Source organism: Passer domesticus, chromosome Z, assembly GCF_036417665.1.
Source record: "Passer domesticus isolate bPasDom1 chromosome Z, bPasDom1.hap1, whole genome shotgun sequence".
NCBI lineage: Eukaryota > Metazoa > Chordata > Aves > Passeriformes > Passeridae > Passer > Passer domesticus.
In genome coordinates this window covers 16873944-16946032 of record NC_087512.1, presented here as the reverse complement: position 1 = coordinate 16946032, position 72089 = coordinate 16873944, and the positions used below count along the sequence as shown (strand labels likewise).

The window sequence follows — 72089 nt, the reverse complement described above, 5'->3', positions numbered from 1 at the left end:
ACAAGACCATATCTATAAATTAAGATGTTTGTTTGAGACACTTGATTAGGAGCCTTAATTTCTTTATAGTCAGAGTATATAAAACTGCAATTCCAAAGGTCTTCTCATCACACTATAGGAGTCTAGAATTAGATGGGTCTAATATCAAGGGCTTCAGTTATGAGCCTAAAATTCAGTTAAATTATTTGGAATTTTATTGAAGAAAGAGAATAAAGAAACATGAAGCTATAAGAAGAAATGTTCAGAGATTACAGCTGTTGAATGAGAAGACGAAGTAGATAATTTGTGCATGACAACACAGACAATATTATAGGAAAGAAAGACAATGTGTTTTTTCTCACAAATACTTCAATAGTATTTGAATGATGTAGATAATGATCAATAGATGTATAAAATTGTGTGGGCTTGTTAAGTAAATAAGAACGATTTTGAAGGAGCAATTTTTATAAGACATTGCCAAAACAAATGTCAAATTAAAAGCCATACAGGATTAGACATTTAAGTGAATTATGAGAATTTCTGTAGCTATATCAGATAAGAAAAAGAAGATGGTAATACATATAAATACTTTGATTTCATGGTATAAGCCAACCCAAAAATGGGTTAATAGAGTCTACATCCAGCTGTTCAGGGAAATGGTTTTTGCATGTTACCATAAAATAGATAATATTTACCATAAATAGTTAATATTTTGTGAAGTATTTACAACACTATGTTTGAAATGTTACCACAAGTTACTTCACCTGACTCGCACTATAGCTGATTCTAATTATAATAAAAGAATTGTGAGTTTACTCTGTTAACTGTACTGCTCTGCTAAGATCTGACAGGTACAAAGGTACTCAGATATAAAACAGTGACAGATTTGTTTCTGTTACTTCTGGCCCATAATTTTTTCCAATAAAGACAGAGAGCCTGTGTTACTTGCACCTAATCTGATACCCAAGGTATCTTCAGATCAAAGATGGCTAGGTTATCCTGTTTAATTTGCCTGCACAAAACCATAAAAGCACTAATTTTTACACAACTTGGTAATTTTTCATGTTGTTTATTCAATCTTGGTGCTAAGAGTGACTTTTAAGTAATTTCAGATCTCAGATTACACAACTTAATATCTGACTCTGCAACACTATTTAGGACAGAAGTTAGAACCTCAGTACACTGTGTATAAAATATACACAGTTCAGGTAACTGTGAACTCAAAACTGTTTATGATTTATACAGGTGCTGAGCAGGCATGTCCAGAAATCCAATTTGTGACCCCCTGCTCTGCTTATTTATTGCACACTCTTCCTAACAAACCTATACAAGGACTCACTGCCAACTGCCAGTTTGTAATTTATATCCCCTCATTTAAAAGGTACCCAAAGCTGTGGCCCACTGGGCCTAGAAAAATGCAGGAGAGTCTGTGTAACCTCAAGGGAACTTAACTTACACAGACTTACACATCACCTGAATGTTTGGCAGTGTCTCCTAGCATGATGTCAGAAAATGATCCACAAAGAATTCATGCCACTGTTTTGATATCACAGGGCATTTACCAGGTGTTATTTTTAATAATGTGTCCAAAACAACCAAAGGGCATGAAGAATCCAGGATATTCTCCTACCAACAGGTCTTTAAACATTCTTAAAGTACTGCTCATTTCTGAAAAGGCGTGATATAAAAATGACACCTGCTTATTCTGCACATCTGTTCCGTATTTATAATGAGTTGGCATCATATCTACTGCCTGCAGAAACAAAATTTAAGCTTTAGAGTGTTTTCTTTCCATTGGTCTTCCAGAGCATGCATTGTAGAGAAGAAGCTGCATCACCCTTCCCTCCCACTTTTCTAACTATATGCAGGTTTATCTGCTTCCATATGTCACAAAACACACAATCCAGGAATAAGGTAAAGCACTAATGTGATTGAGGTCCTAATTTTACAATCTTTCCCAAAACTGGAAGACTATTTCTGATGAAGTGTGAGGCAAAAACTATAACCTAGCTTGAGAACTACACATATTGTTCTGCGTAACAGTGGAAAACACCATACACTAAATACAGTTTTGGGGGGATAATTCATAATCACACGTTCAAAAATTACTTCTTCTTAAACTTGATTGATGAGCGACAGGAACAATCTTATATTTTAGAAGAGCTGCATGTATCCGAAGGTGTTCTGCCTATAGAATAAATCAATGCTAGGTAATTGGTCTTATCCACCTTCTGCTTTTTTCTTTCTTTTTATATAACATCAAGGAGTTTATTAACAGAAACAACCAGTTTTTTTCATGCCAGGCAAGTCCCTGGAATGTGTTTTCATCAATTACACAAACACAGATACAAAATTTGCAGTTTAGTCTAATTAGTTCATGTTCTGTTACAGGCCTAGTAATTAGTAGCTACTTTTCTGATTGATATTTTCAAGATCATTTTAATAATCATTATACAGAGCATTTAAGGTAGTGTTTAATAACACAAATCTATCATAGACAATGTATTCCCACTGGTATTTAGGCTTGTTGCCAACTTACATCCCCTCTACAGTGCTGGCTTTGCACCAACAGAAAAGAATAAAAAAAGAAGCTGATGTTTCAAAACCAGAATTGTATGCAACCCAACATTATATGCAAAAGAAATTGAAATAAAATTTGTAGAGACTTGTGAGTTTTGAAATCTAAGGATTTCAAGTACCTGCAGATGATTTTTGACATTCTCTTTATTTCATTTTTTCAATAATACATTTTCAATATTCAGTGGACAGTCAGATAAAAATCCTCTTAGCATAATATTTGTACTTTAGACTGTGACAGGTTCATGAAAAATCCTGAACATAGACTTACAAGGAAAAAAACAGTGTAGTTTTAACAACGACAACACTCTTCGGGCATTGGAGAATCTTCTGGACCACTGTTCTTCCTTCCTAAACTTTAACCCATCTGTGTTCACACAGAGATTGGTAAAATGGAAGATATTACTGACGAGCAAGAGTTGTAAATGAAATTAAATCAACTTGGACTAACACCTGGGGGCACAGATGGGTGCTCCAGCTTGTTGTCCTTTGTTGGCCAGAGGCATCGCCCGACGCCAGGCAGGGACATCTGGTGGCAGAGGGACACGCTGCAAAGGGCCCCGGACAGCCACCTTCCACAGTGCCCCACAGCCTCACCTGCCTTCACCTGCCCGCTTTTGGAGCCCACCGGCTCTGTGCTGCTCTCCAGGAGTCACTGTCTTCCCTGGGTCCCCATCCGTACAGCTGGCTGGGGCAGCCCTCTGTTTCCTGCAGAGGATCTTGTCTAGAAAAGGAGTGAAACCTCTCTCCAGACTGGCACGCAGGAGGATCAGTTTGAAGGAAATTCAATTTACTCCACATTTACAGGTCTTCAGCTAGCAGCAGTTCTTCTCTTAAAACTTGTTGGGATATCGGGCTGTTCATGACCAATCTCCACGGACAACTCCAACTTTGAAGTGGGCGGCTACAAATTAAGCCAAAGGCATCAAGCAAATAATGTTCCCAGCAGAAGAAACAAAGAACTCAGATTTAGAGCAAGATTATGTCCTCTCTCTCTCTCTGTCTCTCCCTCTCTCTGAGTAGACCGCTGCACCAACTCTGGTCCATCATACTGTAATGCCTTTGTTCACACAATAAAATTATACTTGCCAGAAACATAAACAACAAAATATATGGGGAGGCAAAATGATACATTTTCATTTAGAGAATAGTAATTTTATTTTGTTTTAAACTAAAATAACTTAAAATATGTTTAAAATACAAATATTTACTTTTAACTGTATATGCAAGGTAGAGGATTGTAATGCAATTCCATATTCTACTGGACACAAAATTTACAGGGGTATGTTTGATTGCACACAGATCTATTCATTGGAAAAATCCATCCAAATGGATGATCAGTCAGAGTAGTGCAGGATGACCAGCTACCACAAACCCAATAGCATCAAAAATTTGAGGGCTCTGCCTACGTTATAACATGTCTTTAGTAAAGTAAAGGGCCATCCTTGTTTGAAGCTTAACAAGACAAGAAAAAATACAAATGATCCAGTTTCCTCCATCAAACTAATTTTTTCATCTTGGACATTCTGAAACTTTTTGGGTTTTCTTAGTTCTCTGCTTAAATTTAACTGGTTGTAAAAAAAAACTTCTGTGAGACTATATATATGAGACCTTGACTCTGAAGGATTGCATATCAGAATATTAATGGTTCCTCTTTTTCCAAATCCAGGCTAGTAATAACTGTGCTTTAGATAATATCAAGTTGAGGATGGCAAAGCTGAGATCTACTTTGGGAAGGAGCAATAAAGCATAACTGACCCACCCTTCCCAAAATCACCATGGGAATGAAAGCAATGGCTTTCTCACCATCTTCCCTCAGGTCCTGGGCTGACTTGACCCAGAACTGTGGGAAATGTATTTTACAGTATTGTCCTGCAGCAAAGCATGGAACTGTAGTGCTTTTAAAAAGTAGAGGCTGGATCTCAGGCAATGCCTGGGAAAGGACTTGATGAAACAAGGTTTCCTCTGGTGGTACTTACCAATTTGATGAGTGCTGAACATGGAATTCTCCAAGGCCCCAGGCAGAATCATGCCTGATGGAACTAGTGGGCCCAGTATGCCCACAGCCTTTCCCAGCAGCCTGTCAGCTGCAAATACCAACTGTGTAAACATAAAAGTCTGCAAATACAGACATTCCAAAATGTACAGCTAGGACATTTTAGAATATTTAAACTCAGAACATGTTTGAAAAATATACATTCATATTTTACAATTACTTCTTGCTGCTTCTGGGGTGTTTCTAAATTTATCAGCGAATGATTGCCAATGATTCCCTCGTGCTGAGTACTGTAAAAGCCATACAAGCCTCTTCATTTCTGTTGAGCTCAAGCTTACGTGTCTTTCTAGTAGAAATCTTAACAAACTAAAGAGAATTAGGGTCTGGAAATCTGCTTTCACTGTCCATCTGGGAGTTAGCTTGTGCTCACATATATAGTGTTATGGCATTGCAGGACTAGAATTTTGACTCTCCAAAATTTTACATATCAGCCCCTTTTCAATGTCTGAATTTGTCATATTTTAGAGGATTGAATAATTGGAAAATCAGCTAGTGTTTGGGGCAACAAGATAGTTTGGTTCTTTCTGTATGAACATCTCTAGTAGAATAAAGGAGAATGTAAGTTCTATGCCACTGCAGGTCCTTCTTATTCAGGCAAGTCCTAGGGAAGTGGGTCAGATATATTTTTTTCTTTACTTTGTTTATGTAATCAATAGATCTGTTCTCTGTCTCTTCCAGTCTTTCTTTTACATGTTCCTTCCTCTGATTACAGGTATCTTTTTTAGGGAGTGGTCCTGAATTTTTCAGTATCAATGGCTTTGTATTGTTTTCTTTTTATTTTCTGTTGAAACAGTAGTACAGACCAGTTCACTGAGAATGAGTTTAAATGTTATAACTTAGTATATGTCTATTATATGAAAGCAAGGCATAATGTCTAATAAAACATGAACAAAGTTGTCTCCATCCTGCTACAAATCTGATGGATATGGGGATTTTACTCCTGAGTGTCTATACCTACAGCTATCTCCTAAAGAGACAACAGATCAACCTCTTCTAATAACTTTGAATCATTATTATAAACCAGCACTTGTTACACATTTTCATTTTCCCTCAATCTTCTAGTTTGGTTCTTAAACTATGACCATATCCAGCTGTGAACCTTGTTTGGAGGATTACTTAATTTAGTTTGAATGAGATCAGCTTAATGAAAATTGCTTCAGGCTTAGAAACATTTTTGTTAATCACAGAAGTTGTAAGTTCCCATCATAGCTATATGCACATCATTAATTGTGGGTTTGCATTCTTTTAAAGTCGACCTAATTGCTTCCTACCTCTACTGCAAATCGGTTAAGTGTCATAACAATAAGAAAAATGTTAGTCTGGGCTCCAGAGAGTTCAGTATGAATGAAAAACTCAGTCAGCTGAATTCAGTATCTTCTATATAAGTATTGATACCCTGGAGTACTACAATTTATGCCTATGCTGCAGCTAACTTACATCATGTATTTCAGTGGCTTTTCCAGCTTTCCCACTCACTAAAATCTAACAGCCTCCAGCCCTTTTGACTGCAGAGGCAATTCCTTCTGTGTTAGAAGTGATCCCCTCTTGAGTCTGAAGATAGCCTGAAACAGTGACTCAGAGACGTGACTTTTCCTAGCCTTGAGTATGCTTGTACTGTGCTTGAGGCACAATCACAATGCTTTAATGTTGCCCTAATTGTTGAATGACTGTGCACTACTTCTTTTGTGCCTAGAGTGACCTGGGATTAAATTCTGAGTTGAAAAATAATATTATTTTTTACACTGAGGTATCCAAAAAAAAAAAATAAAACTCCCAAAATCATGGAATTAAAGTGGAAGAGGATAAGAACTAAAAAGATGAAAATGCCCCAAAATTTTTCCCACTCTTTTTATTTTTAATATAAGAGAAAGATAAGTTTATCTAAATTTAGGGGGGAAAAAAGATAGATAAATTGCACTTGGATTTACTGACTTCAAAAAGGAAACTGCATTGCAAAAAACAGTAGCAGAGCAGTGAACTTCTGCACCGAATCCAGGCAGTTTATCCAGACTGTGGTTCTCCCCTTAATGCCTTCTTTCACAGCATGTCCTGCATGTTCACCCTCTGTTGGTTTTGCTCCCAATGATTTACATATCCTTCCTTTGTCAAATGACTAGAGTTACATCCATCATGTAACCAAATACAGGTAACCCTCACTATTATCACAGAAAAGATATGCTTCTAGTCACAGGCTAGGGGCAATGCAGCAATGAAAAAGAGTAAAGCCCAATCAGATAATTGCCCCTGTTTTATAAAAAGTAGCTAGTTATTTCCCCATGTGGGTATTGACTTAAGAACAGCATCTATAAAATCTTGGATTTCTGCCATAATCAATGAATAACCATTTAATGTAAAATCTCACAGTTTCCTCTAAATTAGACTAAATTTCCATTGTTTTAAAATTCAGACATCATGAGACAGTAATAGCCAGTTAATTTCACTTGCTGGGTTGATAATTCATACATAATATAGCTGCTAATTTGGCAAGCAAAAGCATCAGGCATGCTGATATTATGCACACATCTCTTTACCTCCTTTGAATCCTTTGTGTTTCATCATCACTGAACATTTTTTTTTCCAACTCCATGTTTCATAACAGGAAGGAAGTGAGCTGAAGAGCTATAATGATTTCCATCTAAACTACTCTCTTTTTGTCTGCACTACAAAAACTAACATCCCTTTGCCAACATTTGCTTAGGTATTTTTCAAATGAAAGGAAATTATGGGAGTGAGAATACAAAAAAGAAGCAAAATCTTCTTTTTACCATAAAGTGTGCATTGGAAATGAGTGAGTTTCCTACTGTTCAGAACATATATTTGAACAGTAGGAGACAATGAATGCCCTAAGGATTGTCTCCTGCCTGGTGATACAGTAGAGCAATCAGAAGACAGAAGGCTGTTTGCCTTTTGGAAGGAAAAAAATCAGCCCTTCTTGAGAGCCAGTGGCAAAATTCTTTATTTTCATCTCTCCTGTGATATTTTCTGACCTCATTCGACTTTTAAAGTTACATGCAGCTATCTTTTCCTCTGTGCTTTTTGGTCCTGTGGTTTTCCTTGGAACGTGTAGGATTCCCAAAGACAAATTCTTGAAACAGGGTCTGTCAATTCTATTACATTTGAGGGGAAAATATTTTTTACAGATTTGCTTTTTAACTACACAAAGTATTTGCTAATAGGAACTTTTTGATGAACAAAGTGAAATCGAAATATCTCAAGTCATTACGAACCTCTAAAAATCACAAATACAGTTAGTTTCTTTCTGTTCATCTTCTAGTTTCTAAATCATTAGGCAATGTTCATATCATATGTTTTGTTTTGTTGGGTTTTTTCCTACAGCCACAGGAAACTAGATCTTCTAGGATAATTTGTTCAACTGATAGACTGGCTGAAGGATAAATACTCTAGAGAAATAGTATAAAGCACTTGTGGTTTAAGAAAAAACTTTGAATCTTGCCAAACATCATATTGCTGTAACATTAGTTTAAGTCCACCCCTGAAGTTCCTAAAACTTCTATTATTTTAAGAGCTGCACTTTATGGTTCTAAGTGACAGCATTTTAAACAGACAACATATTAAAATCGGACTGATAGCCCTTTGATAGTTAAACAGTGGAAAACATTCCAGTCTTTAAAATAAAGTTAGCACATTGTGTTCTGCAGAGAGACTGAGGGTAAATTTAATAGAAAAAGTGGTTTCTTCAGCCAGAGCTCAGGTCATTTTGCAGACTCTGGTTACGACACCGCTGAGGTACTGTCCCTCACAAACAGTTGCTGTAGCCGTGAGTGAAATTCCATTTCAAGAAAAGGAACATCACAAAACCAGGCTGCCTTTGGCCTTGTGCAAGGGTTAAATGTAACACTCCGAGCAAATTTCCCAGAGATATACATTTTTCTCCTTAAGAAAAAAAAATAAAATAAATAAATAAATAAATAAATAAATAAAATTAACCAGGTAAAATAGACATAAAGTTCTTAGAGGAAAATAAAAAAGTAAAAGAGGAACCAAAGAAATCAAAGGAAGCAATACTTCTTAATCTATGAAAATGCAGAATTTCCTTTCTTTTACAGTTTGATTCTTTTGCTATGAAAACCTGTTATAATCTCATCTTTACACAAGATGTTATGCTATTTTGTGCAATTAAGTAAATACTTTTTCAAAATTAAAATTTTAAAAAAAGGTAAAGAAAATAAACCCCTAATCTAATAAAACTAAATCTAAAAAGAAAAATAAAACAAATAAACAACAACAACAAAAAACACCAAAAAATCCCAAACCCTAACTACCTAACTAACTACAGTGCAACACTGAAAACAGTAAATAATCTGGGCATATGTTTTCTAAAAGGAATGTTTTTTTAGTTGACATCTCTCAAAAATATATTTCTTTTTCTTTAATTCACCTTAGACTAAGGAAGAAAAAAACATTACAAAAGTATAACTGAGATTCCCCAATTCTCAACTCTCACCTCATCCAGAAATTAATTGAGAAATATTTAGTAAAAGTAAAGAAAGAAGAAAAAAAGACCAAAAATTCTTCCCCAAGCCTTAACAGCTTGATGGGCCACAGCAGGTAAGGTCAATTTCTGTAGTAAATGGATGATAAACAGATTAAACAATTGGCATAATGCCCAACCACCTCTGATTCACCAACAGAATGCTTCTTTGTAAGGGGTCCAGCTGGGAAAAGCAAGTGGAAAGGAGGTGGGGTGAGATCTGAGTTTCTGCTCCTGAAACATGCAGGATCTGTTCTCCATCATGCACTCTCATCAGGAAGGAATATTTAAAACTTTTTGCAGTCCTATGCATATTCATACTTCCATGCTGTACCTATTCTACTATGTATTCTACTCTAATTATGGGTTCACTGCCACTTCAGGAAGCTTTTCCAGGCATCAGCCCAGGTGTATTTTGACTTAAATATTCTATCAAATTATTTGCTTGCAAACAATCTGTATACAAAAATAAATACAAGGGTTTAATTTTCAGTTGCAAAAAAGCAGGTGCACCCATCATGATGCAGATTTCACTATGTTTGTATGGCCTGAAGCAACCAGTTTGAACTCATATACATGCATCCTGTTTTCATTCTGGGCATCCTCAGTACAGAAATGACTGGGCCATATATATCACGTGGGAATTAAATCCCTTACAGGTTATTTCAACATTCTTTATCTTTTTCAATAATCCTAGTTTAAGCAAGGTTGAGCAAAAGGAATTCATTTTCTCTGCCAGAATCAAACATCTAATTAGGTGCAAATCTCAATGAATTAAAACCTGATGTCATGGCTGTTATGGCAAACACAGCTTATGTTTCATATTTTTTTTCAAAAGCAGAGAAAGTAGGACTTGAAATTTAGTCTGCCATCTAATAGCTATGAGACAGCAAATTGCCCTGGAGTACTGTGGGCTTGGCAGCAGTAAAGGCCAGCAGCATCCTGTGGTGCGTCAGCAAGAGAAGTAATATTATTTTTCCACTCTCCTCAGCACTTTTTAGGGCACACCTGGAAAAAACATTCATCTTTCATCACCAAGTGCAGGAGAAGCATCGAAAAATTGAAAAGGTCCAATGGAGGGCCACCAAAATGGTTGCAACATTAGAGAACTTCATCTATAAAGTAACATTGATGAAATTGAATTTATTCAGCCTAGGAGGCTCAGACCTACACCATGTGTATATTTATAAAGAAGGAGAAAGTAGCCTCTTTACAAGGGAGCCTGGCAACAAAACAAAGAGAACAACTTCTTCATAAGAAATTCTCTTTAGGTATAAGAAAAATATTCTTAAGTTTGAGAAGAACTGAACATTGCCCAAAGAAGTGGTAGAAACTACCATGCATGATGTATTGAATACACAGCTTAACAAGGTCCTGGAAAACTTTGTCTAAAGATTTGCATTCAGTAGAAGTTTGAACCATGTTACCCATCGTCCCTTCCAGCCTTTTAATTAATGATTTCTGAATTATTTAGTTTTTCTTTGTTGGTATTCTTGCTCTGCTTTTGAAGATCTTATATATTCGCTAAAACTACTCTTACTTTCTAAAATCTAAAAAAAAAAAAAAAAAAAAAAAAATTAAAGTACACAGAAAGAAAATGTGTATGGTGTATTGATACTCAGTCCCTCTGCTGGATTTGAAAGAGCATGAGAGGGATATGTGAAAGAAAAATTAGAATGTGCTCTTTATCTGACTCAACTGTTCATGTAATTTCCACAGGAGAAACATATAATGAGGCTTTAAATTTAAGCTACACTGCCTCTGGGCTCCCCCCTCCAGTTATCAGGCTGAAACTTGAGTCACATTACACTTATACAAGAGTGGGATTACATTCCCCTAATGGGGTAGGATTAAGCCAAAGGAGGTGGAACAGCTTTCAAAGGAGCAACTTCAACACAGGGGGCCAAATTCTACTCTCAATTACACACATGTGATTGTCACAGTGATTTCAATAGGGATACTCAGGTGTAACCAGAGGTAGAATGCCTTTGTGACATGGAGCAGATGTGAAAAATCCAAGTGTAGGCTAACCATGAGCATCTAACTTTCAAACAGTCACTGTATTGTGGCTGGCAAGCAATGGAGCTTTAAATAGGATCATGATCTACTGCACTTGAATGTAAAACTTCCTTCCATACTGAATTCCTCTTCAGCTGCTTCCAACTGCTATAAAGTACAGTGAAACTAGAGTAACAGATACTGAAAAATGAAGGTGAGATTCTGGAAGGTGAGTTTCTTTTGTCAAACACCTTACAATTTTTCTGCTTGTTGAAGCATTTGTCTTGCCTCCAGCAATACATCACCTGTAGTGTCAGGCTGTGATCAGAGCTGCTTTCTATCCCTCTTTTTTTTTTAATTCTTGCAATTTTAAAAGTCAATGTCTCACTTTTTCTGTCTTAGAGGATTTTTTCACTTATCTGTGCATTTCTGATTCCATGTAAGTTAGCAAGTGCAATAAAACAGTAATGAAGGTTCTGGGTTTGAAAGATTTATGTAAGTAAAAGAGATTTTAACATGACTCACCATATGGATCCCTCACTTGAAACATACTGGACAAACTTTGTAATAAATTTCATCAGTGTCTGTAGAAGAATGTAAATTCAACAATCTTAATTCAGACTAGCAATTTGCCAGAGTGCTAATAAATTGTATCATAAGTGGCTGGGGTACAGACATATTGAAGGGAAGGGAGAAATATCAGTAGAAAAGCAAATTGCTGACTGGAACACTGCTGTCCAACCTGTCTGTCTAGGATCAGCTCATCTGATGTTAAAGACACCGTCACGTGCAGAGACTCTTTCTATATTGCTCATGTTACATAACCATATGAATAATGCTGACAGAATGAATCATGCCATGGGCAGTGTAGCTGCCTGTCACCCAGGAGGGTGAATCACAGGGCTTTGACTGTGCCTACAGGAGCTGCCCAGCCACCAGAGAGAGAGCACACTGAGACCTCACTCATGCTCATACAACAGACCATGGGAGAAAGAAAGGCAAGAGCGAGGAGAATTAATCTGGCAGTAAAGTAGGGATTTTTTTCTAAATCAAAAATTTAATCTAGGTAACCCATATTAACTGTATTAAATCTTTTGTTCACTACAGGAATTATTCCCATTGCATATTTTATTTCCATGAGAAACATTCCTATAGTTCTTTAATCAAGTGATTTCACTACCACTTTTTGAGAACTGACTGCTGCTGACTGAAAACTCCCCAGCCTAGTACTGAAAATCAGAAAGGTAAGAACAAAATCCAAAATTGGGAGCAGAAATACACAACTGTGAGACATCTAAAAAATATTATGCTTGAACCCATATTTGGATCATATTCTTAAAAAGGTAGAAGTCAAAAAAGAGCTGCCTCTAAGTAATGCTGTGGTTCTATAATTTTCATGAATCTTCAGTGACAAGCTTTGTCTCTTCCTATGTATTTGCCACCCAAATGTTGCATATCTCCTCAAAATCATCCAGTAGAGGAGTCAAGACAAGTCAATTAAAACTGGAATGTTGAGACATGACCAGAGAAGACCCCTAGGTTTATGCTGAAATATCTTGTCAGAGGACCCAGGCTGGGACCTAGAAACTGTCCAATACAGCCCAACTTGCACATCATTAAATGGATAAATAATTTATCTGAAAAAAAAACAAAAGATTGCCTCTTCACTCTATTTGGAAGAACACAAGAGGAGCCATCCAGCTACTTCAGAAAAGCCAGAAAGACTCAGTTGTCTCCCTTTCAGGTTGTGACACAGCTGGTCAGATGCTCCTGAATTTCACTAATGTTTACTGATGCCATCTAAAACTGCTTCACTGGTATCATACGAAGAAAGTGCTACATCCTTTCACCCACATCTCTGTAGCATATCATAGGTTCAAATTCTGATTTTTATTTCTAACAGAAAATTAATACTGAATAACCAGTCTACTTGATAAGAATAATAGTTAAGCAGAATATAAATCAATCATCTCTAGGGAAACTAGACAATACCTACACAAATAATGTATTTATTATAATGCAGAGAAAAATAATTGAGAAAATTGTTTCACAAATAATATTTGAATAGTACTCATCTTAACCCTGCTTCACACAGCTGTCACTAAAATTTACTATACCTGGCTGCCCTTTACCATTGCGATTAAAGCTAATAAAAAATCTAGTGGTGTTTTATAATGTTGTCAAAAAAAATCCAAACCTTCACAGGGCAAGTGGGTGAATAAAAATTTGCAGCACTGACTTAGAGTCATAAATATTACTGATTAATAAAGTGTGGCTCCTGTGATATAATTACTCTTCCCACTGTTTTATTCATTTGGGGCTTGATTGTGAAAGGGTGGAGTTAGTGGTATTTTACCGTAAGTAGATACAATGATGTACTCGTGTCTTTTTGGAAAATACTGAATAAACAAATCTCAGTGGCATTTAAAATGTGTAAGAATCATGAGCACCTTCATAGATTTAAACCAAAAAAACAGCACAGACATTCTTTTTGTATTTTTCTTTGAAACCAATTTAAATCATGCCTTGTCGTGGCATTTTCTAGGAAATGTGCAATTTCTCTCAACTAATGATTTGAGAATAATTTTCTTCTCAGGAGAGGACAGGAAAAATAATAAATTCCAGGTTCATGAAAGATTTTGATTATGAGAGGACCTGAAAAGTAAAATATTGAGCAATGAAGAAGAAATAAAAGAATTTATGAAGATAGCATTTCTATCATTTGTTTATTCTGTATCTTTGAGTCAGAGGGTGGAGCAGTCCCATTATTCAGTATGTTCTTATTTTTGTACTATAGTTGAATTCAAATGTAGAAAGCCTGTGATATTTAGTCAAGTTATGTCAGTGGCATGTGTTCTGTGATCATATTGGCTTAGAAGTCTTACTAAAACAGAAGAAGAGCAAAGGAAACAATTTTATTGGAGTAGTTATTTTGTTATATTAATTCAGTAATAGTTAAAAGACAGTATTTACACTGTTAGTTTTGAGGAGTTTATGTTTTCTCCAGATAACTACAAAATAATTCCAGGTGTGTCCAAACCCAAAATACCAAAAAGAGGATAATGGTTTTTTTTTTGAGATAAGAAGGAATAGCTTTAAGAAATCATATTGAGACAGAACATGACTCAGGACTAGAGGAAATGATCAGCTGTAGAGACATGTTATTTTATTAGGTAAAGTGATGTACTTTAAGAGTGTTAAGTATGCCATAATAACTTTTCTCTACTGCTTTGGTGTTACTATAAAATAAATGTTTCTTTCAGAAGGCTGACCAGTGATTGCAAAGTTGTGGAGAGAATAATGCAAGCACTGAACAGGGTACATAGCCAAAGTTTGGTCCAAAGCTGATCTAGAAACGGGAGACCTAAGGAATTCAGCCCCTGCTTCTAGGTCAGTTGCCCTCTCATTTTCAAAACATCAGGACATGTGTGTTGACAATGCACTTCTGCCTAGTTTCCTTGTGTACATGGAGACCACATCCACCTCTACCAGGAGCAGACCAGAATGAGGAGAAAATGCCATTATCCTGGCTATTAAAAAGCAATAGATTCAAAAGGCTGAGTTTGGTAGAAAAAACAAAAGCTTACATCAATACCACTGAACTGTTCTTAGTATATCTGTAAAGTGTCTGTGTGGTTTACAGTGATAGTGGCTTCTTGTAAATATTTTACTAGTTGAGTTCTAAATGTTATAATTATATAGACTTTATTTTTTTCTTCAGTAGGAATAGGAGTGGAAATGCAGTTTGCATTTAAAATTGTTACTTGTCTTAATGTTTTATTGCTGCAGTGCATGAGAATATATTTTTGTAGTTAGAGCAGCAAAATTCCAGACTGGTAGTACAACCTGATGGTCAAGAGATCAGATCCCACACCTTGGATTTCACTCTACTTGAAATTATTTTTAATCCAATCATTTATCATTTACTTGTCTTGGAGAAATTGAGGTGGGTTTTTGGTTTGTTTGTTGTTTTTTTGGGGGTTTTTTGTTGACAAAACCTATCCCAACTTTTCTATTTTCAGAATCCTATCAGGTATGCCAATTCAGTTCAGGCCTAAGTTAATATATTTGGACAAAATCCTGAATGATAAGAAGGAGGCGTTGCCCTTATCAAGGCTTTTGAAATACGGTTTCCTTAGGAATGACCTTCACTGAGGGTACAGTCTGTGCATACAAAGAGCAGAGTCATTAATAAATTATATACAATGTAGGACTTGAAAAATACATACAAGGTAGACAAGGCTTTGTAGTCTGAACGAGCTGCATGAAACTGTTAATATATGATGCGACATAAAATAAAAGTAACTGACCATACAGCAAGTGTTTCTAGAAAATCCAGTACCATTTTAATGGAAATGAAAATCAAAGAGGGAAGTCAGCATAATAATTTTATCTACAGCTTTTATCAAACATTAGAAATAAAGGTAGCAAAATTGATCAGAGTTAGCAAAAGGAGAAATAGCAAATGTTGAATGCCGAATTCTTGAATTCGTAGAGAATTCAAACTACAACTTCAAGGATAGTAGATGAGAATTGTAATTCATACAGTTGATGTAAATGTACATAAATCCATCTTAAAAATATTCAAATAATTATTCAATAATTATTAAGATGGCTGTTAAAAATGTTGCAACACTATCAATCAGTCGAAAATATTCATTTTCAGACATTTTACTACTCAGAAATATTAAATTGTGTTTCAAACAGAATGTTTAATATCTTTTAACTCTTGTATAGTTTATTGGGAACAAACATACTGGTATTATATGGGCTAAAAAAAGGGAGATCTCAGTCGTTCAAGAACAACTTCAAGGAGGTGTCAAGAACCATCACCTCTAGTGAAAGAAAAGCGGGAGATGTCAAGTACCTTCACATCTGAACAAATGAGTCAAAACTTTATTTTAATAAGGAGGACAAAGGCTAGAAATTGCAAGGACTCAATCATCTTGAGAGTGAAGTCAATAAAATGAAATTCTGCTGTTCAATGAGACAAGACTGAGTCCTGCTCAAAAACTACAGCATCACATTTGACAAGATACTTTTATCCTGTCTCTAGCAAAAGCGTAAGAAAACAGGATGCATACAGACTGACCCATCCCTGATAGAGCCTTCTAGAGACTGACACTGATTTTATTCCTTAGGCAACCTATTTACCCCTCAGTATATATTAAAACTTGTAACAGCCAGCACCTCAGTGTTAATAATTATATGTTGCCTGAAAAAATGCTACTTATTATTTGCTTTTATATCTGCTGCCTGATAAATTGGAGTAGCTCAAGTGATAAGTAGATATTTTATTCTTTGTCTTTGACTTATCCAATATAGTGGCTAGCCAAATCTGGCAGGTTAAGAAATGGTTAGAGGAGTGGTGCTATTGTTAGGGTTTTGGTTATTTAGATCATGGGACATGTTTTGGGAAGCCTGATCTACCAGGGGCTTATAGTGTCCACATGACAAAGAAAGGGAAACTCATCTTTTGTCAGGGAATTTCCAGAATGATGAAGGACCTTCCTTTCTAAATCTAAACTAGATTTGTTGGAGGGGGGAACACCTATCCACCTCAATCCTACCAGTGAGATACCATCACCTCTAATGGACGTCAGGAGCAGTTCAAAGGTATTTCAGCTGATTCAGACAGTGAGACAGCACTAGAAGAAGGTTCAGGTGCCTCTACACAAACACTTGTACTATAGGGAACAAGAAGAATCAGATACTTGCACATGCCTGTGTGGATATGATACCACTGGTGTCACAGAGACATGGTGGAATGGCTCCTATAACTACAGTATTGTCATGGAAGGCTTTTTAGGAAAGTCAGCATAGAGAAATTAGGAGGGCACCTAACCTTCTATGTCAATGACTGACTGGAATAGTATGGAACTCTGCCTGCAGTGGATGAGGAGTCAACCAGAAGCTTGTAGGTCAAGATTAAAGGGAGTATGGAGACAGAGGATGTCATAGTGAGGGTTCTGCTACAATCCTCCAATCAGGAAGATAGTGTGGACAAAGCCCTCTGTAGGCAGATAGGAGCAGTCTCACACTCCCAAACCCCTGGTCCTCATGGGGGTCTTCAACTATCCCAATATCTCTTGGAGGAACAACACAGAAGGGCACAGGCAATCTAGGAGGTTCCTGGATAGTGTTGTTGACAACTTCACCACAGATGTGATAGAGAAGCCAGCAAAGAGAGGTGTGATTGTGGATCTTGTGCTCAGCAACAGGAAGGAGCTAGTGGGGAAGGTGATGCCCCAGCAGAGCCTAGGCTGCAATGACCACCATGTGGTAGAGTTCCAGATCCTCATGGCAGTGAAGAGATCACGTAGCAAGCTAACTGCCCTGAACTTCAGCAGAGCACACTTTGATCTCTTAAAGGACCTAATCAGCAGAGTTCCAGGGGACAGAGCCCTGGAGAGCCAAGGGACCCAAGAAAGTCTCTCCAAGTTCAAGAACAATGCATTCTGACAAGGAGGAAAACAGACAAAAATGCCAGGAGGCCCCCATGGATGGATGAGGAGCTGATGAGCAAACTCAGAGGAAAAAAAAGGGAACTTCCAGAAGGTGGAAACACAATAGCTGGCCTGGGAGAAACAAAGGGAAATTGTATGGGAAGATAGGAATAAGGTTAGGAAAGCTAAGGAATCTGGCCAAGTATGAGCACAGGAAGAGCTTTGTAGGTATCTTGCAAAAAAAAGAAGGACGAGGGATAATGTGAGCCCATACTGGAAGGAAAAAAGAGACAGGGCTATTCTACATAAGTAGAAAGCTGAGGTTCTCAATGACTTCTGTCCCTCAGTATCCAATGCTTCAGCCACATTACTCCACCTGAGAAAAGAAAATGCAAGCGCTGGAAGGCCCTTAGGCACTGTAGGAGAGGACCAGATTCAACACCATCTAAGGAGACTGAATGTGCCCAAGTCCAATGAGATTCATCCACAGGTCTTGAGAAAACCAGCAGATAACATTGCCAAGATACTCTCCACCATTTTTGAAAAAATATGGCAGTCAGGTGAAGTTTCCAATGACTTGAAAAAGGGAAATATAACCCCCATTCTTAAAAAGGGGAAAGTGGAAGACCCAGGGTACTACAAACCAGTTAGTCTCACGTCTGTGCCAGGAAAGATCATGGAGCAGATTCTCCTGGAAACTATGTTAAAACTATGCTAAAACATAAAAAAAGTGCTAAAACTATGCTAAAACATTAAAAAAAAGGTGATTGGGAACAGCCAACATGGCTTTACTAAGGGCAAACCATGTCTGACAGATTTGGTGGTCTTCTATGATGGGGTGCTGCAGCTTTGGTGGACAGAGTCAGAGCAACTCACAACACCTGCTTGGATCAGTGCAAATCATTTGACACGAGCCCACGTGCCATCATTGCCTTTATATTGGAGAGAGATTGATTTGATGGGTGGACCACTCTGGACAAAAAACAGGCTGGATGGCCACACTCAGGGTTGTGGTCAACAGTGCATTATCCACACGGAGGCCAGTGATGAATGGTGTCCCTCAGGGTCGGTCCTGGGGCTGACACTGTTCCACACCTTTGTCAGTGACATGGACAGTGGGACCGAGGGCAGTCTCAGCAGTTTGCTGATGACACTGAGCTGGGTGGGGCAGTGGGCACAGGGGAGGGAAGGGAGGGCATCCACAGGGACCTGGACAGGCTTGAGAGGTGGGACCATGCAAACCTTAGGGAGCTCAGCAAGGCCAAGTGCAAGGTCCTACACCTGCCTTGGGACAATCCCAGACACACCCACAGGCTGGGCAGAGAAGTGACTGAGAGCAGCCCTGTGGGGAGGGACTTGGGGGTGATGGCTGATGAAAAACTCACCATGAGCCCCCAGTGAGTGCTGCCAGGCCAGAAAACCAAGAGAATCCTGGGCTGCATCCAAAGGAGTGTGGCCAGCAAGTCAAGGAAGGGGATTCCGCTCCTTCTATTTTCCTCCTGTGAAACCCCACCAGGAGCACTGTGTCCAGCTCTGGGGTCCCCAGCATAAGACATGGAACTGCTAGAGTAAGTTCAAGCAGAGGGCCAAGAGAGGAGTGCCAGTGTCCTTGATGAGGGCAATAACACATCTCCCCTATGAAGACACACTGAGAAATTTGAGGCTGTTCAGCCTGCAGAAGAGAAGGTTGTGTGGAGACCTCATAGAAACCTGCCAGTATCTGAAAAGGGCCTACAGGGAAGCTGGAGAGGGACTCTTTGTCAGGAAGTGTAGTGATAGAGCAAGGAACAAAGGCTTCAAAATGAAAGAAATAAAATTTAGGTTAGATATTTGGGAGAAATTCTTTACTGCAAGGTTGATGAGGCACTGGAAGAGATTGCCCAGAAAATTGTGGATGCCTTGTCCTTCGCAATATTGAAGGCCAGGTTGGATGAGGCGTTGAGTGGGAAGTGCCTCTGTCTCTGGCAGGAGGGTTGAGACCAGATGATGTCTCAGGTCCCTTCCAAACTAAAGCATTCCATGATTTTAGGATTATTTGGGCCAATTATTTTATGGTGGAAAAGTTTTCACTTTCTTCTGTAAGAATATTTTAGGATCTCTTGTCTTTATTGAGGTAAATTTAGTTTCCCTCTAAAAGTGTGTTGGGTTTTTAACACAGACCTTTCATCATTTACTATTTATTTTTACACACAGTACTGTAGTTTTACATTGAAGTTCAAGGACTATTAAGTAAAGTGTGATTCTTTACTAAAAATTCAGGGTACAGAAACACAGGCACAGAACCTGTGTAATTTTGCTAAGAATGCAAATGTACTCTACCTTTACAGGTCTTTCCAAGGAGAAAACACAAAAAAATGGAATTTTCAGTTTTGCAAGAGATCTGGTGCAGCACAGGCTTGTGCTCAGTTATCTCTTTCTCAGAAACACCCAGTAGGTCCTATTTCCAGTGAGGTATTGTGCAAGATCGTGTTTATAACTCATCAGCCAATGGTGGCCAGTCAGTCCTCTGCTGCTCTTGTTAAGAGCAATTGCTTATGTCAGGCTTCAGTGCCCACGCAGATGGCAGCAGTTTGCTGAGGCTGCACGAGGTGTAACAGTAAGTGGCCGTGTCCGTGTGAGGCAGCTCTCTGTCAGTGACTTTCTTATTGTTTCCTTATCTGTTCTGGGACTCACCAGAAGATTTTTTTCTTTTTTTTCTTTTTTTTCTTTCTTCTTCTTCTTCTTCTTCTTCTTCTTCTTCTTCTTCTTCTTCTTCTTCTTCTTCTTCTTCTTCTTCTGCTGCTGCTGCTGCTGCTGCTGCTGCTGTATGAAGCTTAAGCATGATTTCTGCCCACTGCAGACAGAGGCAGACAAATGCTGCTTTTGAGCAAAACAGCACTCTGTCTTACTTAATGAAATTAAAGTCTCCATGGAAGTTTGTTTTCCATTATACTTTCTTACAAAAATGACTGCATCAAATAGCTATGGGATACTTCAGGGTCAAATTCTGGCTTATACCCATCAATCTGTATTCATACCAGTGAAATTAAGCAGTATGAAAGTGAGAGTAGTAAGTCTGTCTCTATATCTGTCTCTATATCCCAAAACATAAAAAAATAGAATATATTTGATTGTGTAGTTATATTTAAAATACATAATGTTAGTCTGCACATTTGAGTAAACTTGCAGTCTAGCATATCATGACAAAGAATTAATAGTGTGATAACACTGGCATATGATAGAAGCAGTGCAAGTATTTTTTACAAAGCAAACATTATCTTTAAATGGGAGCACACAAGCTAGCTGAAAGAAGAAACAGTTACAGATTTATTTAATATCAAAAGAGCAGGAAAAGCATGCTTAAGTCCACAACAGCCTTGCAGCTTGGGTGGGTTTCACTTGATCCTTAGAAAAGTATACAAAGCCTTGTACTCTGATCTTCTGCTGTATAATGCTATAGCAAGTAGAATCTCCAAACCTCAGACAGACAGCCTTCCTGTGGGAAAATCCCTAACTTTTCATTATAATCATGAATCTTGCTAGGGGCAAGCAGAAAGAACATTTTAGTGATTAAGCATAGGATAGATTCTTTCAAAATGTCTTTGAGGAGGGTTAGCTTAGTCATTAGATATGTAGTATTTTTAAACATCCTGGATCAGCTCTTCAAACTATGCCCCAGCTTCTTTGTGCTGTGGGTGTGGTACAAAAGCAAGAAGCTGCCCTTGCAGGTCTCTGTCACACCTCCCTGAGCTTCTGCTGTGTTGTGAATCTGGACACAGCAGTGCGCCTAATCAAGGCAAAATGCGAGAAGAAGGAAAACTGCTACGGTTTCCTCACTTGCATTTAAACTCTGGCTTAGATGGCACTGAACTATTCTGTAGCATATCTATTGCATGCTGATGAAAAATATTATTGGAATGAACTCCTAAACATTAAAACCTCATTATTCTGAGAAAAGAAACCATGAGATTGCCCTTGTGCTCTGCTCACCCTTGTCCTCAGTTTCACTGTTTTATTTTCCTGAATAATAGTGAAAATCACCATGCTGCTAAATATTTATATTGACCACACCACCCTACCACTACTTTCCATGACATTGTAGCTGACCATTTTAAACAGTTGGAACAACAGTTTCCATTAAAAACCCTGGTGAGATTCTTTTGCACTCTCTGATTCGGCCTTCCATTGCCTAGAGATTTCTCCTAATATTCATGGAGTCAGTTGCATTACAAATTGCAATTATTATCCAAATTATACTTATAATGTGCTTTTAGACAAGTCTACTTGTCTAAAGCTCCTGGCGTTTGACTGACTGTAAAACTGAAAAAAGCAAGGATTACCAAACTTAATTTGAAGAGGTTACAGTACTTAGAGTTCTGTGTAAGGTCAAGTTCTTGCACAGGAACAGTTCAATTGCTCACAAACTGTACTGAACAGTTGCACAACAAATACAAGAGTCTGTAAATTTCTCAGTAAGCTGTGGTATTCCTGATACAAATATGACAAAGAACTTCCGAGAAGCTCAGGAAGAGGAGACAACATCTACTAGTACTCAAGAAAGAAACACAACAGTTACAGATTGAAGAGAAAAACTGTAAAAACAGCTATTACAGACACTAAGAGAGTATTTTTGAAAATTAAATGTTCTAACTCTAATCTCTAAGTAGAAGATAGGCATGAAACCTTACCCATATCGTTCAAATAATTACCTCTTCCTCTACAATCTCTTCTTCCTCATTTCCGAAGAAGACTTAGTCATGTACTGCAGGTCAGTGTATTCTGGCTAAATTGGCCACCGACAATACCAGAGAACACCAGAGAGCTCAGAAGTAAAGACTTGGAAAGACTTGCTGGCAGACATTTCTTTTCCATTTTTATATTGTGTCTGCTCCAGCTTGTAACCATCTACTGCAGGTTTCAGGTGTGGACACATTGTGCAGGTAGATGCTCATGTTCTCATGCACACAGGTCAAAATTACGCTTTAAAGATCTACTTGGAGACAAGCACTAACCAAGCACTGGCTAGCAGAGCTCTGTGAACACTGGTCTCATGTTCCAAGCAAGGTATAATGCTTAGTGAACAGAGATGGCCCTCAGAGTTGTAACACAGAGTGACAAATTTGCTGTAACAGATCATTGCAAGGACATGTGTCAGGACATGGATCACAAGAGCATCTTCATCCATTGATAACAAACGTCTTAGAAGTAAATAAAGGGGAAGTGTTCTGGGGAATCTGCCTTTCATCTGCTGAGATGGGATCACCTAACTGCTGTCAAAATAACAGTAATACTTCCAGTTCAGCAGCAGCAGAGTCCCCAGTGAGCAGGGCAGGTACAAGATCTGTTCTACCTGCTGGAAGTGTCCTCCAAGCTGTGGCAGTTCCTTCAGCTGATTCCAGCTAAGCTGTGGCCAGAGAGCTTGAAGTCATTTCTCAGTCTCACCCACACACTTGGCAAGGCACTTGACAGCAATGACCAAGTTAAACAAGGCAGAGATTCACAGTCTCCCTTTTCCATTGCAGGAGCCCTACAGACCACTCTGATGCTGCTGAAAGATGGAAGCTGCCCAGATCTTTCCTCCTGTGGAGACTTTGCACACTTCTGACACTGCAGACACCCTTCACAGTGGTAGCCACTCAAACAGGAGCAGAGATATTTAAGTAGTTAGGGCCCAAAATGGGATCCTCAAAACTTTGTTTAGCAGATGACCCTTCCCAGAGATGAATGACCTCTACAGAAGACCCAGATTTCTATGCTGGAGTTTCTTAAACACCAAGAGCTCTTCCTGCAGGGATGCCTTGTCTGTTCTGACAAGCCACATGCTTCAGGCAAGAGCCATTCTCCAAATTATAGAAATAGAAAATCATTACATTTGGAAAACACCTCTGAGATCATTGAGTCAAACCAGCTGGGCTCATAGATGCTTTCCATGACAGAGGTTTCAACCTTCAAGCTCTTGATTCCTCCCTTCAGCCTCACCTTCACTGTTGAATAACTTTAGTGAGTGGGATGGAAGCACCCCACCAGACAGACAGCAGCTTCACATGTCCACAGGAGTGCCTTGCATGGTGGAGGGATGCATGGCTTTATCAGGCAGGGAGTTTGAAATGAGGTTTGCCTGGTTTCCTAATGTGGTTATCCTAAATAAATGCTGAAAGCACTGATCTCTTTTAGAGCAGGGGGAGCTACTGCTCCAGGAAGCTTCTGAAGTTAAAAATAATACCTTGCAAAAGTCAAATTAAAAAAAAAAAAAATAGTGTGTGCACTTAAGAAAGGGCCTTGGCTGTAAATTCTGAGAGGAGAGGGATGACTCCCAGTAGCACTGGGGCCCATGCCGTTTACCAGCAGAACCTTTCCAAAGAGGGTGCCATGTGCTGAGTCCTAGCTTTATGGACAGAGGCCTGTATTCTGTCATGAAGCACATACATGGATCCCGTGCTGACTGAGGAGATGGAGAAGGCCCAGGCAGAGCTTTGCTCAAGCAAGCCACAATATGCTGCACATAGATGAGTCTGCAGCACTGGAGTAGGAACACCCTGTGCCAGAGGAAGGACCAAGGAGTGTGGGAATTCAGGATGAGGAGCCGGCCAGAGCTGGGCTCTCGCACATCTGGAGAGTTCCAGGTCACAACCCAAGCAGCGCAGTGGGAAAAGGAGCAGCAATGCATTAAGGCACGGGCAGGCAGCCACACTCCTGAGAACAGACAAGTTTCAAGCTCCCTGACTCAGATTCCCAGCAGGCACTCTGGAGGGGCTTTCATGAAGAGGGCAAAAGCAAGGCAGAAACACAAGCCCAGGTCTCTCTACCAGTGCTCTATTCCCGCTGTCACAAAGGCATGATGAAGTTTATTGGGGACACCTGATCTCCATCCATCATCGAGGAATCAGTTCTCATTGTGGTCAGGGCCTCTTCCCACACAGATGTGAGTTTAAGCCAGCTCTATACTTTGGGAACAATCCTGCCACAACTTTTTTCAGCATCCCTCCAAGGAAGAAAGTACCTGTCTAGCCATCCCCAGAAAAATCAGCTCAGCCTATGTTAAAGAGGAGGGAAACCTCCTTTCCCACAGAACTTCTGCCAGCTCTTGACACCAGTGAAACCCTTCACAAGCCCCTGCACATCAAGACTGTGCCATGAAATAAGGGCTCCAGGACCAGAGAACTTTTTCAGGGTGCCACAGACTCTTTGGAATGACACAGGCAGATATAAACCACTTCCAACCTCCCTTTTTATCTTCCATGTTTTTCTTAAAATTGTATTTACCAATATACTGCACCTGGCAGCTTCACTGACCTAACTGGAATCACTGATTATTTGTTCACTCCACAGTCAACAAGAGTTCATATATCCTCTGGCTCTATTCACTTTTATTGCTAAATAACAAATATCTTGCAATATTAAAAAAAATTTATAAAGCAAAGATTGACTAAAGGGCAACTCAAATTAGCACCACCTCAATAACAGAAATTATTAAAACTGGATCAGGTAACTCACCAAACTTAATTCATCATTAACTAGTTACGTTTTTATTCTCTGCTTGATCAACAGCTGCTTTAATTACTGCCTTTTGACCAGCACTGTATTACGTGTATCAAAACTAAAAATATCTGCTGAAATATAAGGTAATATAAGGTATAGAGTTATCTTACTCTATAATAATAATTAAAGGCAAATAAAACTCCAGTGAATGAACATATTGCTTTAGTGACTATAATAGATAGACAAGCACTTCATCTTGCAGAACAAGACTTTCAGTTTTCAGGGGTTTTCAGTTTTCCAGGGGTTTTCCATCCTCACTCAGTCCTTGCAATATAAAATTTGCAGTGATAATTGCAATGCTGCTACTTGTCATGCTCTTTCATTCTTAATTCCAGTTTCCTCTATGAAGCACTTACTGAATGAAGAGACCAAATTCACCTGTAAAAGTTGGCAACAATTTCACCATAGAAACAGGAATAAGTGCAGTGTTGAAAAAATTATTTTATCATAATTTTGCATTTATAAGACACAAGGCTTTCAGTCTATATTAGTCAGTTATTACTGCAGAGTTGTATTAATATCACTGTGGTTTTTTATTTACTTTTATGGGCTATAAAGGTTACAGAATTAAACTAAGGGCATGTGAGGAGCACAGTCCATTGTGTTAGGCACTACATATCTATGGAGGAGCCATAAGGACCCTCAAGTAAATACCTGCTTAAATGACACAATGATTTCAGAAAGAAATCCTTTTCTATAGGCAAAATGTTCACTAGGAAAAAAATGTCAAACTGATGAAGAATAATTTTGATTTAATAGTTGTAAGAAGTGGCATCTGTCCTTCAAAATCTTCTGAGCTTGCAGTTTGTTTTCTTGTTTGATGGGCTGGTTTTGTCTTTTTTTTTCCTTTTTTTTTTGGGGGGGGGGGTGGGGGCGGGGGGAATGACAGTGGGGGCGGGGTTGTTTTTTTGGTAGTGATCTGGTAAGTTAAATTAAAATTACAAGCACCTTTGACTAATGTAATCAGTTTTGGAGAGGCAATTCACTGTGGGAGCGAGATCCCAAATGTTGAAATTTCACTTCCAGGACTAATTTAATGACCTGCTTTGAAGTACCTCATAATAGCATTGGTACCACAAAGAAATACGATATGTAGCAGTGCCCAAAAAAATCTAAATGTTCTTTCCTTTTCTACTATATAATTGGCAGGGATTGCTGACTTTGAAATGGGATGGGCTCAACTGGATTGAGGACACATGAGTCTTTAAAAGTCCATTGGGGCTTTACTCAGAAAAAAAAAATTAAGAGCAGAGCATAAAACAGCTGTGCTTATTGGAATGACAGGCAAAGATGCCTTGAAAATGTATTCATTAGAAGAAAAACAGTGAACAGAGATTTCAAAACACTGCTCCTGTATGAACAGTGGAAGTTAAGATATTTTCCTAGTTTACACTACCTAGTAAACCAGTAAGATCTGGACTCAGTGCTTGACTGAAACCTATCTATTTAAGCTAATGCAAGAGCTTGAGCTTTCTGATCACAAACTGCTCAATCCTGATCATCCTGACTTAATTATCAGAACTAGCCGCAGATTTCAGAGAGAAGAGGCCCAGCCCTGAATAAGGTTACTTGAGTAACTGAAAAAACTCTAGCCTTTCAAGTGCTCATTTTTTCAAAAGGAAGACCTACATCTTTGGAATACCTGAGATCCCTGACTGTGCTGTGTGTGAAGTTTAGGATCATTCTGCAATAACAAACTGGGCAGCTGCTGAGCTCAGAATGAGCCTGAACTTGAGTCATACCAGTAAAGTCAATCCTGCAAAACCTTTTACTTCATATCACAAAGGTGAAATACATGCCAATCAGACCTTCAGACCTGGTATGGGGCTAATTCCATATAGGTTTTGCCAAGAGTTCTCTCCCTTATAATATAATATAGGTAATTTGTATGTAGTCTTCTACCCCGGGACTTGCACATACGAAATTTCCCTTAGGCAGGAATGAGCGAGACAGGGAGTGGTTGTTTTATTTTAGATTATTCTTCTAACATTAAGAAGAGTTATTATCTTATTTCTGATTCCCACAGAAAGCAAGATGCTTTTACTGATGCATCAATATCTAAATAGGGTTTTTGTCTTATAATAGAAAATTATATCATTTAAATTAAAATATAGAAGAAGAATCAGGGTGGTAGAAAGGAAATTACTTTTTCCTACAAAACCACAACAGTGATTTAATATGATTTTTTAAACATGACTCTATATGATTTCTATACAGATTTTATACACTGATTTTTTTTTTATCCATGTGTCTAGAAGGTTTTTGTCACTAACTTCAATAAAAGCTGGACTTGAGCCTTCAAAGCTATGCATTCCTGCCTCAGTAGAGGTTAGCAGCAAATCTTTCACTACCTTCACAGAAGGCCCTGTGTAAACTGGAAAGTTTGCTCCTGCAATTTCTGATTCACCAGAGTGCTCTAATATTAATTACTTCAGATTACTTACAGAAAGATCTTCAATGTCTGAGACCTCAGATTGTGTCTACAAGTTGGGGGAAAAATGTTTGGCCTCCAAATTTTAAAGTATTTTTAAGTGACATATATATTGTAAGATCTTCTACATATCATCATAGCTTTGTAAAAAGAGGTTAATTTATGGGCTGTAGTTAAAACCTTCATAAACTTTTCAAGTTAATTCCCACCATATTTTACTTTATCATGCACTGTGACACGTCAGTATTATCTCTATATACCTGCTAAGTTTAACACTTTTCAAACAACACCTTGTATTTGTGACAGTTAAAAATAAACACAAAATTTACCCATGAGAAAAAAAAAAAAAAAAAAAAAAAGAGGAGTACCAGGATCATGGTTAAGATTCCTCTTCTAGGAAATGCTGCTCTCTTGATCTTGAATTCCCTAAGTTACTGGGAATTTGAAATGGTTTAAATGTGTTTGATGGAAAATTATTCCGAAATCCTGGGAATATAATTTGATCTATACAAGAGGAAATTTGCAACTACTAAATCTAGAAAACAGCACTTATTCACAAGCCTCCTAAACTGCACAGAGTCCTACCCGCTGGTAAATTTTGTAATTCCACATTAGCAGACTCAATTACAACATCCACTGCAAATAGCATATCAGTGCATCATAGTTACAGCAATCAGCTCCCAAAATGGGATATCATGGCCCTGAACTCAACCACACTGAGAAACAGCACAGAGTTTGAAGAGGAATTACACAGCACATCAGCTTGCATTTCAGCAGAAAAACAGCAATGGCAGTGGATGGGCTCATGCACTGTTCAGGAATCTGAAAACCCACTATCCAGCCACTCAGCACTCCAGAAGAGTTTGAAATCTCAAAAAAAAAAAAAAAACCCAAATGACTAAATGGAATGAGTGACATCCAAGTAAAAGATGCCTCTTTCTCTTCACTTTCAAATGCTATTTACTTTTGAGTTAAATGTTTTTATTGATTCTAACCACCTCGAACAAGCTTTATAGCTTGCAATATTCACAAATCCAGTATGAAGGACTGATACAGAAGGCAGTGTTCTAGTCCCGAAGAAGATCTTTTATCTAAACTGACTTCCTCTCATTTAATTGATTTGCTTTGATCATTCCTTAACGTTCACGAACAAGAGTGAGTTTGGAAAATTTTACCCATTCTCTGCAAAACGTCAACTGAGAAAAAAATAATCAAAAAAATTGGTAGTGACACACGCACACACACACACACTCAGAGTGGAGGGGGGGTTGTGATGGGGGTCGAGAAAGCAGCAGTGCTGACCCCAGCGGGGCTTGAGTGTGCACTGCCGCTTCCTGCTGCAGAGGTGGCCCTTGGATGCCCGGGGGCGAGCGGGGCACCGCAGTGGTAAGCAGCTGGCCGTGGGTTTGGCTGGGCAGCCCTCCGGTCACCCCTGCCCGGCGGCCGGGGCTGGGGGAGGCCGGGCCGCAGCAGCGGCGGCTCGGGAACAACAAAGCGGGCTGTAAAGCCTCCAGGTGGTGGGTGTATTTGTTGTCCTGTCTGGGAGGTGCGGTGGCTCCCCGGCCCCGGCAGATCCTAGTGCTGCTGTGGACATTAAGAAAAGTCTCTTTTGGCTGATTCCAAAACCAGATAAGGAGCCGCCGAGTCACCAGCTATGTCTAGACACCGGACCTCACAAGTCAAACGGCTTGTTTGGATTAGCCTTGGAGATCTACCGACCTGAACAGCCCTCCTAAAGAAAAGCCACAGTAACACCCTATTTTCCTCTTCCCATTGCCACACGAGGTCTGCCCGGAGATAGAAGTCGAGTTCTGCTTGGGTCCGTGTCACTTATTTCTGGAAAATTGTCTCTTTCCCACGAACACACCTTACCCCTGTTTTGTCTTTCAGAGGAAAATAAAACAAAGAAGAGACACTCCAGAAAAAAAATCCTGGTTTGCAGCCTTCCTCCTTCTTTCCCTCCTTTCTTCCCCGCGCCACACACCCCAGAAAAGAGCCGGAGCTGCAGGTGGCTCATCCAGCGGCAGCCGCGGCGGAGTGCGGCCCGCTGGAGCTGCTGCCCCGGGATCCCGGGAGAGCCGGCCCGGCGCGGACCTGCCGCGACAAGGCTGTGCGCCCTCCTTGTCTCCTTCGTCCTCCCTCCCCGGCCTATAGACAGCCCCTAGCCGCTGCAAGAAAATTTAAGGAAATTCACAGGACGCTGTAGCGTGATATAAAAGCAGCATCTCTCGGGTGGAATGCAGAGCAGAGCAGGATCCAGAGCCTGCCCCGAGCTCCCGCACGGGTGGAAGGCTCGGGGAAAAGCACCTATTGATTTTATACGCTCCGATCCTAGCTAATGAGGGCAGACACCGTGCAGTATGGGAAGATCGGGTGTACAGGAGAGTTTTCTCCGCTCCCCACCACCACCCCCACCACCCCGGAGCCTGCTTCCTTGGGAACTGCCTTCTGCTCCTGCACTTCACAAGCCCTGGGAGGTGAGGAGTGATCCTCCAGAAGGGCCGGCACACTGGGAGCTGTTAAGTTTATGTTTGTGGCGCCTGAGCTCAAACAGTCATTCAGTGGCTTGCTCTGTTATCAAGAAAACAACAATCAGGAACAATCAGTAAACAGGATCTCTTTCCAGCCCCTTTATTAACTACTTACAGCTCCGCTAAAGCACGCAAAGCGCCCAGCAGCAGCATCTCTCACCGTGAAACGCTTTCGGCGTTTCGGGCGTGTAGAGAGGGCCAGGGAGGAACAGTCCCCGTGAAACCCACTCGGCAGCAGGACCCTGACCCCTCCCCAGCTCCGTCTCGGGCTCTGTGCTGGGGCTGGGGATGCTGCGGCCTGAGGTCTGGCATCACCTGAAGGCCCCCTATTCCTTTCCTGACATCCGTTCTTAGGTAGCCCAACGTGAATTTGTTAATATATGTATCCATACAGACTTATATAAATGCAAACACTTACTGTTGACGTGTTTAACTGATCTCAACTCTGGAATTCACGTACCCGGCTTCTGTGTCACACTGCCACGTTGGCTGGGGATGCTGAGAGCTAATTAACCTGGGTACAAATATTAAAATGAGAAGAGTTTGAATATTGATCTCAGTGCGTGCAAACGAAGTCCTCAGACAAATTATAGCGGGCTTATTTGATACTATTAAGAATAGCTCCAACAAGAACTAAACCAGCAGATCTGAGTCTGCTAATCATCACTCTCGATCCAGACCGGAAAGAGGAATCAGAGCAGAAACCTGACAGAGCACCATAAGGACATACATTTCATGAAGAGGATCTTTTCTCTTGCTTACACAAATCCTGCTGCCCAAGCTCAGGAAGTGCCCTACCGAAGGCGCTAGGAGGATCCGCTCGGAAGTTTCTCTTTATTCGCTTCAAGGTGGAAAACACTCGAAAGTTTGTGGGGCCTCACAAATGCATGTAATGAAAAAGGGAATCAAAGGCCACAGAAGAAAGAAAGGGGAAAAAAAATGGAAATTAAAAAAAAAAAAAAAAAAAACCACCAAAAACCCCATTGTTTAACCAAAGTTTCGAGGGTGGAGGTTCCGGGATGACCGTGGGTGTGGGGGGCCGCAGTGGCCTTGGGGACGTGGACACCCCGGAGTGGCCGCTGCCGGAGCGACACGATTCTTCCTACCCCCGGACAGGGTTGGGGGTCTCAGGCCCTCCGCGGGGTGCAGGCAGGAGCCTGGCGGCGGGTGTGTGTGCAGGCACATCCCGAGCGGGCCACCGGCCCGCAGCTGCAGAGCCGCGGCAGCGCTCGGGCTCCGGAGACGCGCTGCTGCCCTGTGTGTCTCACGGTGCAAGACACTGTGCTGGCAGCCCAAACGTCAACCCCTGCCTCCCGGCGGGCGGCTTATCTCGGCGACTGCCCCAGCCGCCCGGAGGGCGCGCCGGGACCGCGGGGCGCCTAGCAGGGCTGGGGGGTCTTTCCCTCGCAAGGACCGACAGCCCAAAGTCTCCTTCCTGCGTGGCCCTCGGAGCCGAGGGGCATTCTGCCCCCCGAAGGTCCTCCCCGAAGGCGGGGGAGAGAGGGGCAGCTCTCAGCAGCCCCCCGGAGAGCAGGTTACTCTCGCTCGGGGTCACCCCCGCCCGGCGTGACCCCGGGAGCGCCGCTCCTACCACGTACTCCTTAGCCTCCCGGCGGGCAGAGGCGAACGCAAAGGGCCCCAGGTTGCCCTCTCCTTACAGGTTTCCAGCGCCAGTTACAGACCCTCCCGAGTCGGAGACTCTGTCTCCAAACTCACCCAAGTAAGAGCGACTCCAACAACTTACACGTCAGACCACCGGGCAGAAATGATACCCCTTCTCCCTCCCGCCCCCCGAAGAGCCGCACCAATCCTCTGATCCTGCATGAAAACACAAGGGTTACTGATCACACAGTTTCAGGTAGATTTCATATTTATTTAAATATTTATCAAGTACTCAAAAATGTATTACACTTGAGCATACAAAATGAATCCAGTTTCTAATCAGGATGACTGAAATCCTTGTATTAGATTTTAACATTTTTTTAATGTTCTCTGTACTGTCGAAATGGTTTGTCTATAACTGAGCTTGCTCAGAGTGGGCTGAGATGGTGAGGAGGGAGGGAAAAGAAGGTTATGTTAAGAAAACATTGGGGTTTGGAGTAACTGACATGCAAACCAACTTGTCTTTGTCAGACTGAAAATCTCAGTATGTTCCAGTCCTTAAGGGTGTTTTAAAGTGAACCTTTGTCTTGTGCTGCCCGGGAGCACAGGGGAGCACTTGGATTGGAGCAAAAACAACCCTTTCCCATTTTTTTTAATTTACTTCTTTCTACTTTTCCCCAAGAAATTGCCCACATTTCTAGCTTTCACCACCCTTTCCCCCGCAAATTAAAAAAGGAAGAAAAGAGGGAGTGAAGAGAGGGAAGTCGACAGAAAATAAGGAACATATTCGTGCAATTTCACAGCAATATCCCCGACAGAAATATCCCCACAACTATTCCTCCTGCAGCATTATTTAATTGTTTTGACAGCAGACATTGATAAATAATGGTCATACTTGACTTGTTAAGCAAAAAGCATCCCTTTTATCAGGAGCTTATACTTAAAGTACAGGTCACTTCAACAATCTCAACAACGAGGCTTTGGTATACAGCACTTTCTTTTTATTATTTTTAAAAATAGCAGAACTCAGCAAAAAGCCTGAGCTCTCAGTTCTTTAGATGTCTTAACGTTATGTCTGATCATGCCTAGAGTAATATCACTTTTAAGGGCAAGGGATGGGGTGGGGGAACGAGACTTTCTAACGTTATCGATTGAAAGCTAAGGCATCCAACTAGCCCTGATACAGTTGTTGAAACGGAAATTTACAAGCTGGTCGTTAATACTTGCAATAAAATATCACACTCCTTTTATTCACTAACGACCGGCTTTGCATGCAATATTTTATTTCAGGTATTTTAGCTGCTAACCTGTAAATATTTAAACGAGGGAACTTTGTTCATTATTTAATGTTAATATTATTATTATTATTATTATTTTTCTATTCCAAACGCTTATCTAGTGAAATAGTCCTGAAGATATAATAATTCTACATATGGCGCTTTTATTTCACATCATATTTAAGGAAAGAAAAAGGACAAAAACACATAGAGTTAGACATATAATTCAAAGACCACGGTACAACCTTTTCTTTTTTTTTTTTCTTTTTTCTTTTTTACTTCAGCAAACAAAAAAAATAGTCAACTGACATGAAAAGTGGCAAGTCTTCCGATAATAAATAATAAATTACTTTATAATTTTGCAATGCAAGAGCAAACAAAAGGAGTGATTTTTTTTTTCTTTTTACTTGTCCTATTTTTTTTTTTACTTTTTTTCCTATTTTTTTTTTTCTAGAGAGTGAGAGATAAAGAGAAAGGAAAGAGAGAAAAACAGTCGTTATAACCAATGACTATACACATCTCTGGGGGAGGGGAAGGTTCTTGGGCGGACACATTTCAAACACGATCCCGAGACGCTTTGTGGCAAAATAGAGGTATACCTTGTTGCAATGTTTTTATAAATTCGCCTTTAAAGAGGAATTCAAAAACCTATTTTTAATCGCATCACACTTAATAGGGGGTGGATCTCAACCAAACAAAATCAAAATCCCGCTACAGGCATGCTAGAAGAGACCCAAGAAAAACCCCTTGTTAAGAGTCAACTAAAAACAACATTGCAAACCAATGCAGCTCCACCTTCCTGCAAGGAATCTTTCAACAATGCAGGGCTGAATCGCCTCTTTCCTGATGATGGAAAACCTACTGGAGCTTCTTTTGGCAAGGCTATCCCCAATATAGAAACAGCACCATTCGGAATGGGAGGGACCGGATAGAAAGTCCCTCTACCTTGGTTTCTCCCTAAGATGTGCAGTCAAATGAAAAGATTTCTTTTTCTTTTTTTTTTTTTTTTTTTTTTTTTTTTTTGAGATCCACGAGTACAAATCCTTTATATTTGGAAAACGTCTTTTCGATACTCCTCTGATCATTGAAAAGCACGGGGTTTGTGGTTCTTTTAAGTATTTTTTTTTTTCTAGTAAGATCCCATGATTGTCTTCACAGTGTTGCTACCATATTACCTTGTCTTTTCAAATATGACTCCGTTCATCTCATGGAGCAGTTCCTTGCTAGGTTCCTTACAGGGTTGTTAAGTATTCTTTCCCCCTAAATTTCGAAGTCCCAACACGTTCACTTTCCCACTCTCTTCAACAGGGGTGAGGGTAAGGGCAGAAACAGCAACAACAGATATTTGAATGAATGTTCCTCATGCCTCAATAGGACTGGCTACCATGCTGTTGGGTGTATCTGGCAGCTGAGAGGACATTGATGCTACTTCACTTCCAGTAGAGTTGGAACCAGGTCCTCCTTCTGAAAAATTAACCTGCCAAAAAGAAAAAAGAAAAGAAAAAGAAAAAAAAAAGAAAAAAAAAAGAGAGAGAGAGAGAAAAAAAAAAGAAGAAAAATAAGAAAAAGAACTGTTGCTACAACTGTAAAACTCAAAGAAAAAGTAGCAGGCAAAGAAGAACACAAAAATAAATATACAAGGCATGCAGCCAATAGGCCTGATACATCTCCACAGGAGGCTGTGTCATTGCTGGTTGCTCTGTTTAGCTTCCCCATTGACTTCACAGGAACCTTCTTCAGGCCTTCGGCCAAATCACCAAGAAAAAGTAGATTAAAAAATGGAAGAAAGAAGACTGAAAAAATCAAGCAAATAAACAAACAAACTTATTAATGAGGCCTTCTTCCCTGTCTTGCAAGAGTGGCAATCCCAAGAGGACGTTCTAGTAAATTATTTAGGAGTGCATGTGTTTTCTTGACATGAAACTGAAAGATTACTTTTTTCCCCTTTTGTGCACATACCAAAATAAACCTGGAAGGACCATCCAGCAGCAGAAGGCATTTGAAACCAGCCATCCGCTTTCATTCCTGATTCGAGGCTGGTGCTATCTCCTCTTAATGAGAGTCTGTTTGATAAAAAAGGTCACACTATTCCATCTTAATGTGCCCCGCTGCTCCCGTTAGTTTAGGAGTAGTGCTGGGAAAAAGCATGACTTGAAGGGTGGAGCTTTGTTAATCCAGAAGCATTTATTTGGCACCTATTTAGCTGGCCAATTCAGTGATTAAGGCCCTTTCCAGATTAGAACCGAGTCTTGAACGGCCAATGAATGGTCCGTTCCTTCCACTATCCTTTAATTTAGCTCTTTTCTGTATCACGTGTTATCGTGAATATATATCAATATTAATTTGTCAACCTAATGGTCTATTTACCTATATGTATATGTGTATTTGGACTATCCATCTTCCATCCTGCCTTTTTTTTTCTTTTTTTGAACTATTTAATACAAAGCCTCACTGCATCAAATATTGTTAAAGTCTCGTATTTTGTTAAGGCACAGTAAGTAAAGCAACCAAAGGAGATAATTTTTTTTTTCTCACGTCTGACGGACAGCTTGATTAAAGCAGAAAAAGCAGTGGTTGTTTTAGATGTAAGAGGATGCAAATAGCCCTGCTGCTGTGCTACAGTTTCCTGAGCAAGCATGGTGTGCCAGGAAGGGGAACACACTGCAGACTGCTGTTGGGCAAAAGAAAAGGTATTCTGCAGGAGAGCATGATACTAAACTGAAAAGGTCTGAACACAGTGCTAGATTCAACTACAAACCTTTGTCTTCCATCACTTGGTATAAAAATAAAAGAAAAAAAAAAGAAAAGAAAGGAAAAGAAAAGCCCAACAGATCAAAAAAAGATTTACAGGTTAATTTTTTGTAACTGTACTTCTGAATCCCTGAAATACTATACACAATCTACCTTACTATTTTAAATATCTGGTTTTAATAGACTTAGGGCTAGGAAACAGACTTAAAATTGAACTTTTCTCCTTAACTCACCTTGTTGTGCCTAAGTGTTGTTGGCGATTTGGTCCCATATGGGCTGCCAAGTGACGTAGACATAAGGAAGTGAGTTAAGGACAGAATTTCTTCTAAAAAGTCTACTTGGTTTTGGCTTAAAGTAGTCCATTATATTGCTTGAATTTTTCACCTAAATATGTACTAGCAATTTCCTTTCCAAAAAACAACACTTAATGTAAGCTAGATATGTATATAGATTATGTATATATATAAATATATAAAGTTATATCTAGAAGTACATGCTTAAGACACGGACTTTGAAATTTTAATTAAGAGGTCATATTTGTCTGACAAAACAAGGGCCCTGGCTGACATTTTAATCATGTATTTAAAATTTATCCTACAGCATAAAGGCAGAATCAGCCTGAAGTGGGGAGGGGTGAATTTTAGAAACTGCTTTCATAGATATAAGTACAATTAAGTGACGCATAAAGAATGTTTTGGTGAAGTGCTTTCAGTTTTCAGGAGTGTGTGAGCTATTATCAGACCTGAGTCAGGCCTTATCCAAACTCACACACAACTAAGGAATATTTCTGCTGTACACTAAGATCGATTTTGCACCAACCTCTGTGAAATCAATTCAGTTCTATGCTTTTACAGATGCAGTCATGCGCGCCTCGCAATTTCTGGAAAACCCAGCTAATCTGGATTGCTTGTCTCTCTGAGAGCACCTGACACCTGGAGTGAATCTCCCGTTGCTCTGACCCGGGTACCGGCTGGCTCGGGCTGGGAGCCGACACTTACTAGTTGCTGAAAAGCAGGTTGGTCTATGTCACTCTGCAATGCGAAGTCACTCAGTACTTTCCAGGGCGGCTGGTAACTCTGCACCTCCACGGGGTTCGCCTGCAAACCGCCGTCATGTCTCTCCGGACTAGCAGCCACCATTGGAGTTCCTGTCATCCCTTGGATATTCTGTAAACAGACCAGCAAAAGATGTTAATGAGCTTGGTTAGCTTTATTGTGTTTAAACGCTGAGTCAATAAACTGCTTTCTATCTTATCTATACGGTCGCTTGTATTTGCTTTGTTAATCTGCTGTGAATGTCTTACTCTATTCTACTCTAGGTCAGCCTGTTTCTACTCGCTGCATTTATCACGGTGGAAGTTTACTTTCTTTTCCTTTAATCCTCCTATTCGTCTCAAGGCATAGCCCCTCCGCCCCAAGCTCTCTTGAACATGAGCACTCTGTATCTCGACTGCCAATGGACGTCTCAGAAGGAGAAATGGTTAATCCTGCTCCGCTCCATAGTCCGCGTCCAGTCTGGTTTTGTTTTGCGTGACCTTAACTGGATCGTATATCCAGTGCACAGCAAACCTGGGGTACGTCATTAGCGCGCTCTTTCCAAAAAAAAAAAAAAAAAAAAAAAAAAAAAAAAGCCACAAAAAACCCAAGCCCTCTCAGTATGGTGTACAACATAACTCCAAGCCTCGACGAATAGATTGTTCAGGCGAGTTAACAACACCGTGTTTTATTGCATTCCAACAGGGTAAAATGAAACTCCTTAAATTCCACTTAACTGGGCAGCCTTATGAATTAATAGTCATTCTCGGGTCAGTCAATATACACAGGGAGAGTAACAGACTCTTCTTCAAGTAGACTTACAGCAACAATAAAAAAGAAATAAATTTGACTTAAAATGGGAACAGATAACTTGTTCTACTGAACCCAGTGCATGCTGCTTGTTTACATCACCCATGCATATATCTGCAGAAAAGAGCTCTACAGAGATATAACTATATATAAATTAACCTGTAAACACCATGGTAATTCTGAAAAATTTGCATTGCATTTGTCTTTTTCTGCAGTAAGTGCACTGACAAATACACACACTTTCTAGTATATAAAATGCTAAGAAAAACACCTCTTATTTTATTTTTATTTTTTATTTTTAACTATTTTTACTTATGGATTTATGCCTGTTTGAAAACACTGAAGAGGTCAAAGGCGTCATTTTCTCCTTAAGGAGCCCCTTGCATTTGCAGTATAAGTATTAGACGAGACCGGGTTTATTACATCCCATAAGCTCTGCAGGTCTCACTCATGCTGCAGAGGAGTTAGTCTAAGCTACTGCGTATTCTCAGCCCCACAAATTCTAAGCACGCTTAAGCAGCCTAAATCGGCTCCTCGCTGTGGTCTGTCTCTATTGCACTGACAGCAGAATCTAACTGGTAATGCCTAAGCAGTATCGCTTTCTTTGTTTTCAGGGAGATCGCAAAAAATTAGCACCATCAGACCGAGCCCTGCGGCTGTCCGGGCCGGACATACACCAAGTTTTTCTCCTTGGGAATTAAGGCAGACACGGACAGAGGCTGAAGCCACTTACAGTTTTGTCATTGGGTTGCTGCTGCTGAAGTTGCTTCATCATAATGCTCCTTTTTTTGTCCTTGCATCGCTTGTTTTGAAACCAAACCCTGATGACCCTCGGGCTGAGGCCAGTCATTTCTACCAGTTGCTCTTTCATGAGGGCGTCAGGTCTGGGGTTGGCAGCGTAGCAGGTCCTCAAGGTGTGAAGCTGTTTTTCATTAAGGACAGTCCGGACTCGGGTTGTCTTCTCGGGCTGCTTGTGGACGTGGGGCCGCAGAGCTGGCTGTCTGGCAGAGATAGGTTCTGCTGTAAGGGAAGGGGAAGGGAGGAACAGGATCCCCATGAGTAGGAAGCAGAGAGTCTGCAGAGACTATGAATCTAAGCTGGTGGGACAGGGGAAGGTGGCGGGCGGGGGGGCGGGTGATGAACCCTCTTTCAAAGGCCATTCAAGCACTCAGATCTATCGGAGCTGCTGCAGCCTCCTCTGCTTTATGCACTGGTGGAGTGACTGACATTTCTGACTCCACAGACAATTAATTTGCAAAAACAAACCACCCCCCTAAAACCCCTAATGACAGAAGCTTGAACCTGTATGAAACTTGACAGGGGAGGGCAAGTTAGCTAAGGTGTATGTGCGCTAGGAAAGGAGCAGGAGTTTTTTTATGTATTTATTTCCTGACAAATCACCAAAACAGAATTTGGCCCGAAAATTAGTGAAAGAATACTTCTTAAATTAATCATAATTCGGGTCTGCTTCTTGTATACTGAACCTAGCTCATTTTAGCCAGAAGCCGTGATAAAGTGCAACAGCTCCCGGCAGTTTGACGCTCTCGAACCAGAACAAAACAAGCCAAATTCTCTGCACCATGCCAATGGAAAAAAACCTTGTGAGAGGCCCGTATCTCAAAGCACGGGAGATGCGGTTTATCTTAAAAAGTGGAGGTGGTAGGTGTATTTACTTATACTTTGGATGAATAATTTAAAAATATCAATCTAGTGCTTTTAAAAGTAGAGCCTCGTAGAAACTGCCAAGAAATGCAAAACTACAGATGACATCGCATCAAGAGCTCAAAGTGTTCCTGTGATTCTGCTATTCTTCTGTGCGTTGTGTAGCTGTAGCTATTATGTGTAATCTGACCCAGTCGAGGGAAAAATAAAAACATAACTTTTCTTTTTTTTCTTTTTTTTTTTTTCTTTAAACTGTTTAGCTAACAGTCAGAAGTGCTCGCTTTTGTACAGTCGGGTTCCGACTTTTCTAATTTTAACAATGCATCAGCAAATGCGATGACGACAATACGAAGGCTTCAAATCTTATCAGTATTGTACCTGCCGACACACTAAGCCTTTCGGAGACATGGCACAAACACGATATAAGGAGCACAGTCTTTCTAGAATTCTGTTCTGACCAGTTATGGGATTCTTTCTCCCTATATGTCTCCAGATATGTCACCTGAAAGCAGCTCAGAAGAGGGAAATGAACCCGTTTTAGAATAGCTGTATTTACAAACAACTTTCCGAGTTACAGTTACTTGCATAGCTAAAAGGCCGGACAACCTTGTATTGTCCAAGCTTGTATTAGCCTCAGAGAAGTGTGCCTTCCTAAAGCTAAGGGTCTCTGAGTGTCTGACGTACCCGTCGAGAACTGGAAGTGTGAATGAAGTTGTAAGGTGGAGCGACTCTGAAGTTACAAGGCTGAGTTTTGAGATGAAATTCTCATCAAATTACATGAAACGTTTCAAGAAGGCAAGAGTCACTTTAAAAGGCAATTACCGAAGATTAGCTTGTTGACAGTTTTAAATTACAGCCTAAGCGCCAGCCTGTAGTTATGAAGTCTATCTCTTTTCAGACCCTACTTCCTCCAGCGCTCAGAACAACTTCTCCGCTCGCTCCTGAGGCAGCGAAGGGGTCTGAAAGCTCAGACCTGCTCTCCGCAGCGGCTCGTCCCTCTCCGGCTCAGGCTCAGGGCTGCCCCGGGCTCGGGGAGGGTGACGGAGGAATCCCGCACTCGGTGCGTGGTGGGGGCAGGAGGAGGGCAGGCTGGCGGGCGGGGGCGCGGCCCCTCCGCAGGTGTTCCGCCCCTCGGGTTCCGCGAACCCGGGCGTTTCTCGCGGCAGCTGGACCCGCAGCAGCCCCGAACGTGAGGCGCGCCTCGGCCGCCGCCTCTCCGCGGGCGCGCACGCTCAGGCCCGGCTCTCCACGGAGGTGCGGGACCCGCTGAGACCATGGGGCTCTGTCTCCCCGCCGTCCGGAGTGGGACCTGGCATCGCCAAACACCGCGGGTTTCCGCGGCGCTGGGCGCGGGCGGTACCTGCCATCTGCAGCGGCCGAGCGGGATGCAGGGGGCTGAGAGGGTCCCCGCCGCCCAGGCTGGCCCTCTCCACCACGTCGTGGTCCGCCCGGCAGAAGAGGCCGTCCTCCCGCAGTGCGAATTCATCGCCGGGGATGAGCTGGCGGCTGCAGGCCACGCAGCGAAAACACTCGATGTGGTACACCTTGGCGCGGGCGCGCATCACGAAGTCATTCTTGCTGAAGCCGATGCTGCATTTGGCGCACTTGATGCCGTATAACCTGAGCAGGGCCCAGCCCAGAAAGAAGGAGAAGGGAGGGAAGCAGGGAGAGCACGGGAGGGGGAAGGGGGAGGGCAGGGAAGGGGCGGGGGGGGGGGGGGTGGAAGGAAAAGGAAAAAGAAAGAGGTTTTCACTCCCGCTCGTGGGCAGCCCCTGGCCCCGCGTAGACGCGCCACACGCAATCCACTGCTTTTAAAAGCATGGAAAATACAGAAGCCAGAAGAGGAAAGGAATAAGCACTCTCACTCGGTTCCCTGACCACCGAGCCATAAAGGGCGGAGTGGACACAAACACACCGGTGAATGAGGAGAGCTGGGAGGCAGAGGTGTAAGAAGAAACAAAAAAACGACCCCGTTTCTTCCCGAGGATATCCAACCTCTCCCTCTTGCCCCAGCGCTAGGGCAGCTGAAGGAGTGGGGCCATCCCTGCCCTCTCCTTGCCTCCTCACCTGACCTAGCCTGGCCTGGGTCTGAACTAGACTACCCGGGCACACCAGTGAAAGGCGAGACTGCCGAAGCTGCCATCCCAGACACAAACGTGCCAGCTTCACCAAATTGTGATACTTTTCGCGCGGACCCCACTCAAGATTTGTGCCGCCTGATGTGTGCGCGGACTGCCGTCAGCTGAGCCTCCGGGACCCGGTGGGGTAATTGCCAGCGCAGGGTCCCTTCCCCTAGTCTCCTCTCACCAGATTAACTTAATACAACAATATAAGCATAACACACATGCCTCCTCAGGCTTACATATATAGTAGCGTAAATCCTCTCTCCTGCCGCCAACAAAAAGGCAGTTTCGGTGCTCTGACTCTGCCGCTTGTCTCTACCTCAGCGTCCCTGCCCCGTCTCTCCTCCTCCTGACGCTCCCACCTTGAGCCGGGGCTCAAGCGCTGCGATAGGAACGGGAGGGCAACCTCTCGCTGACAGCCCCACAAAGCAAATTACGAGTTTGGCTCCTCGTCTCCCATGGAGGAGAGGAAGATAGCTCACCCACCAGTAGATAAACACTAGAAAATGCTCCAACTCGGGCGTCTTACTGAATACTCTCTCGTCTCCCACAGGATGCTTATTAGCCAGAAGTCCTTGGTATGATTAAAATTAACATCTTGCCACAAATGTACGGGTACATGCACTGAAAAGTGTACTGGTACATAAACTGTGAAAATTGTTCTTAAAACTGAGCTATTATTTATCCCCACCACTTTCCTCACCAGTATACTTCTTGAGAGACACAGTCTGTAATGTATGCTTGTGAGCATACACTCCTTTAGCTTTTATGGTTGTAGAAGTGTTCTAATCCTATATTCAGGATTACATATACCCGAATTACACTGTTTTGAGAAGACAAAACTCCAAACGTCTGAACAGCAAAAGAACAGAGTGATCGTAACATAGGTGCATTCATAGGTACAAAAGTTGTAGTGGTTGCCCACAGGTTTGACACTTAGAGATTGGCTCACGGTCTAATTCAAAGCCATCTTGCGCATAATGCACTTTTTGCTTTTTAAATTGTAGCAGATTAAATGTATTCCGTATTAATTTAAAAGAGCTGATTTTTTTTTTTTCCCTGCTCAAATTTCTTCCGCTTAGTTCTATAAGGAGGTAAATGAACACATTTCGGTCCAAATGTTTTTCTTTCATTTCAGTTTAGAAAAAGGACAACATTTAAGAGAACTGTTCCAGCATTCTCATAAAAGTAAAGAATTTTTAAAAAAGCTCTGATTTTCGCCATTTTAGAACTCGGAGAATAATCTCACAATGGCTTGAAGGAATGGTCTGCTTATAAATTGTGCACTACAGAAGGAAAGGCTCGAGAGTTTTATTTCAATTCAGAATTATACAGAAATCAGAAAGTATATTAGGTGGCTAGGTGATTTGCTTCCAAAATTTTTTGCAAAAAAAAAAAAAATGTTCATACCTCAGTGTCATAGAAACTTATGATTTGGCAAATGCAGTAGGCGACACTGAAACGGATCAGCATGACCCAGGAGCACAAATAATAAACACACTCGAAATTCCTGCTTTGGTTTCTCTATAGTGTCAGCATTGGCAACTCTCACATTTTATCAGTTACCAGATTTTAATGTGAGGAAGGAAGCGGTTCCATTATCTAAATATACCCAATTGTTCGCGAACAGATGATGGGCAATTTGATCTGCTCTGTCTAATTCATCAGTACAGATAAGATAAGAAAGAAAAGGCAGTCAGATATCACCAAAGGGGTTAATATTTAAAAAAGATTAAATGTCAGTTATTTTAGCTAAGAAACATTTCGGTCTAGGTTTTAAGGTCCCCATAAAAGGAGCTTCCAGTCCGAAGGAAATTTGGGGCTTGTTTTTGTTTTCTTTTTGTTTTTTGTTATTGATAGGCCTAGTTTAAGTAGGTTTTTTTGGGTTTTTTCCTACCCGTGTATTTATGTTTACGGCATACATGCTTGAAGTGCCTTTCTTTTGAATGCCACTATGTCTTTGCAGAAACACAGAAATGCATTTCTCAGGTTGTCTAGAAAGTCATCTGTTCCGTGTTGCTCATAGTATCTACACTATTGAAAATATTCTTTGTTATCTATGATTATCCCCTTGGTTAGAATCACAGGATGCATTACCAAAGTCCTCTAAAAGGTCCTACACGGTCCCGAACCTAGTTCTAGAACTACAGATATTTGCATTTGAAAAGAAGAAATGAGAAAAACTTCTCTACTAACTTTTTGCCTCTCAGGTCTATTCATAGGAAAACACATAAAAACATATTAATTATCTCATACCCGCTTCTCACAGATTTCCCTCTTTATTTCTCCGTCAAATTTTTAAAGTTTAAAAGAAAAATAAAATCTCACCAAAAAATTAAACAACGTAAATGGCGTACCTGATATAATCTCTTTTACAGTAGGTTTTGCCATCCCTAACAAAGCACGTACAGGTCTCGTCCAAATACTGATTACACTCTGCACACTTCAAACACGCCGCATGCCATTCCAAATCCGGAGAAACCCTCAGAATATACTGATCGTGAATTTGATTGCCGCAACCAACACATAGGGAAATCAGACGTTTTTCTGAAATGAAAATAAATACATGATTGACTAACCGTTTACTCTCCTACAGAGATAAACACACTTTTAATGTCATTCCCTTATAAAGCGTATTGTGGGAGCGTTGTTTGGTTTCTGCCTTTTTTTGTTTGTTTGTATATTTGGGGGGGGGGGGGGAGGTGTTTGTTGGGGTTTTTGAGTTTGTTTTTTTTTTTAAAGAATATTACACTTCTGATGGTAATTATAGTGTGCTATCAAAACCTTGCCTCGCTTAGAACGGAGGCGCAACATATGTTAAAAATGTAAATGTGAAAAATCTTTGGGGTGAAGGTCCTCATTTCAAAAACCTTGCACGGAATCAAAACTCCAAACTCCCACGTTGTTTAATTTTTATTTTATTGTTGACTTGTTTGAACGCCCTGCCTTACGAGGAGAGTACCTATGTGTTTCATTTCGTATTTTAAGGGGCTCTGACTGGAAAAGATGAAGCATGGTGGGGTGCACTTCCCACTGAGCCCTTTCCCTCAGAAGAAGGGAGTCGAGTCTTCTAGCAAGAACAAGCATCATTACGGTTGTCACTTGCCCTCTTTTGCAAGTCTAATGCTAATACCCCTAGACCGAGTAGGTGCTGGATAGTCAGACAGCCTCGCCGCAGTCTATCACGAGAAGAATTTAAGTCTCCGTGCTTGGAGATCCCATCAAAATCCTATCTGCTCCCCAAACTTTAAAAGAGAGTAGGACCCCTAGACTGTTAACATATAAGGCTACGACAGAGCAAGCATGCAGGCATGGTAACAAAGGCACCTTCTCTACCATTCAAATGAAGTTCATCACTTTAGCAGTTCGTCTGCCTGAGACGATTACAATAGACATCACATTTATTCCAACAACGGTAAAGATTCCGCCTTACTTTTTGGTGGGTCTCCCATGTCTCCCATATCTGTAAGAGGGTGTAATGTCCACAGTGAAATGGTGTACGGTTTCGTTTTAAGACCCCAAAGTAGGTTTGAAAGCTGTCGCTAAAAACAAGAATAATAACAATAATAATAAAAAAATAGAAGTATTAACAGAGGCAAAAAAAAAAAAGAAAAAAGAAAAAAATCGAAATCGGAAAAAAAAGGGAAAAAAAAAGAAAATGGTACAAAACACCACCGGCGTGGGAGACACTGTCAGGGCTGCGGAGAGAGAAGGGGACGCGCGGTGAGGCGCGGTGCGGGGCGCGGCGCCGGGGGCGCGGCGGGTTCCGTCCACGCGTAGCGGCGCGGCGCGGGCGCGGAGCGGTGGCGGCGCAGGAGCGGCGCGGTGCGGAGGCGCGGTGCGGAGGCGCGGAGGCGCGGCGCGGTGCGGTGCGGTGCGGAGGCGCGGCGGTGCCGGACTGGGCGCTGGCGGCGCGGGCGCTCGCCTCGCCCTTATCTCCTACTCAAACTTCTCTGCTCCAACTCAGCCCGCTCGCCATTGGCGCGACGTCACGCGCGGGCACGTCACGCCCGCGCGCGGCCATTGGCTGCGGCGGCGCGGCGCAGCGGCCCCATTATCATATCCCGGCGTCTGGCGGCGCGGCCGCCCGGCCCGCGCTCGCGCGGCCAACTTTTCCTCGCTCCTTATTTGTATTTCCCTTTATACTTTCGTCTTGTCGCTCTCCTCCATCGCCGGCGCTTATCTCCCGTCACACCTTTCATTTTCCGTCCCGGCCCCGCACGGGTTCCTGTACCCCCTTCCCCCGTCCGGGCTTGCTGCGCCGCATGTAGCATTTCCGTATGGATATTTACATATAGGTATATTTATACACGCGCAAACACATATATATGCATATATTTGTGTGTGTCTGTGTATAAGTATATGTACATTTATATATATATATATATAATTTTTTTAGTGGTGGTGTTAACCCAACTGTTTTCTTCCTGAGCGTTTATCTTTCCCAGGCGGGTGCCACGCTCTGGTTTGCCCAGGCGGAGATGCCCTGAAAAGGGAGGGTAGGGCGGGCTGGCTGGCTAAGCACGACCCCAGCCACGAGATGGGACTGTTTACGTTTTCCTCCAGCCTCTTTCTCTTAAATTCATGGATAAAATCTTCAATATTTCTGCTAAATACAAGACTGAAGAAGGCAAAAATATTTACCTTAAATGGTCTCTCAAGAACTTCTGCCTTTCCCCAACAAAGAAAATACCTTAAAGTTCTTATTATTTGAAAGAAAAAAAAAAAAAAAGGAAAAAAGAAAGAAAGAAAGAAAAAAGGGATGGGGGTGGGGAGAAGACGCGGACTTGCTGTCGGAGCGGACCTGCGGCGCTGCTCCCTGGAGGCGATGTGGGGAGTCCTCAGCCGGAGCCGCGGCCAGGAGAGGTGCCGTGCGCTGTCCGCGCCTCCGTCTGCGCAGCGGCGCACGGCGCCCCTCGGACTACAGAAGGCAGTTTTCTGAAAGTTTCCCAAACTGGGCAAAACGCATCTTGGACGTGGGCACTGATTGCTTTTGTGTGTTTTTCAAAGGGCAGATTCCACTTCGGCTGCTCGGCTAGTCTGTGCAGAGCCGTACCCGAGCACTACCGCCCCAGGATCTTCCGATACCCCCTCTCCACACCCGGATTTAAACGTTCCCTTTGAGTTTGTTTAGATCCCATTTTTGTCTTCTGTTCCGTATGGACTGTTATACCGCCCTCAGCAACGTAGGGTAGAAGTGCCCTCCAATCACTGTTCATCAGGAAAATATACTTGTTTTCAATGTCCCACGTTTCTAAAAGGCAAGAGTTTGGGTCTACGAGAGGCAAAGCCGTACTCATGCAGAATAATTTTCCACGAGGAAGTCTGATTGCGATGAGACAGCCAAGAAATAGTTCCGAAACTCGCATTTGCTGCTAAGAGAGCTACTAATCAACGGACCATCTTGCATTTCTAACTTACTTTGCAAGATGTTTTCCTTTCCGAAGCTGAGGGAGCAAACACACCCTCCAGGTTTATTTCAAACAAGAAGCGGGACCCAGTGTTGCCGCTTGCGGAGATAACTAACCTAGCCTGAAATGATCTCAAGATAGTGTCAGGAGGTAAAGATATGGTTGTAAACACGCGCACACTGTTAATTTACATATTCGACGTTTAAATAAACGGTGTGAAATGCAACTCTTCTGGGTGATCACTTCCACACCCAAGAAACTGGCGGTATATACATGTGGGGATGTTGGTGTACATGCATATATAGAAAATACTAGTATACGTGTAACTATGAAAACTTAGCCATTGAGGTATCAGAATAGTAGCTGTAAATCTCTCTGTTAGTTAAGTAAAGCAAAAAAAGCAGTTTGAAAGACTTCTGAGCCGGGCAGCTCCGCACAGCCTGGCACGAGTTTGGGGCAAACCTTTAGGGATAGCCAATTTCACTGAAATCCACGGCTGCAGCGTCGTCCCTGCGCCGCTCGTCCGCTTTCTGCCCGTGCCCCTGCCGGCCCTGCCGCTGCGGCCGGGGCTGGCGCGGGTGGCTGCGCGGGTCGCAGCGCGGGTCGCTGCGCGGGTGGCTGCGCGGGGAGCAGTGCGGGTCGCTGCGCGGGTGGCTGCGCGTGTCGCTGCGCGGGTGGCTGCGCGGGGAGCAGCGCGGGTCGCTGCGCGGGTGGCTGCGCGGGTCGCTGCGCGGGTCGCTGCGCGGGGAGCAGCGCGAGTCGCTGCGCGGGTCGCAGCGCGGTGCCCGCCCGGCCTCTCCCCGCGCAGGCGGCGCGGCGACCTCTGCTGGCCGCGGGGCGAGCGAGCGCGGCCCCGCGCGGTGCGCGCCCGCCGGACCTTTTGTGTCTTTCCTCCGGGTGCGCGGCAAATATCATCCTCTACCCCGCCCCGAGGGGCGCGCAGGGGCCTCTTTCCGCCCCCCACCCCACCACCTCCCCCCGGGGTGACCTCGCGTGCTGCGAGCTGAGAAAACGTCCGAGTAATTAAAAAAAAAAAAAAATTAAAAATCACCCAATGACTGAGAAAAAGAAAATTCCACGATTTTATGAGACTCGAAGAGAGGTGTTTTCCCGTACTACATTTTATGCAATTTTTCCCGCTTAGGTGTTTGTATTTATTTAAAAAAAAAAAATTAACTTGCTTAAAGTACAGCCCCTCCCAGATTTGAAATAAAACATCTTATTTTTCACCGTTATACACTTGATTGAAAATAATTCAATCTGATTGTAATTCTATTAACCCCTATTGCCAAAATTTTGGTTTAACTACTACTTCTGAGAGAGGTGACTGCAGTTTAAGCTTGATCTTTGCAAATGATGTGCAATAAGAGAGAAACCTGTCTCCGCCCCACAAACCAGGATTGGGAAAAAAGGAGGGCTTTGATCAAGGGGTTTTTTCCTCTCTCGTGCTACTGATTTGCTTGCTGTGTATTCGATTCGCGTTACCAGTAAGGCGAAGCTCTATATTTAGCCAGCATCAGAATCAGGTTTAAGGGAGTGGAATAATGAGTGGAACTGCCAGTTTCAATGAATAAGGTATTTAGAGGAAAACCCTGGTGAAGGATATCAGTATACACGTGAATAGAAAGACGTAAACCGAGATTTGTACATATATGAGACACTTCCGAAAATACATGTTTTTTCCCTCCCCTCTATCGTATTTATTTACTTTTGGGATGGGGGCTGGGAAAGTCTGCTAAAAGTCGGTGACTCTACACAGAAATCAATAGCTTTCATCACGTTGAGGGGCTGAAATGAGATTATATGCATTCGAGGAAAGGGAACGGGGGCAAAAAAAAAAAAAATACAACCCCCAACCCGACAGTGACGATTAACCCTTTTCGTCCCGTAAAGTACCGCTATAAATTCTGTCCTGAGTTTGCTTAGTGGCAAAAACTAGGACGTTTCCCAGGAGAGAAAAAAAAAACCAAAACCAATCAGCTTTGGGAAATTATTTAGGAGGTGTTGCTGATTTCGGGAGAGAGGATGTGGGTTCTCTAGGGGCTGGAGAGAAGGGTGAGATGCCCTTGCTAGGGCTGAGGCAGCACCGGGCTGCGGCGGCCGTGCGCCGGGTGCGCAGGGGTAGCAAGGGCTCCTCGGCCGCCCTCGGGGCTTGTCGCGTTCACCGTCCCGGGGTTCAGAAGAGGGGACCTGGCCGCAGGACGCAGCGAATCTCCCACTCCTGTCGGAAGAGCTATTTTTGTCCCACGGCATGGCGGTGGCTCAGCGCAGCCTCGCCAGTCGGGCACGCAGAAACACTCCTTGAGTCTGCTCCGGTTTAAAACTTGAGGAGCTTTGGACCAGAAAGATGCTTTGCAAGAAGTGTCTGGAATTGAGGTTCCCAGAGGTTCAGATTTCCCCTCGCTGTCTTGCGGAAGGTGGTGAGGAGACCGTGCGGTGGATGTGCCGAGAGGGGAAGAGGTTTCGCGCAAGGCTGAAACTGGAAGCAGCTCAGCGGGGAAATCAATCACGAAATGAATTAGCTGCTCCGGGGTGTAGGCTTTGACTCATCTAGAGGTGTGCGATCTTTAATCTTCAAGTCTTAGCTACTGCATGTGAGGGAGAAGTGTACCATAACAGCACTAAATCTATCAAAACAGAAGAAAACCTGTCAGTGAGCTTCTGCACACCCAGGAAACCTTTCTGGCTTTTAATAATACAATCAAGCTTATTAATTCCTGCTACTGTTTAATAATAATTAAAAAAAAAAAAAGAAAAAAAATTAAAAAAAGAAAAAGAAAATAAAAGAAAAGCAGAACGCAGCCATCCTTTCTCTCCTAGAGCCTTTCTCGGAGTTCCCGAAGACTCGGAGCGTCTCCACAGGACTGACCGGCATCACCGCATCCGCTTTTTCGTCCAGACAGAAGTGGACACGCTGGCACGGGTAGCCTAGACAGGGGAGTAAGGTCTTTGGCAGGTGGGGAAAATAAATCCCCGCAAAATTCTGGGGATAGGAAGGCCCCCAAAAGATGTAAAGGAGGTGTCAGAGCGCGGGTCGGGCCGAGGCATGGAAAAACCCAGTTTCTCGTCAGCTGAGTGCTGCCTGGCTTAAGAGCAGGCAGCCCCGGACGCACACGGGGAGCGAGGCAGTTTGGGGATGTTTATTGCTTTAAACTTTCCCCTTTGTTATCTTCCCAGTGTCAGGAAGTGTTCGAGGACAGGAAATACAGCGACGATTTTGTCTCCGGGGTGAACAGAAATCTCAAGGCAGCGAGGGAGTTTCAGGCCCACTTTCAAGTCCCGGCTCTGATGGGGGTCCCACCAGTGTGATCGGGCCCTTTCGTTCCCCTCGCCGGCCACGGGGTCTGTGTGGGCGGTGGCGGGGAGGCAATGACCCGAGCCCGGCCCTGCGTCGGTCCCAATGGACGCTCGTCCCACATCAAGGACGAAACTGGCTGGAGAGAGGGGATGGCAGCAGCGGAATAACCCTGTCCCTCACGACCCTGTCCCTATCCTGCCATAATGTGCTTAGGGAACACCCCAATTCTACCCCCTCATAAACAGGATGATTCCCTTGGGAAATTTTCCTCTCCGAAATAGCCTCAACCAACATCCCATCTTTAGTGCTGGTACAGTGGTCGTTTCTTCACGTCCCAGGAAAACAGCCCGCAGCCCCGTCTCTGGACGGGGGCTTTGGGAAGGAAAAAAACCCGAAACACCACCCTCCCCCCACCTAAAAAATTAATAACGTGGTCCTCATCAGCGACAGTAACCATAGCTCGGCAGCAGAGCCACAGCCGAGGCGGGCGCGGGGCCGCGGGGGCGGGAGGGCCGCCCGCCCTCGGCACGCCTGCTCCGGCCGCAGGGCTCCGGCCACCGCGGCGCATCTCGCCGGGCCGGGCAGAGAGAGCGGGCCGATCCGCTCCGCTCCCCGGGCCAGCAGCTCCGCAGGGAGCCCGGCTGTGCGGGCCCGCGGAGGGAGGAGGGAGGCAGGGCGGCGGGGGAGCCGGCAGCTGCCCGAAGGACTGGGGCTGCCTTCCCTCGGACGGTGGGCTCGCCGGTGCCACCCTCTGCCCTGCCCCGCTCGTGTCTCACCAACTCCGAATTCCGCCGTGCGGAAGAAGGCACTGCCTAGCTGTCTTCCCGAGAGTCTCGCTTTCCTCCCCTGCGCCTCGCTGACCTTCGCAACGGGGTTTCAGGCGACAAAAAAGACAACAAAACAAAAACCATCAAACAAAAACCCAAAACCACACACACACACGCGCGCGCACACACATACACACACACACGAAAAAAAAAAAGAAAATAAAAGAAACAACAAAAAACCCTCACCCATCCCAAACACACACAAAAAATCCAACTAGACTCAAACGTCAGCAGCGAGCACCAAACAAATCAAGGAATATAACAACTGGAAGACACTAAATTTCACAATTAGTATTTTCTGCTGGGCAGTGATCTACTTTAGACCCAAGAGAGGATCTACCACCCGTCTTTGGTCATTATAAGGTGTATTTATTGCTTCTTAAGTGAACATAAAAAAATTGACAACTGCAAACAAATTGACAATTGCAACTGCAATCTTCCTTCCTTCTTTAAAACCAAATACAGAGTTATCTGCATAGATATTAAAGAGGCCAGGTTAATCTGCTGAGGAGAGTCAATACATGTAAACAAAAAATTATGCCTGGTAAAATTGGGTATGAATGCTTAGATCCTTCAAATAAATCTTGTAAAATTAACAGCCAGAGAAGCAGTAAGGATACCCAAAAAGGAGACCAAGTCCAAAGAAGGAAAAGTTAGAATTTATCTTGCCAAACAAGAACATTTTGGCAGATTATCTCAGCCACATACATTTTATTATACTTCTGAGGAGCAGAGCATGGCTCACTACAGTAGGAAAAAATAAAAAAAAAATCAAAACAAAAACGACTGAAAAGGATTTGCATAATGCTAACACTGCAACAAAACTGCAGACACAAACTTGTTAAAGTGGCTACATACAAAATAGGAGAATCCTAAGTGAAAGGTAGTGCAACCAGAATGTTAGTGGGATGAATTAAAGATGGACCGTGACCCTTTGTACAATATTTTTCATGCATGAAGGCAAAAGCAGGATCTGTGGAGGTGAGTTTTTATATGTTGTCCACTGTTCAGTGGTCTTTCTTTTGAACAGGGACAAATAAAAGCCATCAATAAATAATAACTCTTACATTAAGAACAAGCATGCACAATATACTTATGGCTTAGCATTTTTTTCCTGCTAATGGGACATGTGCCATCCATTATGAACGAAGATGAAAGGCATATCATACAATATGGTGGTATTGGGTGTTATGTGTATGTAGATAGAAAGCAAGTCAGAGTATTAATGCAATAGGTACCACCAAAGCATGTGTTACATGTTTGTGTCATTCATCTGGAGCATATAACCATTATTAAAGCTACTTGTGGTTTCCTTTGTATTTCTCAGGATCTTGTATTCCATCCCAGCTCATGACAAGAAATGTACCATGACTAAGTGTAGCAAGAGCTTGAGATGCTTGTCAGCGTTTGTTCTCTTCTTCTATAAGGTGTGTATTTCTGGCTATATGGTTAGCTGTATCCACATATTGTGACTTTTCCAACTGTGTTGCACACAGCTTCAGTTTCCCTGGGTAAACAAACATGTACAGGGTGAACTCAGCATCTGAAGATCCTGCAGTGCAGTGTGTACTTTAACAGTTTCACTGCCAAAAACACACTTGGCAGGTAAGGAATTTTTAAATGGTATCAACTTCCTTTCTGCGCACATAATATATTTGAACTGCAGGTCAGGGGAAATTAAATGTCTTGAGGACAGTTTTTTTGTTTGCCTGTAGGCTGTCTGCTGTCCTGGTCCACTCAGTTTCATGACATGTTGGAAAAGAAAGCTAAACACTTTGGAGAAGGCAGGCCAGTAAATGTGTTCTAACCCCAGGACCATACTCTTAACATGTACTCTGGGCAACATTGCAAGTGCCATCAGCAAAGACTTGGTGTCATTCCCACTCTTGTCAATGGTATACCAAAATAAATGGAAGGCCTAGGAGAGAGACTAGATATGATCTGATCTGAAGACCATATGCACGTGACCCATGTTGTAGGATAAAATATATGTGTAAGGAATGGTTAAAGTGAAGAGAATATGATCTAGAGAAAAGATAAAAAAGGATGAATGTGGCTTTAGGGGTGGAAGAAAAATGTATTGAGCAAAAATGTAGGGAGGAACAAACAGAATGACAGAGGGGCAGAGGTGAAAGGAATGTTTAAGACATTGAATGCAGTGTCATTGGAAACTGAGAAAATAAGGAAGAAGGGAAGAAACCAATGGTGAAAAGAATATAAAAGAAAGAGCATGTCAGAATGAAGAATGAAGAGAGGGAAGATGGAGGCAGGGCAAGAAAACAGAAAGACAAAAGCTTCTTGCCAGAGTGTGTTTGTAATTGACACTGAGGCTGTGACAAATCAGATGTTGCCAGTAATGATGATGATTTGACACTCGACCACAGAAGTTTTCCAATCTCCTTCATAAAAATATTTTTCTGCTAGAGTACAATCGGTCTTAGTGTATGTGACAAAACATGGTTATGCCTATATTAATTTCAGCATAGTAATTGTTTACTTTTTTGCCACTCTTGAATTTGTATAGGACTTCTTTCTTATAATAAAGGAAATGCTTTTTGTTTGCTTGCTTGCTTGTTTTGTTTTTTAAAAAGCACTGCTCTTATAAAAGAAAATACCCACTAAACCTCCCTCCCCAAAAATGTCTCTTTCTGTAACTCCTGTAGGTCAAAAAGGACCCCTGTTCCACATATGTGCAGAAACTAGCAAGCCTATAAAAACTTGATGTGAATCAGCACTGCTCCATTAAAGGTCAACTACAGCTGAATCAAGCTACTCTTAAAAGGCATCTACCAGAGAGAAGAAATATGAGACAGACAGGAACAGTATAGAAAGATATAGGTATTAATCAGAGTAAAAGACAGACGGCAAAAGCAAGAAAATTCTGCCAAACTTTAATACTTTCCCACTAATATGTTCAACAATGGCCTTATACCTTACACACTCTGTCTGGCTAAGGTCATGTTGAACTTAGCTATGCAAAAGGAAGCAGCTGTCAACTGCAGCACATGGCAGATGGAGAAATCTTATCAGATTTTTAAAACATAAAATTGCTTTTTTTTCTTTAATTTAGAAATTGATTTGCTGTGTGACATTAGAAACCCTTATACTGGCACCACATGTTGCAATGAGCTATCTTCTACCTCTGTGTGACAAGATAAGGATGTTTTTATTATATGTGTATATTTTGCCGTACTTGGATTTTCAGAAATTATTTGGGTCGGCCTTATTTATCTGTTGCAGACCTCCTTCCCCTTTATCTAGGGTGTACTATAAATATTATTCTCATTATGATGAGTTTGGTAACATTTGCTTATGTGATGAAAAGGAAAAAAAACAGTTTAATTTCAGGAGTTATGACAGGACTTCAGAACAGGTGAGCAGAATAATCCTTTCTCTCTTTCAATTTTTTTCTTAAATGAATGTTATTAATTTACTACAAATATTTTCTGAATTTCTTGGTGGAGCTTCACCAATCTGAATAGTTTATAGAACCTGTGATTCAAAAATTCAGCAAATAGTTTAAGACAAAGATTAGGTATTTCAGATGCATGAACTTGCTCAGAAACACTGTGGAAAATGGGTTTTGAATTTACTTTATGGCAAGATGGAATTGTTTGCTTTATGAAAAAGTAATACCATGCTCAGCTGTTAATTTTGCAGTGTCTCAAAGACTCCACAAAGTCATTGCCTTGGGGAGTCATCTGTAGGAGTCACTCAAATGTTTTTAGCTAAGCAACACACTGAGGCAGGCAATAATCATTATATGCATTTTACAGATACACTGAACTCTTCTTTGAGTAAAAAAAGGTGATATTCTGCTGTCAATATCATCAGCTTATTGAGGACAAGGCTTCTTGTTGACTTACAGTGCAACAACCGGAGATACCTCTCAGCTTTAAAGATCAAAGTAACACAATATCTGCATCTTTATGTTCCAGCAGAAAATATGTGTTTCCAAGGTAGCTCTGTGTGCAATATTGTACTGGAGATAAGTATTAATATGTAAGCAGATATAAACCCAAATATTTTTTACAGGAATTTTCATCTGTGAAAGAGCTAGATCTGCAAATCTAGCAGGTGCTCCTGCCCACCAGCAACCAGTTATAAAGTGAAAAAAACCACACAAAATAAAAAATTAGGATAATACTTTCTTCCTTTGACTTCCTTCCTTCCTTCTGAAATTATTTATCATGCAAGTCAACCCCTTTAAGAGCTCTGTTTATAAAGTGGTAAACCATTTGCCTATTTCTAAGGACTCAAGTAAGTCCACTGTTATAAGAGGCCTTTCTGAAGGCAGGTTGTATGTGGCTTCCTGAGTCCCTGACACCTTTCATGCATTCACAATAATTCTCACTTATTGTCATCACCACAAAAGACCGATTATAGTTGTTTAGGGTGAAATCTTACTCCATTCCTACAGAAGAGGAAAAAAAAGCCTTTCTGAAAATCACCAGCTTGAATTGTTGAATTGAATTCATGTCTTTCCTCTTTTGGAAGAAGTGCTTTTGTTTATGTAGATTGGCAGCATCTAAACACACTTTGCATCTGGAGGCCTCTATAAATTTAAGAGCTCAAAAGGAAACACAGACATACTTCAGGAGGGCTGCTCTTTGACTGAGAGAAATAAACGGCATTGGTTTTATGGAAACTGTTTATGCGAAGTCAAGGGGATGTTAGACAAAGGTTCTTGCAACTTGCTCCTCTTTTATGAATGTTTCAACATAATTTCCTGCTATCTTTTCTTCCTGTGAGTTACTCCAATTCAATATAATTTAATGGAAGAAAAATGAATGATTGAATGTATGTGAACACAGCTTACATTAATAGGATTATCTGGAATAGAGCAGTATGACTTGCCTAAAACTGTAGAAGTATGCATTTTGAGGTCTAAACACAGAAATTCTTACTCAGAAGATCAATGACATTGATGCTAATCAGGCTATGTGTATATGTAGTTTCATTCAATTAAATAACCTCTTTTATTAAAGTTTCAGTACAGAGTTCTGTGACAGAAACCTTAGTCAAAGCTGTTATTTTCCTCAGGTCAGTAAAATTTTCATATGAGGGAAAACCCACACGCTTAAACACTTAAATATTTTTCCATCTAATAGACATTGACTAGATTTTTTTTTCCCAGAAAGTAACAGAAATTTGTATATCATAATCATTGGAATACTGTTTGTCAGAAGCTGGAAATAGCTTGCTCATCCATGTCCAGTTACAGAAGCAAAATTTACATAAGCTCTATAAAATTTTACCTAAGGCAAACCAATTTTTTTTTGCAAATTAATTGACAGAAGTATTTTTATAGAAAATATTATAAGCACCAGAAATTACTTACAGAAAGTTAAAATACTGTTGAAAATTTAATTCTTATGCTAAAGTATATATTAGAAAAGAAGAATAATTTTATGAGTCACTTTTTTCCTAGTTCATGTGCTGATGATATAGAAACAAAATGGAAACAAACAGGGAGAGTGTGAGAGTGAAGTGGAATTAAGGGATGCTAAGCACAAACTGTAGTCTTTTTCAAAGAAAGGTGTCTTGTGACTAGACAGTGCTAGTAGAATTATGAATAACTAGGATTCAAACCAGTAGAGCAGCAGATTTACTTTACTATCAGAATTGTAATCAGAGAACATAGTTAAGTTCTATTTTACTTCCTCTTTAGTTGTGTTGTGTTCTTTGTAAAAAAACCCCAAACAAATATGCAACGAATCTGCCAATATCAACAAGATCTTTAGAAATTTTCCAACAGAGAACGAGCATGTTATTTATTTACTACAAATGTTTCCTTTTTTGATAACACCCCTACCCACATAATTCTTATGAAATTTTTGGCTGGCTAAGTAAACATCTTGATGCATTTACACTCAGAAATTACTATTAATTCCTTGTTACCTGTTCAATTAGTTGTCGCAAGAAAAGGTATGGTGGACGTATGATACAGTTGTGGTTTTCAGACTTAATTTTATAATCACTGAATACTAGGGTCAGTCCTACAACAGCTTAAAATTAACCATTCAATGATGAAAATTAATTAATAAGTAAAAATTAATATTTACTACTAACTAGTGATTATGTTGTAAAGATGACTTGGGTGAACTGAACCCCAATGTAAGGGACAATTAGAAGACATTATACTGGCAAAGTAATGTCTATATGACCTCTAACTTATCAAAATACAAGATTTTGAATATATTTAAATGTAGCTATTAAAAACTCCAACAGCTGAGGAAATTTCAGATATTGCTGTATGCAGATGTTTGTACAGAATCTCTGTTCAGTACACCCTGTGGGAGTAGATTATGTATCTGAGACCATCCTTGAAGTTCCTTTATCTTGGTGTCCTAAGAGCTGATGAGAGAATGCACAGCCCTTTTTACAGGACTGTCTCATGATGTGTGCTCCATTAGAGTATAGTAATGCTCTGGCCACAGAACATCTCTTCAACATGTCTTAGAGCCAGCTGCTGCTCAGTTTTCTGTGCATCTGGCTGGATAAAAAGCTTAACAGATTCTGTGCATCACTGACATGAACAGGGCCAGAGTGGCCCTCAGGGTATGCCTCAGTACATTCGTGATGGATACAGAAAGGTACTAAGGCAATATTCATTGTGCCTTCTTTAAAAGCCCTAGTTCTGGTTGCCTTGAACATCACCAGAGATATTATTAGCATTACAGTCCCCAGTGGGAATCCAGGCTTAGCATGTTTGCCACAATAAAAACATAATAATAAATAATAAATCTGTCTCAAAGATTTATTAGAATATATTAGAACCAGTAATTCCAGTGAAGAGAAGGAGAGGAACAAAATACAGCACATAAACTGTGTTTTGGAAGATTAAATAGCACAGACAAGAAGAACACAGAATGAAATGCAAAGATCCTGAGGTCCATGCTATTGAATACTTCTATGTGCTGTGTGCTTATTATGCCTGATTTTAAATACAGCAAAAGTTAGATCCATGAAAAATGGTGTCATAGAAGATTTATATTTTGTCTTCCAAATTTTTTTTCCCTTTTGCTAATGAGGTAAATCTATAACCTTCTGTTAGGTGTCTCATTCTGCAGGGGTGGGGAGAAGGAAATGTGGTCCCAAATAGGTATCCACCATAATAATGCTTGCCTGCAGTCAGCATGCTGATCAAACAGATGTGCAGTGATCCTGATCGGAAAGCACCCCCAAGATATTAAGTCTTCAGTCTTTTCCCTGTTCATAGTTTTGACTTTGCAAAAAAGAACTTCAGTCTGTCCGAGAGCAACAGCTCAGTGACACATATTTAAGAAAAAACAAAACCAACAGAAAACACAGCAAAGCACAACGTTGCAGTCAGGGACCTGTTATTCAATAACCTAGAGATTACAGGGTTTTGACCCGATGTACCTGAGAAGGCTCAAGATGACACCTTTCAAGTCCCTTCAGACAGCTCCTATCACCTCACTATTACCTGGTGCGAGCATGAGACAGGGAAAAAGCTAGACAGCATGCATGAAGGTGTCTAGCTGTTGAGAAAGGTGTATAGCTGTGGAGAAAAGTTGTGCAGAACTGGAACACAAAAACAGAAAGAACCATGATTCTGAAGATCAGTGATGTGTTACTGGCCTGGAAGAAGAAAAACCCAGGCTATTATCTCTGTCTCAAGGCTTATAAACATATTTTCTTCCTTGATGCTGCATTCAGTGATTGGATAAGAAGCTAGGTATTTGATTTTCTCTGCTCTTCAACCAGCATATTAAATAATTTTTATTTAAATAATTGGATTCCTCTAAATCTCATATTTTGGCCCTGTAAATACGAAATTATTTTCTGGTCTCTGAATAAGTCAGTTAAAATATCACAAACACTGAGCACTGCTCTGTGCCCACTCATAGGGAGCTCAGGTGGTACCACATGCAGCTGGCATGGATATACTCCAAAGACTCAACATCTGTATGCTTAGTTAAATATTTGTAAGAGTGACATATACTGGCTCCCAGGAATATATCAGGAAGAACAAAACAGAAAATTAAAAGAATGCTTTAGAACGGAAATGTCTCTATTACTTGTTTTCTTATTTATTTGGAGATATTTCCAAGAAATAACTGTTTTTCTGACACATAACATTGTTTGTCATTGTTTGTAAGACAAGAGAATACAAATGCAGTGAACAGAATACTTCCAGTGTAACTTTTGGAACAAATAAATGTCTGCGCTATGAGTGTAGGAAGATTTTTTCATGAGTATCTCTTTTACATTAATGAATATTTGGAAACTGTAGCAAGCAGTAAATAAACAGTGGAGAAATCCTACGACTGCATCTTTTCCCATTCTCCACCAAGACATCAAATATAGCAGAATTGTCACCAGTGTGCAGCCTAAGTACTGCATCAGAGCTCCCTTGTGTTGATGGAGTGATCCAGCTAAAGGACATTTTGTAAGACAGATAATTCTGTCCTTATTCTTATTTCTAAAAATTGTCCTTTCCCTCTCTGCTAGTCTTTCTCTGCCATTCAAATGCTCCTGGTCTGCTCACATCTTCCATCATCCTGTGTGCACTATCAATTTTGTTTTCTTTTCATTCTTTTTCTCTGCCTGATGCAATCTCTCAAGGCTTTCTGTCCTTCTCGTTGTGGAAGAGAGGTAGTGAATTGCTAGAAAGGAGTGGGAGAGGGACTACAGAGTGGCCACCTTTGCTCTCAGTTTGCAGTTCTCTCAGAATGAAACTTTCTCCTTTATATCAGAGGATGGAAAAGCTGTTGCTCAGCTGCAGGGTTGTTAAATGAGAGGGGGCACATTGGCCTTAACATCATTGATGGTTTCACAGATACCTCAGTTCCATTGAGAACACCAATTAGGATGGTGCTCTCCTCTTCAGCTCTTATTTTTGTCTGTCCTAGCATTTCTTTTCCCCATCAGATAATGCAGGTACTGTTAGGAATTTCACAGACTCACAAAGACCTGTCTCAGGATACACAAATTTCAGAAAAAAAAGGTAGCAAATTTTAATTGGATTAAATTAGTTATAATAATATATACAATAATTAGTTATAATATTAGTTATAATAATATATAATCAGTCTACATGGATTTGTATTGGCTCATATTTTCAAGAATGTCTCTGTAAAGGAAAAGGACCTCCTTCTTGACCTAAATGATAAGATTAAATTTGACATTTAGAATATTTCACAACCAGTATTTAACAGCTTATGGAACTGAATATGTTATGAACATGGAATGGAAGTAGATTTACACTTAATATTAGAAAAATATCAAGATACACATCTAGAACTAGTAATTTTTTTTTCTTCCAAGTGCAGTTGATTGCCTGAATGTCAGAATTAGCAAAGCACAGCTGTTCCTGGATCACAGAGGTTTCCAGTCACTTCCATTGGTTTAAGAGGCTGTAGCCTTTATTCTCAATGCTGTGATATAGATATCATGCAGTTATTCTTCCCCTTTTAAGTTCTGCTGGATGATTTCAGAACTTGCTTTCTGAGATAATATGAAGTCCACTAACAGTACTCCAGTAGCTCAGAGAACAGTTTTTTATCTAATTAGCATTGTAGCATCTACGGTGTATGTTATCTCTTTTCCCACCAGCTTCCAGTTTGCTTGCAGCTCAGTTTGTAAGGCCAGATCTAACTTACCAATCCCTACACGGTTAGAGTCAGATACAGCTCGGTGCTGCCTCTACTGCACGTTCAGCAGCTCTGACCTTGTTAGCTCTCTTGGCACTGTGGCTCTCTTCTGGTTCCTGCTGGTACCTCTGGTACCTGTGGTACCTACCCATTCCCCTGGTCCATTGTATAGACTTTCCTCAAAGCAGGTCTACACAGTAAGCCATTGTGGCTTTGAAGTCCCTTTCCTACTGCTTCAGAATGTGTGATGCAGGAGTCTGTCCTATGTTCAAAGAGTGCCTTCCCTTTCCATGGGTTATATGGGAGTTATATGGTTAACTCCCTTTGAAAGAGATAGCGTATGTGTCTGTGTGGGTATCTCTGTCTGTGTGTGTGTTTGTAAATTAGACTTTGGTTCACAAAACCTTCCTCCACAATCCATTTAGGAGAATCCAAATAAACTCTTCAATCTGATTCTCAAGGGTAGAAAAATCAGTGTATGTAAATGGGGACTGCTCTGCTCACATTTGGTGCCTCATGATATGAAGTTGCAAGTCTTGGGGCAAGTGCAGATCTGTACAATTAATGTTAAACTTATTGTGCCAGAAATGTTTCTGTGCGTAGAAATGTTTCTGCACAGTCCAAGCTAGATCAGCATTGGCACATTGATTAGCTTTCTTCCATCTTCTTCTGGGAATTTCTGTTATCTGTCCAGATTATTGTCAATGACTAATTCTCTATATTTTCTGTATCTGGTGAAACTTAGCAGCAACCTAACATTTTATGTATGTCTGTTCTTCAATGTGAGTGTTTGGGCTGCAATTTTGGGGGTGTTTCATCTTGAAGTTGTGGCTGTGCCACACTTTACCCATCATGCTGCCCTAGTTTATCACCAAATCCACATGAGATGGTCACTGCAGTGACTTCCACTGCTAGTGTTCCACTACTAAGGGAGACACAAATTCTTAGATTCTTGTGATGTAAAGTAGAAACCATCTGGAATACATGAAACTAAAATTTAATTCTAATCAGGAAAGTTTTAGTAGATTTTAAATTGTTTCAGAAATTAATATGGGTAACGGGACAGAGGATGCACTATTTGGAGCATAGTTATTTCCCAGAATAAACCTAAATAGCACAGATGAATCTATTTATCCTGAATGTTCCAGAAAAAAAAGTGATAAAACTGAAACCTAAAACTGGACCATGAAGTGATACTGTTCTGAATAGCATGTGAACAGAGTTATTGTAACAGGAGATGACTGGAGGAGTCCCAAGGTAGCAACATGAAATAGATGGCAACACCCCCTTGTGCTTCAGAGACAGGTTACTTTAAAAGAGAGAAACAACAGTGAAATTAAAGAGTGAAAAAAAGTACTATTGTGTATTACTGTATATAGTAATGTGAAAAGTGTTATAACCATAACTAATATTTGTGTGTTCAGAGGGTTGAGTAGTTTCTTTATAACTGGTTGCTTAATCAATATCAGTGTAGAGTCTTAAACAGATTTTTCAAGCTTGTAATACAAAGAAGGAAAATGGGATTGGTGAAGTAGAAAGTAAGCAAGAAGGTAATCCATGAATCAACTAATTAATAGAAGATTACTTCAGCTACAGCAGGAATAAACTGAGAAGCATCAGGACTGTATTCAAATTTGCCTCCTGTTTTTATTTAGCTTGAATGTTTAACCTGATATTTTCTTCAGCCAAGTGGTATGCATCTGATATTTGTGTCATGCAGCTTTAGTAATTTTCACCATTTTTGTAGCACCTGGAACTTGGATTTATTGTTTTTAACTTATATTCTGCCATTTTCCCATGAGGTTCTTTGACAGTTTGGTAATTCAGGAAGGACAGGAAGAAACCAATTTTCTTTTGGTATTTATTGCAGGTGAATTATTAAAAAAAGTCATAATAATGTTAAGCAAGAGGGGTTTATTAATGAATAAATGGTGGTACAATTGTAATAATTGATGACTGTAGGATAATAAAATAGTGATTAAGCAATAACTGAATGGTAATTAGATAATAATTTAACACCTATTTGACAGTGATTTAATGATGATTTGACAATGATTTAAACAAAAATTTGGATGGTGATTAGATGCAGTCAAACACTCTTACTATTTCCTGCATTTCTAAAACATTATAGCTAGACATATATGTTGCTAGCATAAGATATAATTTTAAGCCTAATGTAAAATGCTGTTTATCTTGCTAGAGACCTTGAAGAATCTTATCTAAGTAATATCTCTGATCAAAGGGAGATCACCACTGTGCAACCTGCTGCTGTTCAGAAGAACTCAATGGATGGATGGGTACAGATACTTACAGGTCAAGTGTCTGACTTGTTATCAATCCCCCCCTTCACTGTATGCAGAGGTAGTGCAGAGCAGCAGCAATTTTAGTCTTGTCCAGTCCCAGTTCAGGCTGGTACTATTAGTTTCTGGTAAGATGTGGCCTCAGTTCTTGAGTGCCTGAGAGCCTATGGTCTGGCACATTTCTCACAGTTTGTGCTTGTCCATGATGCGTGAATCAAAGTACTGCTTACCATACATCACAGTATCTGTCTGTAAAAAAATTAATCTTTGTTGTTGTTGTTGTTGATGATGATGTTGTGGACTATACATTGTATATATCTGTACTGGCTTTTCATGGCTGGCCTCTGGTGTCAGGTGGGGGTACAGGGCTGACTCTACGGCTTTTGTTAGAAGGTGCCAGAAGCTTTCAGTGTCTGACAGAGTCAATGCCAGCTGGCTCGAGGATGGACCCACTGCTGGCCAAGTCTGAGTCAGCCAGGAATGATAGTAGTGCCTCTGTGACAACATATTTAAGAAGAAATAAAGGGTTATTGCACAGATGTAATTGCGGCCAGAGAGTGAGACCATGGTGAATCAGCTGTGCCCCTGCAGCCCATGGAGGAGCTGAGATCCACCTGTAGCCCTGGGAGGAGACTCACACTGGAGCAAGTGGATGTCTGAGAGAAGGCACTAAACCCATGGGAAGCTTACGCTCGAGCAGGGTCCTGGCAGGGTTCTGCAGACACGGAGAGAGGAGCTCCTGATGGAGGAGGCTTCCTGATAGGACTTGTGACCTGTGAGATACCCATGCCTGAAACAACCTATTCTTGAAAGACTACACCCCATGGAAGAGGGACCCATGGTGGAGAAGTTCATGGAGACTGATGCCTGTGGGATGCACTCAGGTTGGAGAAATTCACAGAAGACTGTCTCCCTTGGAAGGGACTCCACACTGGAGCAGCAGAAAGATTCTTCTCCCTGAGCAGGAGCAGAAACAATGCGTGATGAATGGATCATAACCTCCATTCCCATCTCCCTGTGCCACTGGCAAGAAGAAGGTAGAGCGGGGAAAGGGAATGGTGGGGGAAGGTGTTTTTAAGATTTATTTTACTTCTCATTATCATGCTTGGGTTTTGTTAGTAATAAATTAATTTAATATCCCTAAGCTGAGTCTGTTTTTCCCAGGACAGTATTTTGTGAGTGATGTCTTTCTCTGTCCTTACCTCATGAACCTTTCATTTCATTTTCTCTCCTCTGTCTACTTGTGGAAGGGACTGATGGAGCAGCTTTGGTGGGTGCCTGGCATCCAGCCAGGGCCAACCCACTACAACTGCATAGGATAAAAACAGATTGCTTAAGTTTACCTTTAGTTTTTATGTCATGTTCTATCCATTACAAAGGAACCAGAATTGTTAAACTGAGCACCAATTAGATTTTCACATATACACTTTTATTCCTTCAGTTCATATTTAGTATTTCAGATTTTAAGAGCTTGTGGCTACAGCCAAGAAAATTAGAAATTCCTCTGCACATGAAGGCCAATGTCCTTCTCCAAGACTGATTTTATAAGTTAGCACCTAAGTGCAATGCTGGAAGCGTGTCAGTAAAGTCCTGAGTCATGGCAATGAGTTTCACACAGAAGTTCTGCCCTGCAGGCAAAATCACCATAGCTTAATTGAACTTATTCTCACAGAATGTCATTAGCAATAGTTTGCATTGGTGGCTTTCCACCATCAAATGCCCAAATTCCATGTGTTATAAAAGCCTGAGGAGTGAGATAGATGGCAGAGCACACACCAAAAAGGCAGAATTCTCAGCCACGCTCAGTGATTTACACAGGCTGAACCCCATGTGAATATCTGTTTTTTCTTACAGAGAGACAGGAGACTTCAGGCTCTTCTTGTGTGAATCTGTTCACCCAAGTAGGAATAGGAATCCCATACCTGCCTCTGAGCTCAAGGGAGACTCTAATGAATGTACTAGAAAGGTGAAGACAGATAGACACAAATGCCTTCAGTGACTGTGTTAGAATTGATTGGACAAAATGCTTCACAATTCCAATAGACATGGAGATGTATTTAAAAAGCAAAATCTTTTTTTTCTTTTTTTTTTTTTTTTTTTACTGCAACGGGACAAAACATATCAGTCTTCCAGATATGATAGTTTGATTTGAGATGACTCTTCCTGTGCCACTCGAGCTTCAGCCTTGTATTTGTTTCTGCTGGTGTATATTTTCATTTATGTGCATGCAAGTTCCTTAAAAAAATGTTTACTTAAGTTTGACAGTTGGGAGCTTTGCTAAACTAAACCAAATTAACTCCCTCCATAATAGCTCTATTTTGCTTATTCCCTGGTGACTGCATAATATGAAATATTTTACCTTATATTTGAATTATTTTTAAATTAAATTTCCTTAGATTTTTAACAGGAGGTTAAATATTTTATTGCCTCTTTCATTTCATTGTCATATTTGCCAGCCTTTCTGATCAAGCCAACATAATTTACATGATATGTGTTGTTATTTTTGTGGGTTTTGGCTTTGAGACATTAGCAAAATTATACTTCAACTTAATTCCACCTTTCTCTCCTTCAAAGGAGCTCTCCTAAGTTTAGGATCACAAACTTTGTAAAGAATAAATAAATGCTATGACCTTCTCATATAAAAATTCACACTTACATGGTGATGAAAATGGAAAAAAAGACTAGACAAGGAAAATTTATATGCAGATTTAGGTTATTAGAATATAGCTCATGTATAAAAGAAAGCTACTGCAATATACAGAAATGTGGCACGTTTCCAACAGCTCTATGGAGCAGTGCCATCAACCCAGCATTTTGTGGTACACAAGAGTGGCAGAGAGTGCTCCACAGAAAAATCCTCTTTCTACCTTCTTGCAGCTATTCCAAACTACTCATGGCTTCAGCAGACAAATCTGATCTCACTGTACTCTTATTTATCCTAACTTGGCATCATGGATGAGATAAGCAGTTATTCCTTATTAGATGACTGCCTTATTAAGCAGCTATTCTTTATCAGATGACTAGCCCAAATGGTGTCTAATTTGGCATCTCAAGGACCGCATCTTAAAGGATGACACTATTAACGGTGTGACTGTAATACACAGAAGATCAAAAGTATATCTGTAGCACTGTGTATTATTTTAGGTTATATATCCACATTCCATAGGACACTAAAGGTTAAAGAGAGTTTTACAGTCAGCATCAAAGTTTCTGGTCATCTGTTTATCACTTTGCTCCTCTGTCCTTCCCGGTGGGGAATCATTTAAGTAATAATTTTGTTTTAACAATTTTAGTACATCTGACAAATCTCCTGCTTCTCCCTTTTAAGTTTAGAAAGGGCTAAGTCATGTTTTCTTCTGCTTTGAAATTCCTTCAAAACTGGCATCAATCCCTATATGTCACACTGTTTTTTCTCTAGATATGTGTTTTGGGGGAAGTGTATCACCTGAGCAAGAAAGGGGTGGTGGGCTTTATGAGTGATTTTTGTTGTAGGCAAAAGATGTCTCTAGAAGTCCTGGCTGCTAAATCAAGAAGGCTGTTAAAACATGCCACAGTGTCTTATTGTCTTGTGTAACAGTTCTGCTTTGTGTGGGAACACAATTTGTTATATACAAAGCTAATGTCTGAGCTTTTTTACCAAGCTTGTAGTCAGAGTGTGGGATGAGCTCCTATATCCCACCCCATTTGTAACCAAGTACAATGGGACTCTTAGGGAACCTAGTCCTGTTGCTGCAGGGAAATGACTATTTTGTGATGTTTTCTGGATTCTTCCCGTGAAACGTGACTCCTCCACAATTTTTCTTTTGATGAGGAAATAGCTCTTTGGTTTTGCTCTTGTATTACCAGCTGGAAATTCCAGAGCTTTAGTGTCATCCGACACTGAAGGGACAGATGGGTTCCTTTAGATATCCTTAGAAGAAGGATGACGACACTAATCCACAGTTACAATTGAGGCTTTAATTTCTTAACATGATTTCATGATTAGTATAGGTCTGAATTTGTGATCAGAATGGCACAGGATGTCTACTAACACAATCAATATAATACAATCCAGAAGTAGCATAATATAGAATTTATAACACAGCATGTGATTTCTAATCACCTGGACTCTCTGCAGATTGTGTCAGATCTTAATATATGGCTTATGGTCTATGTAATAATTATAATCTAGCCTTGAAACTTATGGTTACTTAGAGTTTGGAGGAAGCAGAGGACAGCAGAGGTGTCTGTGGCCATCATAAGGTCACAAATCTCACTGTCCAGTGGCTGTTGTAATCCAGGCTCCCCACTTTAAAATAAAACTTTTTTATTTTATAGAGTGTGCTCTGGCTGCTGCAGACACAGAGAACACTTCCCTTTTCTCTGGCAGGACCATTATCACCACCAGGCTGAGTGCCTGGGAATTTCAAGACAGGTAAGGAAGGGAGTAATCAGCCTGGCCTCTAGGAACATTGAGGCCAGTACGAGGGAAAGAAGAAATCTGTCTGGTTTGTGTAGGACCTTCAGTATTTGATAATGAAGGAAAGGGAAACAATACATGACTTGCTCAGTCACAGAGAACAGCTACTTGCCCCATAAAACAGCATTACTTATGCTAACCCCATTAACAAGGGTTAGGAGCAGGGTGTACTGGTCATGCTTAGTCATCAGAAAGCTCCTGGGAATGGAGTCAATTGCTTTCTAGAGGTCTGACATGCAATTTGTTTAGTGTTTTTTTGTCTGTTGTTATAAAAGCTGTCCCATAAACATAGCTCCTTTCATTTTATGAGATTTTATGGCATATATACCTCATACAGAAGTAGAATCACAGAATCAAAGAATAATCTGAGTTGGAAGGGACCCACAAGGATCATTGAGTCCAGTTCCTGGCCCTTCAAAGGACCATCCCCAGGAGTCACTCCATATGCCTGAGAGCATTGTCCAAATGTGTCTTGAGCTCTGTCAGGCTGGTGCTGCGACCACTTTACTGAGGAGCTGTTCCAGTGCCCAACCACCCTCTGGGGGAAGAAACTTTTCCTGATATCAAAACTAAACCTCCCCTTACTCATCTTCAGGTCCTTCCCTTGAGTCCTGTCAATGGTCACCACAGAGCAGAGGAATGTGCCTTCCCCTCCCAAAGAAGTTGTAACTACAGTGAAGTCTCCTCTAAGTCTAGTCTTCTCCAGGCTGAACAGACCAAGTGACCTCAGCTGCTCCTCCTATGGTTTCCCCTCAAGGCCCTTCACCTTCTTTGTTGCCCTCCTTTGAACTCTCTCTGGTAGTTTAATGTCTTCTATTGTGGCACCCAGAGGTGCCCCCAGCACTCGAGGTGAGGCCGCCCCAGTGCAGAGCAGAGCAGGACAATCCAATCCCCTCCCTTGCCCAGCTGCCCATGCTGTCCCTGATGCCCCCAGGACACGCTTGGCCCTCCTGGCTGCCAGGGCACTGCTGGCTCGTGTTCAGCTTGCCATGGACCAGAAGCCCAGGGCCCTTTCCAGGCTCTGTCCAGCCTCTCATTCCCCAGTCTGTCTGTACATCCAGGGCTGCCCCATCCCAGGTGCAGAATCTGGCACCAGTCCTTGTTGAACTTCGTGCAGTTGGTGATTGACCATGTCTAATTTGTCAAGGTCTCACTGAAGGCTCTCCCTGATTTTGAGGGAGTCAACAGCCAAATGTCCCAAACAAGGATTTTATTACAAACTGTGGATAAAAAGGATAAGCAATGGTCTCTGTAGAGGACATATCCTTCAGGAAGTCCTAGAGATGGAGCGATATAAGAAGAGGTGCATTTGCCAAACCCTTACTCTTCCACAAAAAAGTTTCCCCTTTCAGGGGAAATTTCAGATTGGCACAGAGCATGGGGATAGGTGGGCCTTGACGACATAATAACTTTTAAAGCCATTGTCACATTTCTTCTGTCAGTTTTCCTTTCTTACTCTGGGTTGCTTTAAAGCAAGCACCTGCAATGACCACAGCACTAGATTTCACCATGCAGAAGTAAGGGAGGAATATTTTGGCTCAGTGGAATCCAAGAACCTGCTGGTCACATTCCCAGCACACTCTTTATCCCTGTCTGCCTGTTCGTAGTTTACTGATTTGGATCTCCAAATCCTGTGTCTTAGCCAAAAAATAAGAGTTTTTAAAAACTTCTGATGCAGCCAAATTTCTCACAGCACAGATTTTAAACTACTGGATTCATTCACTGCTTGACCTTGATTAATTCTTAACTTCAACTATTTAACTTAGGAAGTTTGCTTGAGTTTTATGTTAGTAGACCAAAGATTAGAATTTGCTCACTGTGGTCATTCTGTTCATATATATGTAGCTTCATTGTGCCCATTATCAAGGGACCTAAGTTCTTACCAAATAGTGTGACATTCCCTTTGATATCAGGCATAGTCTGGACCCTATATTTCATTAAAAATAATGAGGGATTATCTGCATGAATAGAGAATGGAAGACAGAATACTGAATGAAATAATGGAATTATTATGTTTACTGTTCTTTGTACAGTTCAGAACAGGTGACAATTTTTTAATAATCTTTTTCTAAGGTCATGCCCCAGAAGACTGCCTTCTTCAGATGCTGTCAATGGGGAGTGACTCCTAGAATCTAGTGGCTCTTATCACTATATAACAGGACCTGGAGACTCTGATTCTGCTTCAACTCCATCTGTATTTTCACAGATCACAGACAATGCAACATTGTCCTTGAGTTCAAAATCTATCTTGAAGTGGTAATACATGCCTAAAGGATCACAGTATCATAGGGTTAGGCTGTTCAGTGATTTATGCAAATGTATTCTTTGGATCTACGGCTCCTCTTCCGAGGGCATAGGCACCCATCACATAAATCCCTTGCAGGGCGAAAAATGACATTAATCCACACCCTTCTGAAGAGCCTAATCTCTGTTCTTCATGCTTTTCAGAAATCTCAGAACAAAGTTCCTTGATTCTAAAAACAAGCAGTAAATCATGACTGAGAAGGAGCTATGGTGCTCCAGCAGTTGCCTACTCCAGATGTGGCACTCCTGCTTGACCCTTAACACACCAGGTGCCATCAGAGGCTTTCAGGATTCAAGAATACATACCTTGCATATTACACAGGTCAGACATTACATTTTCCCCATCCAATATGTAACCATAGTCCTTAACTTAACACAATACATTTTTGTTTGTGTTCCAGGTTAAAGCATCTTCTGCATGACTCAGGAGTGATAATAAACAGTTACCCCAGGGCTACAGTTCTTGACACTTAGGCCTCATGGCTATAGCAGGGAGACCATAAGTACATATAACCCTTTCAGTTTTTATGGGTAAATTATAAGTCAAAATGACTACAATAGTTTGAATTGAAGCAGTTTGAGAGACCCACCATGGTATGCTCAGGGAGCTGCATACCTGAAAACTAATTATCACATACATCCCCCATGTTCCAAAATAGTTCACCTTTAAAAATTGCTAGAAAGCTTTGATGGAGGCTCTTCTTAAGTGCTATAAACATGTACACATATAAAACAAAAAACAAACAAACAAATATCCAAATGCTGGTTGGTAGCACTCAGGAAAAGCAACATCCACATTTTCTTCTTCTGTTTAGGAAGAAGTTATATTTTGTTGATAACTTTTCAAATACAAAAAGAAGCAGCCCTTTGTGTCTGAGAACTGTCAATGTTTTCACAGAACTTTTTTTAATCCTTGAAGATGTGCATTAAGCTGGAAGATATACAATTGCTACAACTGGATACTATATAAAAACAAAAATGACCTAATCAATAAATTTGCTGAACTTGAGAACTCCAGGCCTGCTTTGTTGTTGCTGTTTGTTTGTTTGTGGGTTTTGTGAGTTTTTTTGCTTGGTTGTCTTTTTCCATTATTTTTTAGTAACATTTCTACAGATAGTGACTATGTAGAAATGTAAATAACTTTCCTTACCTAAAATTTCCATATCAGTCTCACAACCCTCAATCCATGAAACCCTCCATTTTAATTTCCTGTAAATATGCAGTTTATACTTTTTTTATTAGAACGTGTGGCTCTAGGACTATATTTCAAATTGCCAGTGTTTCAATAAACCAGCGAAAAATAGAGCCATCTGCAATCTGTATGCTGAGCACAGAAATAAAATTATGCTTTAATGCAACCGTGAAACTGTGGCATTCCAAAAATGGCATATTGCAATGTGTCTTAGAGCATTAGATATCCGTTAATCTTTTAGCAGCTTTTTGAGCAGGACATCTCTTTGAGCATGAATACTTATTTCCAAAGAGACCATGGCCTTGCCTTAGGGGAAAGGTTATGAAGACTACTGAAGAAATTTGTCAGGACACTAGATTTATGGTACTTCTCTTTTTCAAAATGTACCATGTAATCGCTAATCTCTGGAAAACTTTGATTTAACATGTCATCTAAAAGATATTACTGTATTATCACACTAGCCAGGATGTAAAGTACAGGGGTGAGAGTAGAAGGAATATGTCCCAGATTTTCAGACATGACTGGCTGCAATCTCCTGACACAGCAGTGACAGTGTAACCTTCCAGTCACACTCTATCCTGCATGTTTCACTATATCATCTCCTCTAGCATGGTTTTCAAGTACTAAAAAGCTGAATTTTTCCAAATATAGTTTCAGAGATGCAGACATTTTGTGATGATTACACATCCATTACAGAAATTTCATATGCCTGCATTAAGTTTCCTTTAAATCTTTTGACTGAAAATAAGAAACTGTAGCAAATTTAGGCCTACTGTTAACAGACTGTTTTTTTACATAGTAAAAATTTTTTTTGTAAACATGAAGGATTGACAGCTTACCAATGGGAAGCTATGACTTGTCTACACAACCCTTAGGTTTGTAAGAAGTTTGATCTCTCTAACTCTAGAGAAGAGTATCAAGTCAAGAGATTTCAGAGAAGGAAATCAAAACGGCAAGACTGCTTAATAACTGTGAATTAGGAATACTAGAATAGGGTGTTCACCTTTTCATAATCAAGCTGTACATCTGTTGCCAGATAAAAAGTGCTATTCCCTCTGTAATGTAAGTTAGTTTCTTCCCACTCTTCCAAGTGATAGTGTTAAAAAGTGTCTTGTCCTTTTCAGTCCTGATCACAGCATGCTCATGCACAATTAGTCTTACAGGTGTCTGCATAATCAAAATATACTTCTGTTTTTTCTTTAAGAATAAGGCTTGGAATGCCATGCTTTCAAGATGTGAAATGCCATATAATATGAAACAAAATCCATTGGCTGAAGGAATTTTAGAGTGTTATAATATTGAATTTCATTTTATAATGTCAAAGGTTCCATAGGCAAAAATTTGCAACAGTTAACAAGTATGACCTTTAAATTAGTCACATGAAATTCAAA

General features: G+C 41.1%; 1 protein-coding gene across 2 annotated transcripts; it reads right to left on the bottom strand.

Moving 5' to 3' along the window:
* Nucleotides 1-31880: 31880 nt before the first annotated feature.
* ISL1 (ISL LIM homeobox 1) lies at nucleotides 31881-45177 on the bottom strand. 2 transcript variants are annotated; one of them, XM_064404235.1, is made up of 7 exons: nucleotides 44963-45174; nucleotides 44721-44829; nucleotides 43645-43834; nucleotides 40525-40784; nucleotides 38236-38522; nucleotides 36657-36824; nucleotides 31881-34384 (listed from the first exon to the last, which is right to left on the bottom strand). In XM_064404235.1, the coding sequence occupies exons 2-7, from the start codon at nucleotides 44746-44748 to the stop codon at nucleotides 34268-34270; spliced, it is 1050 nt and encodes a 349-aa protein (XP_064260305.1). In that variant the 5' UTR covers nucleotides 44749-44829; nucleotides 44963-45174; the 3' UTR covers nucleotides 31881-34267. The 2 variants fall into 2 exon arrangements, with proteins under 2 accessions (XP_064260305.1, XP_064260306.1); XM_064404236.1 differs by having other exon boundaries at nucleotides 38236-38519; nucleotides 44721-45177.
* Nucleotides 45178-72089: the final 26912 nt, after the last annotated feature.

Bases quoted from the DNA above. Each gene is read 5' to 3' on its own strand.
- ISL1 (XM_064404235.1), bottom strand. From the start codon at position 44,748: ATGGGAGACATGGGAGACCCACCAAAAA. The intron at 43,835-44,720 runs GTAAGGCGGAAT...TTTTCATTTCAG, and splicing joins CATGGGAGACCCACCAAAAA to AAAAACGTCTGATTTCCCTA. The intron at 38,523-40,524 runs GTACCGCCCGCG...CTTCCCTTACAG, and splicing joins TCGGCCGCTGCAGATGGCAG to CAGAACCTATCTCTGCCAGA.